The following is a 70,443-nucleotide window of genomic DNA, read 5'->3' as shown; positions in this document are numbered from 1 at the left end:
GATGGTGGTACAACCACCTCTGCCCTGGGCAGCCTGGGCCAGTGATCATCACCCTTTCAGTGGAGTTTCTTCTACTATCCAACCTCAGCCTCCCCTGGCACAACTTGAGGCCGTTCCCTCCTGTCCCATCCCTTGTTCCTGGGGAGCAGAGCCCGACCCCCCTGGCTCCAACCTCCTCTCAGCAGCTGCAGAGCCAGCAGGTCTCCCCTCAGCCTCCTCTTCTCTTCATGCAGTTGTCCTTCCTGGCAGGGAATTTGGCAGGTCAGTTAAGACAGATCCGCAGCACAGAGTCCAGTGCAGGGAGCTGTGGGTGAGGAAGACCCACATGGCACAACCTGTGCCATCTGAACATCCCTGTCTCCAGCCACCAGCAGCTGGTGGACACCTGCTCTGCAGGGTTTCTGAGCACTGCATGAATTCACACATTGGGTTCCTGCCCCTGCACCAGCCCCAGGCAGCAGCCCGGCTCCTGGAGGGATGTCAGTGATGCCATCTGACTAATGCTCAAACCCTAGAGGATCTCCAAGCCCATCATGGGAACCAGAGGTGTTTGTTTGCATGTCCAGGGAAGGGCAAGGGAGCTGGGGAAGGGGCTGGAGCTCAAGGAGAAGGGGCTGGAGAACTTGTGAGGAGCAGCTGAGGGAGCTGGGGGTGTTGATCCTGGAGCAAAGGAGGCTGAGGGGAGACCTGCTGGCTCTGCAGCTGCTGAGAGGAGGTTGGAGCCAGGGGGGTCGGGCTCTGCTCCCCAGGAACAAGGGATGGGACAGGAGGGAACGGCCTCACGTTGTGCCAGGGGAGGTTGAGGTTGGATCTGGGGAACAATTCCTTCCTGGCAAGGGTTGTCAGGGCCTGGCCCAGGCTGCCCAGGGCAGGGGGGATTCCAAGCCCTGGAGATGGTGCTGAAGTACATGGGGCAGGGGTGGCCTGGGCAGGGCTGGGGAAAGGGTTGGACTGGGTGATCTTAAAGGTCTTTTCCAACCTAAATGATTCTCTGCTTCCATGATCTCAGCCCACTGAGATGGACATGGGTTCACATGCTCTGATGGCTCTGCTTGGGGTGGGAGAGAAGAGGCACGCAAAAAACATCCCATTCCATGTGCAATGGCTTGTAAGAAATACGGCTTTGTCTCTGAAGGAAGAGGCAGTGAAGCTGCTGGGGGCTCTGGGAAGAGACCTGAGGTGGCTGCTGAGCTGGCCTGAACAGGGCATCTCTGCCAGACCCTCCCAAAGGAAGAGGAAAGAGCCCCTTGGCCCTGCATGACCCTTCCTGCTGCCTGCAAGGAACTGTGCACCCTCCTGGTCTCCTGCAGGTACCAGGCAGGAGGCTGATTCTTCACTGAGTCCTCTTGCTGTGCTTAGGCTGGAAGAGCCTTGCAAACACTGGTGGATGAGCAGAAGGAATCTCTGCCTAAACTGCTCCCTGCTTCACTTGTTACTCACAGGTCTTCATGTAAGAGTGGAGGCTGTCTCTGCAGCTTCATCAAAATGGTACCTTTCAGTCAAATAGCACAAATTTTTATGTGGTGTGTTCCAGAATACGGTGAAATACAAAATACTAATCACAAAGTTATGTCAGTTGTTTGTGGTTTTTTTTATGGAAGAAAACCATTAAAAGAGAAGAGTTTATGAGAAAGTGAAATGTCTGCAGCAATTCAAAGATGAGCTGGAGTGGCCTGCCTTCTCTATTGATTTTCTGTTCTGCTTAGCAACAGGATTTCATGCTGGTTATATAAAAAAGCACATAGTCTCTTGCTGTTGCAAAAACACCCAACAAAATTATTTAGGGTAACCTGATCTAGAGATGTTGCTGATACTAATCTCAGATGGAGTTGTTATTAACTTGGAAGATTTGAACAACAAATTAAAAAGCCAAAGTACCTGATCTGTTGGGAGCTAAATGGAAGATCTCGCTTGTATCTGAAAAGGGATTTGTCTTTAATTTGATTAAATAAATCTTTATGTGAAGCCCTGTTCAAACACGTCACAGACAACAGAAGACAGAGAGGATGGGTTGATGGAAAGCAGCCTGGGGAAGCAGGCTGTCTGCAGTGGCACTTTGCAGAGAAGAGGGTTTACTCAAAGCTGCATACAATCTCAAGAAGAAACGAGTGTTTCTGTTCGTGTAGCTCCGTTCCCCTTCCCAGCAGGGCTATGTCAGGGGACCTCTTGGGCAAGATGGCTCTGGTGATGAGCAGCACCCAGCTGAGGCTGTCGCAGGACGGCAGAGACGCCTCCAGCTCCAGATGCACTTGCTTTGATTCCACTAACCTTTTACGTCTCCTTTCTAATGATACTCGATTGAGTGTATTCCCCAGAAAGCACATTTTTGCCTGTGGCTAGACACCATCATCCTGAAAGATGCTTAATGTTCTCAGATGTCACTGGAATTCAGTTTAGCTTGTCAGGAGCTGCACTTTCTTTGCTGGCACCACCGGCCTCGTTTGCCCAGCACAGCCCCTTCTCCTGTCTCCCCCAGCCCCTTGCACTGACCTCTGCCCAAATTATCTTTTCTTAGAGGAGAGGCTGGAAAATTGTTCTTCCCTGGACCCAGCAGTGGTAGCTGGGGAAATCACAACATGCCTTTTGTAGGCAGGAGCAAGAAACTTCCGTGATTGCTGGGCACGGGAAAGGTGATTTAGGGAAAATTGCTTCTAAGATATACAACCTTCTCCTTCTTTTGTGGCTTGCCCCATCCCCCAGGATGAGAATAAACCATCCAGTGACATTTGAAGCTGGCATTTTTATAAATCACAGAGGAAACAGTTCTTCAGAAAGCTGGCAGCCACCTTGTGGCATTTAACACCACAGACAAGCTGCAGAGCTGGTCCCAGGTTGCACACTCAGCTCAGTGATCCCAATGCATGAGCCTAAGGGTGTTTTTTCCTGCCTGTTTAAAGAATGCCACGACTCCCTGGGTGTCCCACCAGCCCAGCCCATGGCTCCTTGGCTGCTTCTGCATTGCTTGCAAGGATCTGTTCTCACACACCAGCATATGAAGTGGGAAGAGCCCTTCTGTCTCTTCTTGGCTGCCCTGCCTTTAGCTGCAAATGCTGAAAGTCCTAAATCTCCACGTGCAAGACACCTTTGTGATCATGTATATCTGTTAATGCAGGTTGTAGTGGGCTGGCCCTGGCCAGCAGCTGAGCACCCAGCCTGCCTTTCACTCCTTTCCCTTTCCTGGGGGCTGGAGATTAAAAAAATCACAGGAAGGAGAAAAGACTCACGGACTGAGATAATGGAGTTTAATAAGGAAAGCAAAAGCTGCACACGTAAGCAAAGCAAAATAAAGGATTAATTCCCTCCATCCCATGGGCAGGCAGATGTCCAGCTGCTTCCTGGCACGTGGGGCCTCAGCTCAGGGAAAGGCTGCTGGTGCAGACAAATGCCATAATGAGCAACACTGCCCCTTCCTCCTCCTTTCCCTGAGCCTCAATTGCTGAGCACCACGTCACACGTCATGGGATACCCCTTTGAGGCACTGGAATATCTCCATGTCCCCTCCCAGCCTCTATCCCAGCCTCAGCCCCCTTGCTTTGGTGGAAGAGAGAGACAGAGGAAGCCTGGACTGGTCAGCAAGACACAAACCACCCATGTCTCACCAGCAGGGAGGTTTGCCCACAAGAGCAAAGAACAGCAGCAGAGGGGCTGCCAGGAGGGAAGGGACCCCCACCCAGCCAGGCCCAGCTCTGCCTCCAGAAGGGACCATGGTGGGTTGGTCTCAGCTGGCACCAGCTGCTCCCTCCCTCCAGCAGGATGTTCCACCTCTCAATGTGCCTCAGTTTCCCTCTGTGACTCAACTGCTGTTTGTCTCTCAGTTCTGCAGGCTCTGGCCTGGAGTGGAAAGGTTCCCAGGAGAAGGGAAAAGGCCCAGCAAACTGAGCTGGGAACAACCCTAAAAGGTCCAAACAGAGGCCAAGTGCATGTTCATAACCCCAGCTGCTCTCCAGGGCTGAAGAACAGAGCCCAGCCTGGCCACAGCTGAGGCAGAACAGAGATAAAGGGGAATGAACAGACACACAACAGAGTTTGCTTGGTGGGAACTGGGCCCTCCTGGGTTTTCCTCCTGTTTTCCTCTGATTCCCCAGTGAGAGGTGCTGGAGGTCTGGCTCTGGTTACATGACAGCAGTCAGTCACTGCATTCTATAAAGGACTGGTGGCATCTTTGGTCGGGGGGGATATCTGTGCCCTTTCCCAGGAGGTTGCTGGACCTTCTCTCCAGCAGGGACACCTGCCAGAGGGATTGATTCTGGAGAATCACCACCCACCCAAGGACACCAGCTGTGGCCTGGCAAGGTGGAGAAATATCAACTCTTTCTCTGTCTTTATTAGAAAACTTAACCTTAAGTAATCTTCACTATTCAGTTTAAGACTGTAGAATCCTTTAAAGGTGATAATTAATATTCTAGGCCCAGTATAGAACTGGATAAGTAAGTAAATTGCCAGCATTTTAGTGGTTAACCTTTGCTGTTTGATTTAATTGTAAGTAGTAAAATTCACTGCTAAAATACCCTTTGCATCCAAACTGCATTTCTGTTCTTATCTCCTCATTTCCCTGTGCTTTTGCTGTGCTTGTTCCTCATGTCCTGAACAGGTAAATCCCCAATGTTATATGCAATAAATCTTGATTACTGCATAAACATCTTGTCTGTCACCCATTTTGTCTGGGACAATCCCTCCCTTTCCTCAACAGTGGGCAGTGGAGAAATGGGATGGAAAAGTTTGTGGATCAATGGAAAGACAGGGATATCAGTTACAATTTACCATCACAGGCAAAGCAGACATGACTCGGTGGAAACTCATTCAGCATGGCCAGTTAGAAATGGAGAATGGTTTGAATTTGTGCCCTGGAAGAGTGGGCAGGCACTGGAAGGGGCTGCCCAGGGAGGTGGTGGGGTCACCATCCCTGCAGGTGTTCAAAAGCCATGGAGATTTGGTACCTTGGGGCATGCTCTAGAGGCCAAGCTTGTGTGGTTTTTGGTTTTTGGTGTTTTGGCTTTTGTGTTTGTTTGGGTTTGTTGTGGGGTGTTTTTTTTTTTTGGGGGGGAAGTGTTGGTTGGGGGTTTTTTTTGTGTGTTTTTTGGGGATTTGGGGTTTGTTTGTGTGGACAGTTGGACTCGGTGATCTTGGAGGTCCTTTCCCACCGTGATGCTTCAGTGAAACAGAAGATGAAAGCTGAGAGGACAGACCCCTTCACCCTGGGCTCAACCTCAGTCCTTCATCCCTGGCTCCTCCACCTCCTCCCTGCAGAGGGACGCAGGAGGATGAGGAATGTGGATTGTGGTCAGTTGATAACAAGCCCCCCTGACACCCTTTCCTCCTCACTCCTCTCTCCTGCTCCAGCCTGGGTCCCTGCCCTGGGCTGCAGTCCTTCAGGATGGACCACAATTCCTGGCTGAGCACCAGCTCCTGCCCAGGCATCTCTCCCCACACTGAAACCTTCCCCTCTGAAACCTTCCCACTGAAATCAGAGCAACACCATCACAGCACCAGCAAAGGTGGACCATTCACACCCCCCATAAAACTCCACCACTTGACCCCTCACAGCATCACGACGACAAAAGGTTCCCCAAGGCTATTCCACTCTCTGATGATGCCCAAAGATTTGTCCACTGCCTCTCCCAAGCTGCTGTCTTTCTCCCAGATTCCTGGCAAGTCCCTTCCTCTTCCTAACTAGAGGGAAAGTGAGGCCCAGGTGCACCCAGGTGCCACCTTCTGGTTCTTCCTGGCTCAGATATGGTTTAGGGTTTAGGGGAGAACTTTGTGGAGTAGGGATGATGGTTGGGCTTGGTGATCCCAAGGGGCTTCTCCAACCCAGACAGTTCTACAATGATGTTTCTGTGATTCCTGCTGACTAGGGGAAGGACATGAGGAAAGGAGATAGTGCAGCCACCCCTGAGCTGGAAGCCCACAAACTGAGAGGGAAGACAGCTACTCAGAAGGGGTCACCCCTTCCTTACTAATCGATGGTAGGGGTGCTCAGTGCTCCCTTCTGAACACCTGGGTGGTGGCTGCAGTTGGAGGCTGGGTTGCTGTCTGATTGATGGCATCCCCAGAGGTGGTCGGGGTCCCTGTCTCCACCACGCTGCTCCAGTGGTGCTGGATGGAGGTGCAAGAGGCACAGGCCAAGCCCCAGAAACGTGGCAGGAGGTCTGGGTGTCCCTGAGGGCAGCAGGACCAGGGCAGGTCAGCTTGGGTGGCATGGGGGGCTGAATCACAGAGTCATGGCTTCAAGCCACAGGGAGGTGTTTTCAGTCTTATCTTTGTTTCTCACCATCTGACTCTGGTTTTAATCAGCAATAAATTATTGCCAATTAAATTGAATTAATTTAATTTAATTAAGCTAAATTTCACACATCAGATCTGCTTTGCCCGTGACAGTAATTGGTAAGTGATCTCCCTGTCCTTAACTCCTCCCAGGAGCTTCTGCATCTTATTTCTCCCCCTCACTCTGCTGATGGGGATGAGTAAAGAGTGGCTGGGGGGGCAGCCAGGCCAGGTCAGCCCACCACACAGATCAAGATCAGAGAATCAGAGAATCACAGGATGGTTTGGGTTGGAAGCCTGTCCATTCCCAACCCCCCTGCATGGGCAGGGACACCTCCCACCATTCCAGGCTGCTCCAAGCCCCATCCAACCTGCCCTTCAACACTGCCAGGGATGGGGCAGCCACAGCTTCCCTGGGCAGCCAGGGCCAGGCTCTCCCCACCCTCACAGCCCAGAATTTCTCCCTCACATCTCAGGTCCAGCTCCCTCTGCCAGCTGGAAACCCTTCCCCCTGCTCCCATCCCTCCCTGCCCTTGTCCCAAGCCCCTCCCCAGCTTTCCTGGAGCCCCTCCAGGCACTGGAAGCTGCTCTCAGGTCTCCCTGGAGCCTTCTCTTCTCCAGGCTCAACACCCCAGCTCTCCCAGCCTGTCCCCAGAGCAGAGCTGCTCCAGCTCTCCACAAGATATTTAATACCTTTAATACTCATAATCCTAATACTCTGTTTATGGTGACATCTTGTTTTTTGGGATTTTTGGCATTATATTTCCAGAAGTGCAGGAGTTTTTCTGAAAATCCCACCAAAGATCCCCTGGAGAAGGAACTCCCTAGTGCGGCAGATGCAGAGTCCTGCGGTGCTGTCAGATGGAAGGGCTGTTTGCCTGTGCCAAGCTGCTCTGGAAATCCCCTGGCTTACCTGCTGTGTCTTGAAAGTCCTTTCTAACCAGCACACCCTGTCTCTAAAAGCCGTGTTTGCTCTGGGCACCACGTGGCCCAGCACTGGTTAAAATTATCCCAGTAATTGCTGGTGGATGTGAGCGCTGCGGGGCTGGCTCTGTGCTGGGACAGCAGCTTTGGTCAGTGGGTGAGGGATGCCCTTCCAAACGTTGCTGCTTTACAGCTCAGCCTCAGCTCCTGGTAGTCACAGGATAGTCGTTAGTAAACTCAACAGAAAGCCTAATAAAAAGGTAATAAAATAATGAATTTGCCGCCCTAAGTTAGCGGAACAGGGTTGCTTTTGAAAGAAGGTGCTTTGTGAAACTATCAGTCAAGGATGCCAGCACCCTGCCGGTTGTGGGAACATCAAGTCTTCTAAGACCCCTGGCACCTACAGACAACACTCGTGTTGGTTCTGACCCACCTGGGCAATCGACCAGCAGGAAACTGGAGACAGGACCAGGGCAGAGACAGGACTCAGGACTAGAATCAACAAAGACCTCCCAGGAGACTGTCAAGCAGGCACCGTCACAAAGACAGCCAATTCCAGGAAATAAAATGACTATGTACAAGAATTATGGCAACTCCTTGACATAAAACTGAATATGCATGTTTTTGGTCTGTATTAGTTGGGGTGTGTTGCTGGTTCCTTGCAGCACTCATGGTGGAGAATCCCCAGGGCTGCAATACAGAATGTCTGCTCAGTAACAGCTTGTTTGTTGTTTCTGGGTCTTTATCATGGAATCCTCACCCAGCAGCACCCAGCCTCCCACTTTGGTGAGGGGTGGTAGAAAGCAAGGGGGCTTGGTAGCTCCGAACTTCTGTTTCACTTGGAGAGCACCTAAAAACTCTTTCCCAGCTGACATTGGTGCTCCAGTAGCTCAAGCCCTTGTACCTTTCAAGTGGGATGTTAATGGTTTGGCACAAATGAGCAGTGGAGTCATGAGATGGGAGTCGTGAGATGGGAGCCATGGGATGGAAGGAATGAGATGGGAGCCATGGGATGGAAGGAATGAGATGGGGGCCATGGGATGGAAGTACACCATCAGCCCTCGGGAGCATCTGAAGGCACAGGGTGGAGCTGGGAGTTCCTCAGCAAGGCAGGACTGGGAGCATGGACACCTGAAACGCTGCCCTGAGGAGGAGCAAAGCACCAGCACCAGCCTCCACACCCACAGCCTAACACTGCCTTGGCTGTGTTGGCCAAGCCAACGTGTTGGCCAAGCCAAGCTAACATTTGGAATTCAGCTGGACCATGGTTAGACTTGAATTTATTCTTCATTAGCCTCATGCAAGCCAAAGTCAAGTGTTTTAAGGTGGGACAAGGATAAGAGGAATCTTCCCCTGTTAAAAAAATCAGCCTGGATCCAGGCAAGTTTCACAGAGGGAACGTGCCCCTGCCGGCAAGGAGACCTCCAGACACTGACCTGGCTTCAGAAGGGCAGTTGGGTACCATCAGCTTGGCCAGGTGGAACATGCTACATGCTTCCACACCCCATCTTCACCTGTGCTTGGGGCAGCCCCCAAAAAGAGCCTGGTAGGGGCCAGGCACTGCTGTCCTCTCTGCAACAGGCTGAACATCTAACGTCAGCCATGGAAAGGGTTGTCAGGGCCTGGCCCAGGCTGCCCAGGGCAGGGGGGGAGTCCCCATCCCTGGAGGGGTTTCCAAGCCCTGGAGATGGTGCTGAGGGACACGGGGCAGGGGTGGCCTTGGCAGGGCTGGGGGGGGTGCTTGGACTGGAGGATCTTAAAGGTCTTTTCCAACCAAAACAGTTCTGTGATCTTTTCCCCTCATCTGTGTTCATTAAGGACCCAGCACTGACTTGTAGTTTAGTTTCTCAGTGTTTGTAGAATCATAGAATCATGAAGGTTGGAAGGGACCCTAAAGATCACCCAGTTCCAACCCCCCTGCCATGAGCAGGGAACCACCAGACCAGGCTGCACAAAACCTCCTCCAGCCTGGCCTTAAAACCCTCCAGGGATGGGGCATGTTCTTCAGTGAGACTGCCCTTTCTTCATACAACAATTTTTTCCTAACATTTTAACCTAAACTCATAATTTGTCATGGCTTTTTGATACTTCCAAACAGTAAGAAAGAGTGAAGGAACAGATAATTCTTAATATAGCTTTTTATATAGCTCTAGTGGGGTTTAATTGCTGTACCTTGTATTTTTACTCTCCTCGCCTGTATTCATGGCCTCATGCTTTTTCTGTTATTTTCTCTTTTTTTTTTTTTTGGTCAGACTTGAAACAGAACATGAAGAGGGAGAGCACTCTGCAAGAGCCATTTAAACATAATTAATCAGTGTACCGAGTCTTCTGAAAAGGCTCCTACAAAACTGTCCCCCTTAAATTAGACACGCAAAGATAATGACGAATTCTCAGCAGTGTTTTCATCAGAGCTAGACATTCTTCATGCTGTTAGTGCAATACATCAGCAATTTATGAGTTTATTTGTCCTCGCTTAGGGATTTATTTAAGAGCTCGCAGGTGAGGACAATAGAGTCCTTTACCTTAAGGAAAATGTTATTAGAAGTATGATCCAAAGATGTGGAATGTTTAAATGCTGGGTTGCATGTGCACGTGGCTGAAGTTGACAAAACACCCCCCTAAACTATGTTCTCTCTTTGATGACAAACAAACAGGGTAAGGACTTGCAACTGTGCCCCTTTCTATGGCCAGCAGTAAAAGTCCCCGCCGTGTGGGGGCTTTTTCTCTTCCAAATAATGCCATTATTGCTGCTTTTTCTGAGGTTTTCTGCCTCTCCTGCAGCCCTGCCTGTGCATTTTGCAGGCTTTCCTTCTTTTTTTTTCCCTCCCCCCCTTTCGCTTGCGTGAAGTCGGAGCCGCCGAGTAAACAGAGCTATCCAGGTGGGTACAAATGGAGGGCTGTTCACCAACGGCTTCCTGCTGGCCCGGTGGGTGATGCCTGGTGTCACTCAGCCCCTCCTGGAGCTCAGGCAGGGCTGGGAGGGCATGTTTGTCTTCCCTGTGCACAGGCACCATTAGCTGCTCTCCCCGGCAAAGGGGAGACGTGTCACGCGCCGCTGCCCCGGCAAATGAAGTGCCCCCAAAACAAACATCCCCCCCCCCCCCCGGGCCAGCTCGACGGTGGTAATTGATGGGAAAACAGGTGTTTCCCATGTTCCTCTGTGATTGACTACACGTGTGGCTGCTTCTGGGCTGCCCTTCCATCGCTCCCGAGTGTCGGCAGAGAAAAGAGAGACGGTGTTACCGAGAAAGAGGGGGCTTCAGGGGTGTTCTTTTGGTCCACAGGCCTTTTCAGTTTTTAAATAATTAAAACTCCAGCAGCCACCACATTCCACTTGAGCCATCAAACTGCATTTCCAGCTGCTCTTCTTTCAGAAAGTGGTGCCCTGACTTGGCAAATTAAAGCCACGCATCACAAAAAAAGACTCCCCATTTGAGCGGTGTTCACCTCCTGAAAACAGACCTTTCAAACAGAACCAGTGGAATGGAATTGACACCTGTGTAACCAGCTGGTTTTAGACTTCACAGCCTGGAGCTGCGCCTTGCAGAAGCATTTGGCTCCTGACAGCTGTGTGAGGTCTACTGATCTGGCAGTGTTCACAGAATCACAGCATGTCAGGGGCTGGAAGGGACCTCCAGAGATCATTCAGTCCAACCCCCCTTCCAGAGCAGGACCAAAACCAGGGCAGATCACTCAGAAAGGCATCCAGACAGGTCTGGAAAGTCTCCAGAGAAGGAGACCCCACAGCCTCTCTGGGCAGCCTGGCCCAGGGCTCTGTCACCCTCACAGGAAAGAAGTTCTTCCTCGTGTTGAGGTGGAACTTCCTGGGCTCCAGTTTGGACCCACTGCCCTGAGATGTGAGGGAGAAATTCTGGGCTGTGAGGGTGGGTAGAGCCTGGCCCAGGTTGCCCAGGGAAGCTGTGGCTGCCCCATCCCTGGCAGTGTTGAAGGGCAGGTTGGATGGGGCTTGGAGCAGCCTGGGCTGGTGGGAGGTGTCCCTGCCCATGCAGGGGTGGGACTGGGTGAGCTTTAGGGTCCCTTCCAAGCCAAAGCAGCCTGGGATTCCGTGATTAACTGCTGTAGCTTTTCAAAACTAGTATCATTTTCATCCAGATGTTGTGCAGCAAATTACCAAACATGAACACCAAGTTCTTCAGTGCACCCCGGAACATAAACTGGCAAACCTAAATCTTTACAATTGCTGAAGTGATAGAAGATTTGGCCCAAGCTTCCTGCCCCATGAATTTTGAGTTCGTTTACATCCCTGTAAAAAAAATATAAAATTATTAAAATTATAAAATATAAAATTATTAAAAAATATATATTTTACTAAGGTACTGGTGATGTACAGCCTCCTGGAGGCAAAATGAGGACAGAGTGGTTTCATTCATGGCTCTGCTGCAACCTTTCAGGCCAGGATTTCATGCTCAGCGTTGGACACGGCGTTGACAGGCACCTTGTCTCTGTGCAAGGAATCACTTTGCACTTGGTCTACAAGACACTTCAGTTGGGAAGAGCAATGATTCCCACTCAGTTATCAGACCCTGAATAAAACCTCAAGAGCTGCTGCACTGACAGTTCTCCACCAGATGCAAAGAGGTCCTTAGGAGAACGTGGATGCCCTAGGAGCCCATCTATCTCGAATATCATGTTAAACTGAAATTATACACTAGAAATAATATCTTTATAATCGTTCTTGTGTTTGCTTCTGGTTTTGCACGCAGGCAGAACCCCGCTGGGCGCGCCAGGGTCTGAATCAATCTTTCACTGATAAACAACAAACCTAAATTGTTGGTGGAGCATGAAACAATTATCATTGACTCCACCTGAGGCTGCTGAGCAAGGCTGCTCTTTCTCACTGTGCCGTTATTAGGTGGGAAGGCAGTGGGTTGGACAGCAGCCTTCATCAGTGGATGGGATAACCAAGCTCATGTGGCACATGACTCGTTCCCTGGCACAGCCCAGGACTCAGGGCACAGCCCATCCAGCTGGAATCCTCCATGGACAGCCTGGTAAATAAATACACACATACAAAGGAATTAATCACTTAGAACAGGCTATTGAGGTTTTCAAAACAGGGATGTAGATGTTCTAACTGCTGCTCAAGGCTTGGGAATACAAACTGTTGCACATCCATATGGCTCTCGTGTAATTTCTGTGTGCAGACCCTGTTTCTGCACTGTTGCTTAACCCAAAATGTGAAATTCCAGCCAGGCTGTAGTCCCAGCGATGAGAAGAGAGGGGTAAAAAGCCTTTTGTGTTTTGAGGAGAACAGTAGTGGTAAAACTGACATGGGAAACACCCGTGTGGACCCAGACAAGCACACTTGAAGCCAGCCTCAGAAACCCTGATAAAAATGGAGCAGAGGGATCTTCAAGGCACCCGTCCAGGAAAGCGAAGAGAATATGTTTTTTTGGCAGTGATGACTGAGAAAATCAGGCATCAAATACAACACATTAAAACGAAATGCAAGCACGTGCCTGAGTTGGTGGCTGGACTCTGACAAACCCCGACCTCCCGTTCACACACCCTGGGTGAATTTCCAGGGTGGGGCTGTGGAGTCATTTTATGGGTATTAATTCTGTATCGATATTTATTGGTTTTATTTTTATTTCGTGGTGTTTCTTATAGACTTAGCACCCAGTCGTCCTTCTTCCCCTCCCCTGACCTGTTCAGATTCCTGTGATCCGGGGCTCCCCCACACGCCGTGCCCACCCCCTCAGCTGCAGGGGATACAACCCCCTCACCCCTACAGGAACACTCAGGTCCTCAGGAGGGTCAGAAATTTACCCATCCTGGCCCAGCAATGCCCGAGGCTGAGATTTCAGGCACTAAAATCATGGCCTTTTGCAGTATTTTTCCACTCCTCTTTGGTTTGTTGTTTGATGTTTGTTTTTTTTTCTTGTGTTCACATCTCCCAGTATCTTGGTGTTTTAGAAGCTAAGAAAGAGTAGGGCAGGCATATCTTTGTAATGAACAGAAGGAGGGAAGCAGGGTTAAATCACAGCTCTGTCACCCAACAGCTACTTCTTAAAATCTCCAGTTTAAAAGTTGGAAGAATCAAGGGGTGAAATATAGATCACTATAAACTGAAACTGCTAACAGGTTTGGTTTCAGAGGCAGGAGCTAAAGCACTTAATGGAGCATTAGGAAATTGTCAGAGGCATTTTCATGTGAGGGAAGACAATGAAATGGTAGTAGGGAAGCTAGAAAAGAAAAAGAAAAGAAAAGAAAAGAAAAGAAAAGAAAAGAAAAGAAAAGAAAAGAAAAGAAAAGAAAAGAAAAGAAAAGAAAAGAAAAGAAAAGAAAAGAAAAGAAAAGAAAAGAAGAGAAAAGAAAAGAAAAGAAAAGAAAAGAAAAGAAAAGAAAAGAAAAGAAGAGAAAAGAAAAGAAAAAAAAGAAAAGAAAAGAAAAGAAAAGAAAAGAAAAGAAAAGAAAAGAAAAGAAAAGAAAAGAAAAGAAAAGAAAAGAAAAGAAAAGAAAAGAAAAGAAAAGAATCACAACAGAAGGAGCTGAGGAAATGCAGATGCAAAATGAAAATGTGGGAATAAATGAGTACGTAACAAATTGCAGGATTTGCTGAGAGAAAGAGCAACGTGCAGACATAAATACACACGTTACATAAAGAACTGGATGTGAGAGAGATCTATATACATATAAAGAGAACTGAGGATGATTTTAAAAGGAGTAACGGCTTGAGGACAGAGATGAGGGTTACATCATCAGGCCGGGCAGCAGTGCCAAGGGCTGCAGCATGCCCACGGTGTGCTGGAGCTGCCGGGGCATCATCGGGAACCACCGCGCAGCAGGTCCCGGGCTGCTCGCTTAATTGAAAAAAAGAAACAAAATAATAGTAATAAAAAAATCCCACGAAGCAACCGCCAACCGCACACAACCCCCAAGCCCCAGCGTTGCTTTGTCCCCCTGTCACGGCGGTGGGGAAGGGGCTGGGGGAGGAGAAGCCCCCCAGGAGGGCTGGGGAGGTGGGGGCGATGTCGGGGTCCGCCCCGCATCACCCCCCGGCTCGGGAGCCACCGCAGCACAATTCTCTCTAAGCATCACCATCGCCAAACAGCACAAGCCAAGCCCCGCCGCGACCCCCGGGACCCTCACACTGACCCGAGACCCCCGCGACCCCCCGTCCCGGGGGCGGGGGCCACAAGTCCCCTCGAGCAGCGGCACCAGCCGCCCCCCCAGCCCCCCGGGACCCCCCGGGACCCGCCTCCCTCCCGCTCCTTCCCTCGCACGCCCCTCCGAGGGGAATTACCACCCCCTCCCCGTCCCCCCCCCCCAACCCGCGGGCTCGGGGGCCAGGTACACTTGACGTCAGGATGGCTGTCGTCGTTTTGACGTGTAAACACTCATTTCCATTCCGGCTCCGGAGGGTCTGGGCGCTGCTCAGCCCCGCAGCCCCGCTCCACGGACCCACAGCACCCGCAGCTCCACGGCCCCGCAGCCCCACGGACCCACAGCACCCGCAGCTCCACGGGCCCGCACCCCGCAGCCCGTAGCCCCGCTCCACGGCCCCGGAGCCCCGCAACCCCACGGCCCCGCAGCTCCACGGCCCCGCAGCCCCGCTCCACGGACCCACAGCACCCGCAGCCCCGCTCCACGGCCCCGCACCCCGCAGCCCCGCACCCCGCAGCCCCGCTCCACGGCCCCGGAGCCCCGCAACCCCACGGCCCCGCACCCCGCAGCCCGCAGCCCCGCTCCACAGCCCCGGGAGCCCCGCAACCCCACGGCCCCGCAGCCCCGCAGCCCGCAGCCCTCCCCGCAGCAAGGCGGGCCAGCCCCTCATCCCGGCCGCTCCTCCCGGGCCATGCGGGGGCTCCGCGGCGCGGCCCTGGCGCTGCTGGCCGCCTGCTGCTGCTGCTGCTGCTGCTGCTGCCGCTGCTGCTGCCCGGCCCCGGGCGACAGCGCCGAGCGCCAGTTCCTCAACGAGTGGGCGGCCGAGATCCCGGCGGGCCCCGACGCCGCCAGAGCCATCGCCCGGGAGCTGGACTACGACCTGGTGGGGCAGGTAGGGCCGGGCCGGGCAGGGCTGCGCTCCCTCCTCGCCCTCCTCTCTGCCGCCGAACTTGCGCCCGGCTGCGGGGCCGGGGCTGCGGGGAGCGGGGCTGGGGGGAGCGGGGCTGGGGGGAGCGGGGCTGGGGGAGCGGGGAGCAGCTCTGCCCGCCCCGGCTGCGGGTCCGGGGCTGCGGGGAGCAGCTCTGCCCGCCCCGGCTGCGGGGAGCCCCAACGGGGGCTGGGGAGGGATCCCCCTGAGGAGCGGGCAGCGGGCGGGAGCGGGCAGGGCGGCTCCGGGCTCCCCGAGGGGGTCGGGTAAGGAGCAGAAAAGGGGGTCCCGTTCTCTCTCAGGGGGTCGAGCAGAGGGACCGGCTCGCCCCGCGGGTGTCCAGGGAGATCGGGCAGGGACCGGGAAAGGCGGCTCTGCGCTCCCCGAGGGCAGCGGGCAGGGCCGGGCAGGGCACCCCGTGTCCCCAGGGGCACCCCGTGTCCCTGAGGGCACTGGGCAGAGCCGAGCAGGGCACCCCGTGTCCCCAAGGGCACCCCGTGTCCCCAAGGAGCCCAGGCAGGGCCGGGCAGGGCACCCCGTGTCCCCAGGGGCACCCCGTGTCCCCGAGGGCACTGGGCAGAGCCGGGCTGGGCACCCCGTGTCCCCAAGGAGCCCAGGCAGGGCCGGGCAGGGCACCCCGTGTCCCCAAGGAGCCCAGGCAGGGCCGGGCAGGGCACCCCGTGTCCCCGAGGGCACCGGGCTGAGCACCCCGCGGTCCCTGAAGCGGATCAAGCAGGCGGGGGTCCCCAGCAGAGCAGACTCTGGCCCCGCGCTGACCCCCTCGCCGTCCCACTCCCCCCCCCCCCGGTGTCTCTATCCTGGGGTTCTTCTCCAGCGATCCCTCCTGGAGCTTTTTTTGGGATGCCGTGACGTCAGCGTTGTCAGGGATGAGTAACCACCCTTCGGAAGCAGCCTCGGGACCCCGCTCCCCCGCAGCCCCCGGCCGGCAGCAGCCTGAGAGAGGGGTGGCAGGTCCGGGGGGACCCGCAGCCCCCCGTCCTGGCTGTGTTCTGTGAACTGTCAAACCTGGGCGCGATGCCCGCTCTGTGCCTTTGGTCTTTCTGCCTCCGGAGTCAGTGGGTTTCCCCCCACCACGGGCAGACATCCCCCTCCTTAGGGAAAAAGGGGTGTTCAGAGCTCCGGGTCAGCAGAGTGGCAACGCCGCTGAGGTGTCCGGACAAACCAACCCTGCCCCGAGGTTTCTGGAGCCACGTGGAACTTTTTACACCCGTTCAGCTGAACCCCGGGGGGACAGCAGATGCAAGCGGCGTGGGCACCACGCGTCACACCTGTCCCCGAAGTGTGCCCGTGTCAGGGCACGTCCCGCCCGCCGGGCACGGTGCTGGCGATGACTGCTGCTCCCCTAGCCAGAACGGGACGATTTCCTTCCCAAAGGAAGTCATTCCCCCAGTCCCTCCCAGGCTGTGTGTGATGAGCGCTTCTTGCTTGAAGAGGGGCTTTTTAGTTTACACGAAAGGCTGGTTTCTTGCTCTTTTTTTTTTTTTTTCCAGCAGAATGAATTGTTTCAGGTGGCGGTTGCTGATAGTCGTTTGCGCTGGGGAGGTATCCCTGCTTAGTTAAAGTCTGCCTCTGTCTTGCAGATTGGGTCACTCAAAAATCACTACCTATTCAGACATAAAAGCCACCCAGGGCGGTCTCGGAGAAGTGCCATTCACATCACTAAAAGACTTTCTGATGATGAGCGGGTGAGTGTTACACTTACTATTTTTCGTGCCCTCTGTTCCCTCAGCCTCCTTCCTGCCGAGCTCTGTAACCAGGTCACAGACACGCTTCCTTCTGATGCATTCAGCCATCCACACTCGTGCTGAATACTGCCTTGTTATTCTGCCATTAGCAGGCAGAATCTGACCCCCTGGCTGTTTGTTTTGTTTTTTTTTTTGCAAGTGTTTCCAAATTAAGATTTAAGATATGCAGCATTGCAGAGGCTTGGAATTCCAGCTGTTGCTGGAGAAAACATGGAGGATGAAATCCCTGAAAACAGGGAGTAGAAATCCACAGCTGCAGTGAGTTCAATCAGGCCATGTCTGTGCAGCTGCCATGGGAATTAGGTTTGATTTAAAGTGACTGTTTAAAAAAATGAGCAGGGGAACAGGGCTGAGGTTTTGCTGTATTCCATTGTCTGGTGACGATGTAAAACCCCTTCTCAAAGGATCCATCACACGTTCTAGACTTGTTTTGGTGCACTGGGATCCCACTGCAATCAGAGCAGGAGAGAGCCGGGGCTGGAAGGTGAAGCAGACCCCCCCATATTATTTTTTTTTGCTTTATTTAAGAAAGAAGCCTGCCTGTCTGCACACACACTGAGAAAATGGGGTGGGTGGTGAACTTAAGAAAAAGACCTGGATGCTGTCAGCTCCCCTTATGAAAAGAACATATCTGGTAGGGTTTAGAACAAGGAAATTTGAATTACAAATCAGCATTATTGCAGCAATCCTTGTAAAAGTGTGAGCGACCCCAAACATGAAGTAACCTAGTTCTGAAAACCAGCAGTTTATCGTAAAATTACCAATCACGGGAGAACAAGCAATTGGTTCTCTGCAAGTTTTGAATGCGAAGGTGATCTAGGAGGAAGTACTGTATATGTAGCTAGAGGAGTTGCAGGAGAGGGTGTGAGAGGGTTATTTGTTTTGCCTGTGCTGTTTCAGAACTGCAGACACTGGTTTAAAAGTGAAACTCAGCGAGGGGAAATAATTCTGAACGGGGGGCGTTCGAACCCGCAGCTTTAGTGCAGACTGGTGTTCTAATTAATGCCCACCCACATGATCAGAGGTTCAGTGCCATCGTATATTATGGTGTCGAGGAGCAGAGCTTCAGCTGCAGTTCCTTTTTTTTTTTTTTTTGCACTTACTGCATCTCGTGCAGAGGGGAGCACAACAGTCTGAAATGTACCAGCTTCTCATGTCAGAAGCAGAGCAGAAGCAGCTGTGTTACACACATTGCTGGCAAACATACCTAGATCCAAAACCAGAGCTTCACGGTGCTGCAGGTGATTTGCTAAATTTACTCCGATTTCCCTGTTATTTGCCATCTAGTATGCAAATCAACTGTGTGAGTGAATGAGATGTAATTATGTCATTATGCAAATACATAAACACAAAGCGATCATGTAACGCTGCGTAGTTATACATGGACCTTTGCTACCAAGATCTGCTCTTGTTCAGCAGCAGCCTATTTAAAAAGATCCAAATTCAGTCCTCAGAAAGGGAGAGAGAAAGGAATCCTGCCTGTTTGTATAATGAATTAATAATTAATTAAGGAATTTTATGGTATGTCAGGAGTGAAAGCGGCGGTAAAACCTGTCTGTAATCTGCATGTTTATCCTATGGATGTCCCAGTGTTGATTGCAAAACACGTAAAGGCTGTGAACATATTGACAGGACATAATTACCTGGGCCCCTAACTTCTTCCAGTATTTGCAGTGGTTTCCAAACCTACTTCCTTGCAAGAGGACCAGGATCAAGATTGTTTCCACTGCTCAATGTGTCAGTGGCTGGAGGTTTGGCACAGGGCCCTGGGCTGCTGCCATGGATGGATGGCTGGAACCTCACACAGCTGCTGAGTGACAAACATTTGGCTGGCTTGTCTGACAGAGCTGCTTGGTAGTTTCGGCTCATTTCCCTCTGTGCAGTTGTCCAGGTCAAAAAAAAAAAAAAACCAACCACGACAAACAAAAAACCAACAAACCAGCAAGCATGGAAGTTGTCAATTGTTAATTACTGTTGGGTGATGAAGAGGCCGAGCTTTGCTGCAGGCAGGGAGGAGAGATAAAGGTAATTGCTGCAGCCTGTGCACAAGTAGGTACGGCCTTGGATATCAATAGGGCAGTTTAAAATACTTACACTTGTGTGGGTATCTTCATCTGTGACTAACTGCAGGTTGTAGGGGTGTCAGCACTAAACAGGTACAAAATTGAATAGTGCTGGAGAGCTTTCAGTAAACACGCCTGGTGTAGCTGCCCTTCTCAAGGGTTTATGTTCTGGTAGTGAATTTTCACTAGGCTTCTACTAGAAAATGGTACTTTAATCAAATCAGTCCCTCTTTTCACTGTAATTTCTGAGTCACTCATGTTGTTTCACGTACGGGGGTAGATGTGAGGGCCATAAAGTCATTGGGTGACAGTGGAGAAAAGCAGTGGAATCTATTCAGATGTTTAAAGCGAAAGGTTCCATCTGAGGCATCCTCCACCACAGGCTTGTGGCAGGATCTTGGCCATCTTCTGAGCCTGGGTCTTCTTTGCTCCTCTGGAAATTGGGATGAAAAACACCAGCTTGGTCTGTGCCAGAGTGGCTGTCCAGGTGTTAGCAATGAATAGCATGTTATTCCTGTTTCCAAAAGCAGCACACACAGCACAGAGAGAGGTGTCAGGATGGGCATTTGATTTGAACTGGGGTAAGTGATACATCCCAGGGAACAAAGAGGGGATACCCTTCTAAAAGGCAGCCTGGTGACTTAGGGATTGCTGTGTCCCAGCTGGAATGTGGTGCAATTCATTGTGGCAAAGCTGTGGCAAAGCAGCATGAAGCATTTTTGGCTTTCGGTTGCCTGAAGTGGAATTATGCCAGTGATGAAGTTAGTCCAATATTCATAGCTTACGAATTGATCACACTTCAAAACACCACTGGGAAGGAGACTTGAAGGTCCAGCTGGGCTATGAATAACAGCATCATTAGGATTGCTAGACTAAAGCCAGAGATAATCTTTCTCCTTTTCTTTTAACTCCCAATAGAAATAGAGAGGCATTAAAATGTAGGTAGGGGAAGGAAGGAGGTTCTGCTTGTTTCAGTAACCACCACTGCTTCAATAACCTTCTAACTACACTGAGCATTTGATGTAAAAACCCTGAATTGTGTGGCACTTGCAGGACTTCTGCTGTTAACTTGTCCTTAATGATTTTATATTAATCATAGAACCATGAAGGTTGGAAGGGACCTTAAAGATCATCAAGTTCCAACTCCCCTGCAATGAGCAGTGAACCCTGCCACTAGATCAGGTTGCACAATATCAACATTAAATATCAATCAATATTAATTCATTCTGTAGTATTGTGACTTTACCAGCTGCTCTCCCCCCAAAGCACACTGTTCTTCAGTATCAATAATCCTCCTCTCTGCAGCAAACGTTGCTCATGTTGCTTTAGGCATCAGTTCTGCTGTGTGAGGGCACCCCTTCCCCTGAAGGCTCAGGAGGTCCTGACCTGTCAGGGCTTACTTGTCATATTTATCCAAACAATTGTAGGTGTCGTGGGCAGAGCAGCAGTATGAAAAGAAGCGAACTAAGCGTGGCAGCCTGAGAGACTCGGCAGAAAATCTGTTCAATGACCCCATGTGGAACCAGCAGTGGTACCTGGTAAGAGTTTGTTTCACTGGTGAACTTCGTTTGATGTCACTCCTAGCAGAGCCACTGCACTGGAGGGAGTAAATCAAGAGTCCCTCTCGTTAGCACCCGCTGCAGAGATGAGAGATCTCTCTGGTCGTATTTCCAGGCACCTTTTGATTTTCTTCCAAGTATTATTTGTGCAAAGGTTCTAAAAGCCAGTTTAGGCTGTGGCTGAGGATGGGGGTTCATACTAGAACCCACTGTAACAGTTGAAAGCTACCTGCATGATAATTTTATACTGTTTACTGCTGGAATATAAGAAGTCCCTCAGCATGTCTGAGGCTGGCCATGTATTTCCATGTTGAAATGGGTAGTGCAGAGTGCATCCTCCAGATGAAAACAAATGCAGATGGATGTGACAAGCACCTTCAGCCTCTTGGACTAGGATTTAAATAGAAGAGGGTGCCTGCAGCTCGTGTTCAGAATCTCAAGAAAAATAAATTTCCTGAGCTCTGTAGTTTCTGCCTGCACGTGACAACTCAGAAATACAGTTAATAGTATATGTTTTGGACAGGTTCTTTTGAGAGTCTGTATTTCCACTCTGCATCTGACTGTACCTTCAGTCCAGGCTTCACTGCTTTCACTCAGAGTAGGGATGGGACTAAAGATGGGTAAAACAAGTCCAGAAGAAAGGTCAAGCACAAATGTGGCCTCAGGGGCTGGAAATACCTTTCCTTTCTTCAGCTCAGCTTAGAGAAATCAGCCCCAGTTCCAGGCTGTTCATACGATGCTTTGCCTCCTTCTTTTTTTTGAGCTAGGAAAAAATGAATTATTAACTGCATGGCATAAAATAATTCCTGCAGACATATTTTCAACATAAAGAATGGTTATCTTTAAGAATGTAGCTTTTCTTTGAAGCAGAGTGTCTGTTTGCTTCTTTGCCTCTTTCCAATAGGAAGCAGGAAATTTATAAGATGTCTGTATTGGACAAGCACACACAGAGTTCAAAGAAGCAATTCTGTGAAAAAAGCAATGTCTTGCTCTCCAGGGGACATAGGGACATGGTTCCTTTTCCCACCTTTCTGTTGTTTTCACCACTTTTCCCTCTAGTGCTCATACATGAGAAACAGAAATACAGTGCTTGCCCCTGTTTGCTGTGCACATTGAATTTTTTCCTGATTAAATGCATAAACATGTTTAATGTTTTCTTCCAAAACATGTTCCTTGCCTTGTAGTAAATAACTTATTGCTACTTTATTATTATGATTAGATGGCAACAGTCTGTTCAGTGTGCCTTCAGACATCACCAGAAAATAACTATTATTTGATGGATTCTAGAGATCAAACTTGAAACCTCACAGAATTCCCTGAGCAGCAGCAATCAGAAAAGAAAGCATAAAATGAAAGAATCCTCACAACAAACTTGTTTTTCTGAGCCTCACATTGTGTGCAACATTCCTTTGGAAGTGAAGAAATTAAACACCTGCAAGCAGCTAATGTAATTATGCCCAGAGAAGCAGAAATAAAATGCACTTTTTTTTTTTTTTTTTTTCCTTTTTACATCTGTGTTTTTCATGGGGGTTTTGTGGGCATTTTCTAAATTAGATATATGTACTGCACATTTGATAGCAGAGAGGCAAAGTGACCCACTTAGGAGCTGCTCCTCAAGGAAGCTGCTGTGGAGGAGAAGGCTACAGATGATTCATGCTTCCAGTTGATTTACCACAGGAACAGTGATGAGGGTAGTAAACAGAAAGTGGTGATTCAGCACAGTTGTTCCCAACAAAACGACTGCCTTAATTGTTTCATCCATTAATTATTTTGCTCTAGCTAACTTGAACGTCAAAGGATAAAACACATTTGGGGAAGGCAGAGCTTGTGGTGCAGTGGAGAACTGTCCTGGCTTGTCCTCAGGTGGAAGAGCAGAGCTTAGCAGCTCTTGAGTATCAACTCCACATTCCAGGGTTCCTCAGTACATCCCTGCCATTCCCATCTTTCTGCTGTCTACCTCCAACAAATACAAAATGCATTTCTGCCAGTGAGGGGGTGTATCTTTCTGTGCTGCAGGTATGTGGAGGAGCTAATTTTTGTTTCATCTTTGCAAAAATTGAGCAAAATAAGCTGATTCAGAGCACCTTTGTTGGATCTGTGTAGTATTAATGGATGCAAATGTTGACATGCTTTATTCCTCTCTGTCTCCCAGCAAGATACAAGAATAACTCCATCCCTGCCCAAACTGGATCTCCATGTTATCCCAGTATGGCAAAAAGGGATCACAGGCAAGGGTGTTGTCATCACAGTACTAGATGATGGCCTGGAGTGGAATCACACTGACATCTACACTAACTATGTAAGTTTGGGCATTAGGATGCTATGGAATAAAGTGATCAATTGTCAAGGTGATACACAGACTCTTTTCCAGCTTGCTGTCTGTTCCATAAGTCAGCTCTGACAGCACAGAGACTGAAATATTTGCCTTAGGCATAATTTGGAACCTGGTCTGTGTCACAGGAAGCTGGATGTTACTTAGCAATAATAGCAGGGGGTTTTTTTGTTTGTTTGTTTTGTTTTTTCTCTCAGTGGATTTAGTTCCCAAGCATGTTTGTGTACAGTGGTTTAATCCTGAATTATTAAAGCTCCTTGAAAAATTTATGGAATTGTTAATGCCCATCAAATTCTACCAGCTTGATTGCTGTCAACATGAACCACACCAAGTACATAAGTACTGACTCTAGAACACATTTTGTTGCACATTTTAAAATGCATTTTCTGGTTGTCTGAAGTAATTCTGTTGTGTTTGGGGTTTTTTTTCAATGTAGGACCCACAGGCAAGTTATGATTTCAATGACAATGACCACGATCCCTTTCCTAGATATGACCCAACAAATGAAAACAAGTGAGTAACCTCCCAGTTGTGTGAAGAGAACCAAACATTATTAGCATTATTAATTTGTGTCTTAGACCATGCAAAGGCAGAAATACCCATGTATGTCCCCAGTGACAATGGTATCATGAAAGGAAACATTCATGTCACCATCACTGTGAAAAACTGTTCCTTGGTGTCCAGGAGAAACCTCCTGTGTTCCAGTTTGGACAAAGATTTGCATGCTCCTCTGGCACAAACACTGAAAATGAAGGAAATTTAATTCCCAGATCAAGAGCTTTGTAATTTTAACCCCTCTACAATGTCCTGAATTTCTTCATATTCCTCTATATGTAAGGTACTGGTACATTTCTGTAAGCTGAAGGAGACAATCTGCTCATGTGTGTGTTTCTAGAATGATACTTCCCTTAGCAGGCTCTTATTTCAGTTCTCTGCTTTGCACTGGGAATTTTAAAATAATATGTCTGCAATGAAGGGCTCTGGAGGAGATTGTGCCTTCTCAGAGGGACCTACCAAGAAACCCATCCCTTCGGGTCAGCTTCTCTAGCTAAGGATGCTGTTTCCCACTTTTGTTGGTACCTTGAAGGGCTTGTAGCTCAGTGCAGGCAGTCACAGGTGAAGCTTCTGGCCTCTGTTTCTGTGGGTATGACACATGGTCAGACACTGGAGGAGGCTGCATTAACTCCTGGGGCAACCTTTCTGTCTCTTCTGAGGTGTATGGAAGCTCTGTTCAGACCCTATTTGGCCTAAATGTCCTCAAGGTAATAAAAAAACCTGTGAAGTTTCCAAGGGTGTGAACACAAGGCAACCATCCAGTTCACTCAGGGGACTTGTGGCATCTTCTCTGATGCCCTCTCTGGTTTCCTCTCTGATACTCTGCGGAAGATCTCGAAGGGTCTGTCACACCTGGGTGTACCCCTGGTAATTCAGGATGGATTTTGCCCATCGGGAAGAAGAGAGAAGGGACCAGACAGATGATCCTTGAGGTCCCTCCCAACCTGGAATTCTGTGGTTCTGTGGCCTCTTTAAAAGCTGATAGACAGAAGCCAGTTTTTTACAGCAGCATCCACAACATAAATCAGTGTATGGGGGGGAGGGAAATAAAAATCAATCAAAAGATAAATGTGCCATGAGCAAGATCTGAAAAATCACATTTCTACTTTGTTACAGAGCTATTTAAGAGCAAGAAGCCAGTATAGTTTTGTTGCAATAACATTATCTGTTAAATCTACCTGTATTGCCTCTAATATTTGCTCATAAGTGAATGGAGTTCAGGCCAGAAGCATTCAAACACTTCATTGAAAAACAGTCTGTAGTATTGAGTAATACAAGTCTTTTACAATCACACTTACATCAAGGTTTCCTCTACTGTAGAGCAAGAGTCACCTCTGACAAAAAAGTAATCGCATAGGAGGTAGTTGGTTACAAAATAGATGCAGCAATGGTGAGGATGCTTTAAACTTGCTGAAATCCCAGACAAATACAGTCATTAAAAAAAGTATAAGTCTGAGTAAAAAAGACTTGTATCATATTTCTGTCTGAAGAAGTTTAGCAGCTTTTCAGCCCCATAATTTTACTCTACTTTTGCACTCTACTAAAATACTGGTATCTAAGAGGTCTACAAAATTCTGTGCGACTTGAATTAGGTATTTATCATTTCATCACAATGATAATTTGGTCATTAAGTAGCTAAAATTGTATTAATTGAAGCCTAAGAGAGACAAGGTTTTTTTCTACCACATATATACAACTCAAAAGCTATCCAATAGCTCCTTTGCAGTCATTTAATGGAAGACTTCACCAAGCCAAGAATGTCATTGATGGTCTCTGAGTACATTACACAAATTGTTTATTCATCCTGTATTTATTCAGGCATGGGACACGGTGTGCAGGAGAAATTGCCATGCAAGCCAACAACAGAAAATGTGGAGTTGGAGTAGCCTACAATGCCAAGGTTGGAGGTAAGAAAAGGAGAATAATTAGATGTCTAATATGAAAACCAGAGGGCTCCTGAGAAGGGCTGCATGTTTTCAGCTGCCAATAATCTGAAATATGAATGATTGGTCCTTCTCAGGAAGCATCAATCTGTCAGTATGAGGTTACAAAATCCTGTCTGGCCATAGGGCAGTGTTAGGCCCAAAGGACAGCAATCCTTGGATGTCAGCATCCTCTGGAATTGGATTGTCAGTTGCATGTGGGAAGGGTGTGTAATAGCAGCAACAACAGCACAGGTGATGGTGATTACGATGGCAGTAATAATAATGACAACAGTAATAAGCAACAACCCACATTTTACCCAGATATAAGACTGTGTCTCTTGAGGAATGATGGCCTCACTTCTCATAATTGGTCATCCTGGAATGAGGTGGCATGGGGGGAAGGAGAGGAATTGAGTAGAGTGAAAACAAAAATATACAGATTTACACCCACCTTTGCTTGCAGCATATTGTTTCCATCTACACCATTACATTCAAAAGGTCATGTCAGTCAAGATACTCAGACTGCTGTGGTTTTTATTTCAACAGCTTACTTCCCTGCTATCATCATAAGTTAATTCTGAAAATAAGTAGAGTCTTGCTTGCCTGTCAGTCAATAATATTGCCTTTTTTTTTTTTTTTTTAACCAGTGACTGAAAGTTTAATCTATTCAAGGTTTATGAAATAGTCATGATCAAAGTATCAGTTGCAAATGATTATTTAGCTCAGAGGAAAATGCTTCTACAGTCCTACTTTTTTCCGTTGCTCTTTTTTTTTTCCCCTGTAAACCAGAGGGGTGATGAGTGGCAACTGACACCCGTAACTGCTGTTCCCAGCACTTCATTCTGGTGTTTGTGGGTTCCCATTTTCTCGGCTGAGCTGTCACAGATGTCAGCTCTGCAGCCTGCCTTTGCCATAATGCATTGTGCTGTCACGGGCTGTTTAAATAAAACATCTCACTCAGAAGGCGAAGATGCCAAATTTTCAAAGCAGGGCAAAATGGATGAAGCTGCAAAGATGTCTGAACTCCCTCTGGGCCCATATTTTAAGGCACTTGCATCTACAGAGAAGATTCTTCCACAGCTATTTGCATATGCTCTGTGCTCATTTGCAAATGCAAACCAGAGATGTGTGCAGGGTGATTTGTCTGGAAAAGGAGAAAAAAACAATCAGGAGGAAAAGCAGTCCAGCAACCCAGATTATCCAGAAAGCTGCTTGTAGCTGGGTGGGGAGAGAGGAGAAAGAAGAGAAAAGCTGAAATGAATTGTGAGCTATTACTTGTGCCCAGCCTGATTAAGATGGAGATGTAACAAAAATATGTTTGAAGAGCAATAGGAGAAGTCTTCACAGGAGTCAGATAAATTTGGAGTGGCTGAACATCGAAAGGCTTTTTTCATGTTCCAAGCTATCCAGGATTCATTTCTTCACAGGCTTTCTTTTCTCCTTTTTTTTTTTTTATTTTTTTCTCTTTTTACATCCATGAAATCAGGGATTACATACTTCTGATGGACATTAGTTCAGGATGGCTTCTTTAAGTGGCTGTTTGCTTGTAGCAGTTGCCATGCTGGGTAACCCCCATGGTCCACAGCCAGCGCTTCATCTTGGATGCTCAGCAATAGCTGCTGTAGGGAGGGAAGCCCTGACATTTGGGATGCCTTGTTCTTTAACATGCAGCGTCAGAGGTTGGCTTAACTTTGCCTGGAGAGGCAGAGCAAAACATTCCATTCAGAATTTTTTGTTTTCCATGGAAAGTTGACTTTAGTAATCCTGAGCGTTCTCACATCGGTGCCTGGCCCTGTTTTGAAACCTGGCTTTATCTCTTCAGTACTTTGTGGCTGTTGAATCCCATTGGCTTTTCTGTGCTCTGTGTGAAGGAGAAAAAAAAAAAAAAAAAAAAAAAAAAAGAAGAAAATACTTCTTAATGCTAATTTTCAAAGTGACACCTTTCAGCATCCTCTGACAGTCACCCCTTGCTCTGCATGCAGCCAGGAGACGTCTGTGCATTGATCACCTTTGGGGCAGCACAGGGGGGGTGTATATTGATGCACACACAGCCCTGGCACTGTGCTGTGATGTTCCTCTGGTGCTGCCATGGAAATCAAATGATTAAGAAGCTCCATTTTACAGAGGTCTGGGCTGAGAGTTCCCGCATAGTGACGTGCTGCTAAAAATAGCCTTCTGCCAGGCAGGCACATGTATGTGTCTGAAATTACCTTGGGCTTTGCCCTTTGGTTCTGTGGGACTGCTGGAGGGAGCAAGGATGTGCAAGAACAGGAAAGAGTTTATGCAGGAGGACATAATTGGAGTCTGCTTAGGGAAGTATCACTGCAGTCATCAAATCCCTTGACTTAAGCAGGCAGGGGTTTTGGAGGTGGCAGAGACACAGCAGTGTGGGTTTTCTTCCTTGAGCTGTTTCCACCAGTGTGTGGTCAGTGTTCTCGTTTTCTTTCTTATTGCATTATTTATCTGCAGAGCTGCTTTTCTCTTCCTCCGTGGGAATTATCTGTATGCCACCCTCTGCCTTTCCAGTATTTCATCGTGTGTTGCAAGCTCACATCCAGGGCTTGCAGTCATTTCCACACAGGCAGATCTCTGCTCACAGCAGAGTGGCATGAGAGAATCTCACAATTCTGAGCCAGCTGAAAAATGGGTATTCAAAATGTTACAAGTTTAAGCCTCACCAGGGTAAGTGGCTTTGTTAGTACCTGAGGCACAGGATATGCCTTGATTCTTCTCCCAGCTTTGTGAGCAACAGTGGAGTAGCAGTGGTTGAGCAGATTAACTCCTTTGTCTGTTCTAGCCACTAATTAATATGAAATAATAAAGCTGAGCTTTATCTCAGAGGTATAATGAGTCTTAGAGGCCAGCCATTTGGGAAAAGAATGATGCTTACAGTCTATTTTTTTTTTTTCCCTGCTTGGTAGTATAAAAAAAGAACAAGACACTGAGCTGCAAGGACAGGCTTGGGGTTTTTTCTTCTTTTTCATTTTTTTGATAGAACAAACACATTTTGCCTGCTGCACTTTGGAAAAAAATCCCTGTTTATGTGGAAAACACCAGAAAAAGGGTAGTTATAATTCACCAAGTGCCAGCAACGTTGCAGCTGCTGTAGTGCTAACTTGCCAAGCCCAAGACAACCCAGACATTTTTATTGCTTGAAAACACAGGCTGCATCCTGACTGCCATGGCTCTCCTGTTGCTGCTGTTGCTGGGAGAGCCATGCCATAGTGGGAACTCTGCCAGGCTCTGCTGTTTCTGTCCTCCTCCAGCACTGGGCAGGGGTAGCAGCCCTGCTGCAGAGCCAGGGCTCTGCAGGGCCAGAGATCCAGTGCGGATCAGCCGCCTGCTGCTGAATTTTAAGTACCACTGAGGTCAGGCTTGCACTGAAGAAGATTAGATCATGCAGTTCCTAATAAAATGTTAATGGCTAGATAGATACCTCTGGCATCTCTGGGTGGCTTGCGTTTGGAAAAACGTGGCTGTGAAGCAGCAGTGAGAATTTTTTGTGGTGAGGATTAAAGAGCTGGTGAAATAGCAGCGTGACAAAGACAGCAAGACCTTAGTGACTGGGAGGACAAAGCGCTTCAGTTGGGAAATTCAGAACTATATCTTTGAACTAGAACTCTTAGGACCCTTAAAAGTAATGTTGGTAAAACCTATTTAGTTCAAGTGACAGTTTAGTTTAGCAGTTTGAGAAGCCTTTGTTGCAGATTTAACAGGGAGGAAGAAAGAGTCAAGAAGGAACTTGAGCTAATGAGAAAAATCAGGAACCATAAGCAAAACATCATCTTGGCTCTCTGTGGAAAGAGAGAAAGAAGTAAGTAAGAGGCAGCCAAGATTTTTAAAGGTTAGGGGTTTTTTTTAATGGTTGTAGAGGGCACTGAGCTTTGCAAATAAGGGTTAGTCTGCTCTATCACCCTGACATGAGCTGTCCTGGGTATGGCTTACATGAACAGCAGGAGCCTGTCATTGCATTAGTTATGGTTTAATTTTGCTGGAAACTTAACAAACAGTTAACAAAGACAAAGAGGAAGGCACAGAATGTAAATCAAATGTGCTTTTGATTTTTTCTTTAAGGTATACGTATGCTGGATGGAATAGTGACTGATGCTATTGAAGCCAGTTCAATTGGTTTCAATCCAGAACACGTGGATATTTACAGTGCAAGCTGGGGCCCTAATGATGATGGCAAAACTGTGGAGGGACCTGGAAGACTGGCACAGAAGGCTTTTGAGTATGGGATAAAACAGGTACTGTACCTAAGAGAAAGAGACAATATAATGAGGCAGAGAATGGAATTTTAAAATGGTTGATATCAGGGAAGAAAGCAAAATAGTTTGTGCTCTCTTAGCTCAAACATATCTGAAAAGGGAGAGGTAGATTTTAGTAGTACAGGTCACAGAAATTGCCAGCCAGAAGAGGACTTTTCAAAAAAGCACCATTAGAGCTTTCTAAGCTGGTTTTAAGCTGCCTTTCTCCAGAGGTAAATTTCTTTCTCCATCCTTACTTTTGCTGCCTTTGTCTTGCTTTGCTCCCCACCCTTCCCTGCTGCTGGTTTTGCACTGAACAGTAATTGGATTTCTGCACTGAAAGCCTATAAAATTTAATACAAAATTTCTGCCTCGTGAGTATTTTGCTGTGTGAAATGGTGATGCATTTTAGCACCCCGTGGGTGGGCTTGTGTTGTATTAATTGCATTAGTCTATAAATTGATGTGTATTATGTTCCAGTTAAAATGAAGGTAGTAAAAATGCATGATGAATAATGGAAATAATGCTTTTGCAGTTCTTTTTTGAGTTACCCTTTTTAGATGTGGTTGGATGATAAATAGGGTTCAAACTGAGAGCTACCTGGGATATATTGATAAAAACTACTCTTGCTCTTGCCAGTGAGGTGAAAAGACACCCAAAGATGGACAGTGAGGAGGACCAAATCAGACAGGAGAGAAGAGAAATGGAGGAAAGATTGAAGGACTGAAGCAAAGAGAAGAGGATTTCGGAAGCAGGGCAGTAAACATTAGCAGACAGAAGGAGGGAAGAGGAAAGGAAAGTCTGGGAGCTGAGAAACGTACTCTGGGAGGAGAATGGAGGCTGCAAGGAGTGGGCTGGTGATGAACAGAGATGTTAGTCCATAGGCAGGCAGCAAGAGAGGAGGGGGAATTAAAGGCAATAATCAGGGAACCAATGTTCAGCTGTTGTAACCCTGAAAGAGCAGGTGAAGAAATGTATCCTTTTCTACAACTTATTTTATGTCTGAAGGGGAGCAAATCTACCCATCAATTTGCCAGGCTTCCTTTTGCAAGGGTGTGGGTGGTCTCCCTTCTACTTAAAGACAAACAGAGTTGAGGTTGCCACTAACTTTCATTCCTGATGCCTTCATTGCTGGTAAAGCCCTTGAGTGTTTGGCCTTAAGTGTCTGAGAGAGAGTCAGAATCACAGGATCTTAGGGGTTGGAAGGGACCTCCAGAGATCATTGAGTCCCACCCCCCTGCCAGAGCAGGACCAAAACCAGGGCAGGTCACTCAGAAAGGCATCCAGACAGGTCTGGAAAGTCTCCAGAGAAGGAGACTCCACAGCCTCCCTGGGCAGCCTGTCCCAGGGCTCTGTCACCCTCACAGCAAAGAAGTTCTTCCTCATGTTCAGGTGGAACTTCCTGGGCTCCAGTTTGAATCCATTGCCCCTCGTCCTGTCCCAGGGCACAAGTGACAAGAGCTTGTCCTGCCTTCTTGCTGCCCTCATGTATTGATAGACATTCATTAGATCCCCCTCAGGCTTCTCCTCTCCAGACTGAACAGCCCCAGGTCTCTCAGCCTTTCCCCATCAGATGTTCCAGTCCCTTCATCATCCTCGTAGCCTCCCCTGGACTCTCCCCAGTAGATCCCTGTCCCTCTGGAACTGGGGAGCCCAGAACTGGGCACAACACTCCAGGTGTGGTCTCACTAGTGCAGAGCAGGTGGGAAGGAGAACCTCCCTCTGCCTGCTGGACACACTGTTCTTAATGCCCCCCAAGATACCATTGGCCTTCTTGGCCACCAGGGCACATTGTTGTTCCATGGAGAACTTGTCTAGCAGGACCCCAAGGTCCTTCTCCAGGGAGCTGCTCTCCAGCAGATCACCTCCTGGCCTGTCCTGGTGCATATTGTTGTTCCTACCCAGGTGCAGGACTCTGCACTTGCTCTTGTTGAATCTCATGAGGTTCCTCTTTGCCCAAGCTCTCCAGCCTGTCCAGATCTCACTGCACACACACTGGTAGAGCTCTCAGTGAGATCAAAGCAGGTGGTTACCTCTGCCGGTGCTTTTCTGGACTGCAGCCTTTCTTTTCAAAGGAACATACTACCTGACTTTCTGTAGATGACGTGGCTTGTCCTTCCCATCTTGGCAGCTGCTGTCACAAAAAGTACAGCCTGCTTTATTTTTAACATCTCAAGCGTGGCAAATGTCTTAGCACTTGCATGAATAGCTTCAAACATCATCTGAGTGTGATAGCAGGAATCTGCATTTCTCCTGCTTTTCCCGTCTCTTCACAGTGCACACAGCTTCAGAACTTTTGCTCTTCATGCAGAGAGGACTTTTCCTTTCCTCTGGAGGACTGTGGCAGCTTCGGATTGCACAGGGCCACACGTGTGTCCTCTGTGACAGCTGTGCTGGCACACGTGCTGCCAGCATCAGCGGGCATCTCCCTCATTACCCACTGGAGACCAGAGCAGGGAGGGAACGGGGTTATTTCTGGAGGCTGGTGGTGCTGGCCCACAGATCTGTAGGAACAGGGAGGGTTTTCAGCCAGGTGTGCTTGCTGGTTCAGTGCCTTCCAGCGAGTGCTAACTGTGAGAGGCTTCCTTAGGAACAGCAAATGGGTGTGGAAATCATATTATGTCATATTTTTCGTTCTTACTGCTTACCCAAACCTCTGTGATACGGGAGAGGCAAGTGAAATAAACCCTGATCAACTTGCCATTTATTAAAAAAAAAACCAACACAGGCATTTTTCCTGTCAGTGTTCAGGACCAAAACAGCAGCGTGTGAGAAAACTTGCCTGTTGAGGACAGGCTCTGTTAAAAGCCTGCTCTCAGGAACGTTGCTGTGGCTGAAACAGGAAACCTAGACCAGTCAGACTGAGAGGTGTGCTGTAGGGTGTGAAGCAGGACACCTCAGGCAGCTGGTTTCTCCTTTCTCTTCTGCACGGCTTATGGCAAACTGTCTGTTTCAACCTGCAGATGTTTGATTTATTAGGCTTTTTTTTGGGTGGCGGAGTTGTTCAGGGTAGATGTCAGAGCCTGAAATCTCCCTGATAACCACTCATTTCCATTTCCTCCAGGGCCGGAATGGGAAAGGCTCCATTTTTGTGTGGGCTTCTGGGAACGGAGGCCGCCAGGGTGACAACTGTGACTGTGACGGCTACACTGACAGCATCTACACTATCTCCATTAGCAGTGCTTCCCAGCAAGGCCTTTCCCCCTGGTACGCAGAGAAGTGCTCTTCAACTCTGGCCACAGCATACAGCAGTGGGGATTATACTGACCAAAGAATTGTAGGTTGTTTTTACCGGATTCAGCACAAACGTAGAAACGTGTTGCGTGTGCACATTGCAAGTGAGAGCTCTTCAGTGCCTGCTTTCAAGTGCCTGCTTTGTGCTGTGTGTTACGTGCATGGTGCTTTTGCCTTGGGACAGGGAGGGATTTGTAATCCCCCCAAAAAAAAAAAGTGTCTCCTGGACCACCTCCTGCTGTAGAGGAAGTCGCTGTGTCAGTGCAGTTACAGCAGCATGCTGAGTTTGCTCCTGGTGCATGACAGACCTCTCTGCATGAAGTTTGATACGGGCCCGTTCTTCAGAAAGGGCAGATGAAGCAAGATTTAGAGGGAAAAAGAACCTGTGAAATTACTGTCCCCCGTGAGTCAGTGCCTCTGGCACACCTTGCCATTAGCTTTGGGGAGATTGTCAGCCCCTCAGCTGCCGCTTAGGACACAGCAACAGTCCTTCCAAACCTGCTACAGGTACTCAGCAAGCAGGCAGAGCAGCCCGTGTGCCTTCATTAGCTGTGCAAGAAATAACTTCTGCTGAAGAAAATTGCTGTGATAAAATAGTGTTAAAGGACCTGCAATTTCTGTTCTGCCCTGGTGAATGCTAATTTTACAATAAACTACTTTGAAGGGGATTAAACAGAGTCATTACAAGTTAGCCAGGAGATCAGCCCTTCCTAAGTGGCTTCTCTTCATAGCTGAGATCTAGACACATGGGCAGATGAATTTGCCATTTAATTTCCAAATAAAGCACGTGTTTCATTGCAAATTATAGTTCTTCTGCTGAAGAGGGAGCAGAACACCAGTACCAATCCTTATGAGTAATTTTTGAGCAAGCAGTAATTTTAAATGTTCTAGGCCCAACACAGTGATCTGTTTTTATGATTCACCAGTAAGCCTGAAACACTTATTGTGAAACCTTAGATGTTCAGTGTGGGAGTATTTTGTTCCAATACAAAGCGTTTTGATACAAAAATTACAGCTGAAGTTAGAAAGAGTGTCTTGGAATAGGAATTAATTTAAACATCCATCACTTTCTGTGCAGGTGAGGAATGCATTAATATGCACCAGGTAAAGGGATACGTGGTCCTGTTTGTGAATGTGGATATGATTGTGTTTGCAACTGTTTATTCAAGCAGTCTGGGTTTGGGTTTTTTTTTGTGTGTGGTTTTTTTTTGTTTTGTTTTGTGTTTTTTTTTTCTCTCAGACAAGTGCTGATCTTCACAATGAATGTACAGAGACTCACACTGGGACCTCTGCTTCTGCACCACTGGCAGCAGGAATCTTTGCTCTGGCGCTGGAAGCAAAGTGAGATGTCACAGTTCCCTTTGAAACTCCCCTCCCAGCCAGCCCACCATCTTCCCTGAAGTCTTGCCCAGCTGGAGCTGGCACCACCCTGTGCTGCAGCTCCGTTTTTTGTCAGGCAGACTTGCTCAGCACAATGACAAAAAAATAAGCAGCTGTTTGTTTCAACACCTTCCTAGCAAAGCAGGACCAGCATATGACCATTTTAGTCCATTTTGTGCGTTTTTTAACGAGTTCTGGTCAGTTGCACTTAGAGGCAGAGAGGTTGCCCGTGGATCAGGGGAACATAATTTGGAGACAATTGGTTGCAGGAGTTTAAATTCAGTCTTTAGTAAGTTGACAGAAAATTCTCTGTCAGCGATGAGACATAAAATGGAAGGTACCCAAGCTTGGCTGTCAGAGCAGGCAGGTGCAGGCCCTGCAGGGCTGGTGGCCAGAATGTGTGACTTGGAGAGGGCAAAAACCAGCAGGACAGGACAGGACAGGACAATGGCTGGTCCACAGAAAATACTTCAGGCATTAGGGTACTTGCATGGTGTAGGTTCAGCTCCATGTTCTGTTGCACACTTCCTTGGTGCCATAAGCCAAGGTGCTTTGTGCCATATTTTAGAGGGGGGTGAGATTCACAGGCAGAATCAACACCCAGTGAATTTGCAAAGTTCACATCCCATGAAAACTGGTGGGAAGTGCTAATTTTGCTGGTTAACTTTAGAAGCCTGAATAGATTTGAAGAATTTGACTCTAGTCTTGCCAGATACCCTTCTTAATTTACACAGAAATCTTGTCTACCTGGAGAAATGTTGTGAGGATAAGCATGTGACATGCTGTACATTCTGGAACAGTGGGATGCCACATACATCCAGAGCATGCTCTGTTGCAGACTGATAATAGAAAGGAAAATGATAAATAGGCCAGAAAACAATTAACCAGGAACGTTTCCTCAACAGCCCAAATCTAACATGGAGGGATATGCAGCACTTGGTGGTGTGGACCTCCGAGTATGATCCTCTGGCTGGGAATCCAGGATGGAAAAAGAACGGGGCAGGACTGATGGTGAACAGTCGGTTTGGGTTTGGACTTCTCAATGCCAATGCTTTGGTGGATTTAGCTGATCCCAAGAGGTGGAAAGGTGTGCCAGAGAAGAGAGAGTGCATTGTCAAAGACAAGAGCTTTGAACCGAGGTAAGAATTTGCATTCTAAGTAAGCATTCTAACTAAGAGTAACTAAGCTCTGTCTATCCTAGCGAGGCCCGAAGGACAATGTTCTGCACAGATTGCTCTGAGCTGGACTCAGAGATTTATTCTGATATGTTGATTCTGCCTTATTGTTATTCCTTAGGATCAGGCAAGCAGCACTGGTTTGCTTGCCTTTTTTTAGTGTAAGACTGATGGAAATCACTATCATGAAGCCTTAATAAGAGGTAAGATTATTAAGTCTGCATGTGTAGCCAGTGTGTGTATAGATGATCCTGTGAGACAACCCGCTCAGGTCAGGTAAGAATGTTCAGGCCAGCAACAGCAGACCAGTAAAAAGATACCAAAGTCTCACAGGCATTTAAAAATAAAAGTCTGTGATGGTCTTAGCAGTTCTTCTCCTGTGACAAGGCAAAGAATATGTTGAAATCCAGGTTATAACGCTGAGTTTTAGTCACATCCTTAGCACATCTCTCACCAGGCAGAAATGTCTCAAGGGCTGACTGAAAAGACACAGCAGCCACATTCACAAGGGCTCCCAGCATAGTGAGCCTCAGCTGAGCTCAACCTACAGGTAAGTTACAGAGTCAGTCAGCTGGTTAATCAGTAAGGATACCTGGGCTGGTTTTGTGGCTTGTTCACTTAGGGGTTTGTTGTCTAGTAAAAATTCAGCTGTTTCAAAGGTCAAAATTATACTGTGTGAGTGCACCAAAAATAAGTCTATAGAAACATATTACAGTGATTAGGGCTGTCACTGCTTGGCAACCTTATTATTTATGCTATTTTCCTATCAATTTGCTTTTATCAGCTCTCTCCACAGAGTGCTGATCCAGTACTGACATATGTAATACTTGCTGTTTATGAGGTTTTATTGCAGTGTTTTATATGACTTTAGAAAAACAAAGATCCCAAGATTCTGAGTTTAGAATTATTTCTGTGGAGGTAAAGATACCCCTTTCTCATTAGAAATTATGGAAATTGGGCTGAGAAACCTGGCCTGGTGGAGATGTCCCTGCCCATGCAAGGGGGTAGGAACTAGATGGTCTTTAAGGTCCCTTCCAACCCAAACTGTGCTGGAATTCTCTGAAAGCTATGCAGAGCACCTCTCTGTACAGAGAGTGTGCAAGGAATGAGTTTCTTTTCCTGGAAATGGCACGGATAACAAAGGGTTAAAATGGCTCTGCCCTCTGTGGTATTTTAACTCCATTATAACAGCTCTTCTGGTTATTTGAATGAGGGAAATAAGACTAAGCCTGACACAGTCTTCTGATGCAGCTGACAGCAAAGACTTGTTTGTAGTTTCTGAGGGCTGAGGAGGTGTTGCCAGAAACCCTGGGTGATCAGACTTCCAGGGTGGGTTGCAGGAGGCTGATGTAGTGCCCATCACTTGGTCCACGTCAGTGTCATCTGAGCTTCCAGGACTTCCCGTGGTTTTCACTGGAGCATGAAATAAAAATAAAAATAAAAAAGGGAATGTAGAAATTGCCTTTCTTCCTTTCTCTTCATTCTGAAGTGGGTGTTAAAACGTGTCACTTGCGCCTCATGTCGTGACGCAGAGCCAGAAGTTTCTGTGGGTAATCAAAGACCTCCTGTCATTTTGCCAGGCTGCTAAGGGCAAATGAGGAAGTCATCATTGAAATCCCCACAAAAGCCTGCGAGGGTCAAGAAAACTCCATTGCCTCTTTGGAGCACGTGCAGCTGGAGACGACGATTGAGTATTCCCGCAGAGGCGACCTGCACGTCACTCTGATATCTCCGTCAGGTATGGGAGGCAGAGACAGGCTTTGTGTTACTGGAAGGGTTGTCAGGCATTGGAACCTGCTGCCCAGGCTGAGTCACCATGTCTGGAGGTGTTTAAAAGCCATCTAGGGGTGGTGCTGGGGGGTATGGCTCAGTGCTGGGCTTGTTGGAGTTGGGCTTGATGGGCTTTTTTCAGTGGTGACCAGTGATAGGACAAGGAGGAATGGATACAAATTGGAGCATAGGAGGTTTAAGGTGAATATCAGAAAAAAAATTTTTACTGTGAGAGTGACAGAGCACTGGAACAGGCTGCCCAGAGAGGTTGTGGAGTCTTCTTCACTGGAGACATTCAAAACCTGCCTGGACACGTTCCTGTGTGATGTGCTCTGGGTGACCCTGCTCTGGCGGGGGGGTTGGACTGGGTGATCTTTCCAGGTCCCTTCCCACCCCTAGGATTCTATGATTCTATCTTGAAGGTCTTTTCCAAATGAAGTGGTTCTGTGATTCTGGGTATTTCATGATAAACAACCTCTGTGTTCTGCTGTGGTTTAAAAAAGGGCTAAACAGGTGGTTAGGCAAATCTGGTCACCTCCAACAGGTGAGTGTCAGGACCAAGCATCCTAGGGGCTGGAGAACTGGTTCTCTGAAAGCCCTTCTGAGCCTTCCTGGGTGCTGAGTTGTTTTAGAGAGGAGAGGTTTGAAAATCATCCTTCAGATGATAAAAGCATAATTTCTAATGTGCTTTTGTTCTGTCAACGGAACTTATAACAACTGGGAGTTACTGGCAGAGAGCAAATTATAGCTCAGGAGTGTTTATCAGCAAACTAATGGAAAACAGGGTATCTGACTCCCTAGATTTCATGGAACTGCATCTCCCCATTGGTGTATTTAAAAACACATTGTCTCTGTCAGGCATCTTAGTGCCACTCTACTAAATGTGCTAGAATACAGCAAGCTGTCTTGAAAAAGCCCTGAAATAACACCAGAAGGAGGAAAAAAAATAATAAAAGACCAAGGAGAATGAAAAACTTCACAGAGAGTAAGATCTGTGTGATCAGCTGGTGTTACTAGAAACAACAGGCAAGTTTCAGGCATGAAGTTAGACCAAGGGCTAATTTAATTTACTAGTATTAAAGGCTAATTCACAGACAATAAAGCAGTAGAGCCCTGTTCATGTCATTATTGCAGGACCTCTGCAGAGAGCAGGGTTAGGATACTGTGCATACAGTATTATTTCCAAACCCTCTCTTGTCTGGGATTCCTTGTAAGCCTAACCTTAATCCTTTCCTGAGTTTACCTTGTGTCTTATGGAACCAATGTTGCTGTGAGTTGTTTTAGCCTTGACTCTTGGTGTTATTACCATGTTTAATTCCATTTTACACAAGTTTTAGGGGGAGTAAATAAATGGAATGGATGGTCTCTAGGTACATCACGGGGCTGACAGCAAGAGGAGCTCTCATTCTACTTTTGAAGTGGTATTTCCCTCCCAAGACATTGTTCTATTTGCAGGAAGGATGGCTTCATCTTACAAAAACACCCCTTTTTGAAAGACTGGCAGCAATAACATGTTCTTAGTCTCTCTGTGTGCTTCTGTGGGTTTAGCTGACGTAGCAGTAGTCAAGTGCTGCTGCCTCCACTGTTGTATCATGTTGCTATCATGGTTAAACTGTTCTTTCCCTTAGTTATTTATGGTTTTCCATTTTCCTGCAAAACAGTATCACCTAATGTCTGTCATTCTGTATTTAGAGTGTTACCTTCAAATATATTTAGATCTTGTGATCAGGCTCCCTGCGGCTTCTCTGCTTATTATGTAAATATATTTCCCTTGCTCTCTCCTTACATGGAAACAAGCACAACAAATTCCCTCCCTTGCAGCAGAACCTCTTCTGCTGCAGAAATACCTTGGGAGCTGCAGCATTTTTCCTAACAAAAATGACAATGCAAATAAATGCTTCTCACCCTGTTGGGAGTTCCAGGTTGTAACAATTTACATCCACTGGCCCAAGAAAAAAACCCGAACAACACACTGATGCATTCAGGGTCAGGCTTTGGTTTCACAATAAGGTTTTGCATGAGCTGGGTTGCCTTCCAAACTCCTGGCCTGCTCCTCAGTGGGAAGTCCTGGTTGTGTCTGGCCTCTGTTTCTTATGCTTCCTTAAGACCATCCACTACTTCCTTGCATTAGAGGTTGAACACTTTAGCCTGAGCTAGTGTGATAGTGTTTATTCTCCTCAATACCACTGTGAAAATAACTAGAGGAACAACTGATGAGAAGTAGCCTATTCCCTGCTCCACAAGCCAGTGTTCAGCAGTGTGTTTTCCAGGTTACCTGTGCACTGGGTAAAGTGCAATGTGAAAAGTAAAAGCAGACACGTGTGAACACCCGTTGCTGTTGATCTTGCACTAACACAGGGACCAGCACTGTCCTACTGGCTGAGAGAGAGAGAGATAAATCTCCCAATGGCTTCAAGAACTGGGACTTCATGTCTGTGCACACGTGGGGAGAGAACCCTACAGGCACCTGGGTTTTAAGAATTACTGATGTGGTAAGTACATCTGTATGTTAACCTGCTATATTGGGAAGCTAGTACAGATAAAATGGTCACTAAGCTCTAACAAGCATGTTGAATGGTGACTCTTCTCATTAAGCAAGCTACAACGAGTTCATTTGCACTAAGTATCCATCTGGATTAAAGAAAAAAGATAAAGAGTCAGATCTTCTTGTTCTTTACGTAAATGCAAAGGACCCTCCTCATCTCACTGACATGTACCTGCCAAAAAAATTTCATGCCTATGTTTTTCACACATCGTGTGTCACTGAAAGGAAACACTTGAGGTAATTTTCTGTGAGTCATGGCATGAAATACGTGATTGAATTAACATATGATTAACTGCAAATTAATTTTTTTTCTGCAGAAAAGAACATGGGGCAGACCTAGTCTTGTCTTGGTGCATGTGCAGAATTTTCTTTTATCACAATTTTTTTGAATTAATGCACTTCTGTTGACCTCAGAGGGCTGTTCTGATCGATACCTTCCACTGACTTGTTTCTTAGCATAATTACTGCTGAACAACACTTAAGGATTAAAGCCCAGAAATCTACAGATAAGAAGTAACTAAGTTTACCAAAACTACCTGGGGGTATGGATTACAACAGCAAGACACCAGAATAAAGATGCTTGATGGGCAACTGAACAATCCTTCTCTTCAAAGACAGGGTGATCAAGCTCACTCATCTCTGGAGAGTTTAATTGTAGTTGTCTGTTAATGAGCTTGTCATTAGGGGTCAGATCCTGCCAGAAACTGAATGCTGCCTGTCAGACACTGAGCCTCCAACTCCCATTGGCCTTAGATTGTAAACAGGAGGGTAATGCCAAGTACTAAGCAGATGGACAAGGCAGTGGAAGTAAATATTATTATCAACAGTCTAGTGTTAATACTGCAGGCTTATATATAACCCCATGGTTACAGATACCCTGCTCTAGGTAATTAATATAATGCATTTTTTTGAACAGTTGAGAAGAGCATTTTGCCTGTAGTTCTTTCTCTTTTTCCCCTTTCAAGTGAGAGGCTCCTGGAACTCAAAGTAAACCCAGCTTTTTGTCCTCAAGAGGTAATGCACCCACTCCTCAGCTGGCAGGGTTTTTGTGATTCCTGGAATAAGCTTTCACATTACCTGCTCTAACTGAAACCACAGATTCCCAGGCAGAGTTACTCACCATTTAGCTGTCATGTCAGTTGCAGATGCAAACTTTGGGGTAGACTTCTTGCTACAAAAGAAGAGCTTCAGCAGCCACTGAATTGCTGAGCAAAAATTCTGAAAGAAGCTTTAGTGAAATGAAGTTTCGGGGCTGCCTGTACTCGTGTCTTCCACTTTCCATTGATTAAATACTTCTGCTAAAACTGATGGACAAAGCACTTGTTGCTCCTTTCCACGAGCTGTGTGTCAGATTACTGCTGTACACCACTGCAGGATATTCCAAATTAATGTTCCAGTGGTAATTTTTGTGAGGAAATTGTCGATTAATGGCTTGGTGGACAAAGGCTAATGACACAAAATACTACTTTGGTAATTTTTAGCATTATGTGTTATGGCAAAATTCCATGGATGCTTAGATGATCAATTAATAATTATGTTGCATCAAAACGTGAACATTTGGAGGAGTTAAGCCATTGTATTAAATCCCACCTTCTGGTGTATCCTGTTTGCAATCTATCAGTCTTTTGGTGCTTCTAAAGCATCATCTGAAATCAGGTCTTGAGAGCCTTGCATTTTATTTTAGTCACTTCTGTCTACGTAATGATCAAGTGTCTTGTTTCCTCTTCTTATGCCATGCTTGCCCTTCAGTCCAGGAGAATACAGAACGAAGGGAGGGTTGTAAGCTGGAAACTGATCTTGCATGGCACGGGCAGCCAGCCTGAGCACATGAAGCAGCCCCGTGTGTACACATCCTACAATGCTGTGCAAAACGACAGGAGAGGAGTGGAGAAGATGACAGACTTTGTAGAGGTAGTGTCACACCATCTTTTTTTTTTCCTTTCCTGTTTTTCAATTTGTTTTTTTCCTAGAAGGAAGGCACATGTTCATCCTGCATCCGTTTCACCCAGCCCCTGGCCACTGCGGAGTTGTGCACTGTCGTTTTATCCATGTCAACAACTGGCAGTTTTATTAGTCTCAGTTTTCATATGCCAGCATCTAAGGGTTTTAGGGTGGTAGGGGGATCTTGCTAAAGCAGAGAACTCAACAGCTAATGCAGCTGAGTTGTACAAGAAGGGAGGAACACACCTCTGACAGACACATGAAACTCATCCCAGAGGGGCTTTGCCTGCCAAAGTGCTGCCAGGGAACTTAATAACAAAGGCATGACAAAAGTCAGGGACAACTGATGCAGGAGGTTTGGTGTAAGTGGATCTCTTGCTGCTTCTTTATCACCCCTTCTGTGCCTTTCAGGTAGAGTGATTTAAGATACTCTGGGCTCCTGACAGTGACAGCAGTTTTCTGGACGCACGGGGTGGTAGCCTTGTACATTCTTACAGTACTTGATTATGTCAACATCTTTGGATTAACTTCATTAATCACATTGCATCATTTTCTCTCCCCATTAAGTAATTAGGATGCCTATAAAGTATGGAGAGATTAACCTTCCTTGGGCAGGTTATGAGGAGGACTGAGGCAGACACGGTTATGGTCTTTAAATACATGAAGTAAGTGTCTGCAGCCATATGCAAGAAAATTAATTGGAAGGAAGTACCAAGTGAGTGAACTTACTGTAGGAGAAGATTTCTGGACATGGTAAAAACGAGTTGAAGGTAAAATGAGCCTTCAGTTAAACAATCCTAGTGTAAATGAGGAACCTGCCCAGCCACATGATCATCTATCAGTATGAGAGGCACGACAGACACTGCTGAGATGAGGTCGTGCCTCTCACCCACTGCTCTGCACATCTGTCTCTGGAATTATTCTTCCAGGGTTTCCAGGACAATTGTCATGGCCACCCACGAGCCGTTCCTCACTGTCTTTTCTTGGGTGAGATAATCTGCAGAGGGGGTTAAAGGGGAGCAGGGATTCATCCCTTCTCAGGGGCTGGGTGGCACAGTCAGAGCTGCCAGCACCACGGCCTGTGCTGCTTCCAGACCGAGGGAAGACGGGGACACATCCTGCTAAAAAATGATGCGTTGTGTCCTGCCAGTGTGGAATCTGAATTTGCAGCTTCCTCTCTTGTGGGAGGACTTGGCATTTTATTCAGTACAGTCCATTTTGTGGTCCATTTTGGTGTAGAATGTTCTGTTTCTTCTCCAGGTGCCAAGCGGCTCCCGCGCGAGAAAACGGCACCGACCTTAACCCAGTCACTCGCTGACACCTCACACCCTTTTTTGTGCTGATCTGTGTTCTAGGACCACACCACACGGGAGAGCCTGAGTGAAAAGCCCACCGAAGAGGCCAGCAGCAGCAGCAGCAGGGGCAAAGCAGAAGACAGGGCCCCCTCCGAGGCCATGCTCCACTTGCTGCGGAGCGCTTTCAGCAGGCAGATGGCTCAGAAGCGGCTGCCAAAGAAGCCTGCAAGTGAGAAGCTAAACATCCCGTATGAACACTTCTATCAAGCCCTCGAAAAGCTAAACAAGCCCTCCCAGCTGAGAGACTCAGAAGAAAGCCTGTACAGTGACTACGTTGACCTTTTCTACAACGCCAAACCATACAAGCATAGAGATGACAGACTGCTGCAAGCCTTGGTCGATATTGTGAGCGAAGGAAACTGAGCTCTAGGCTGTGGCACTGAGTTGGAAATATTCATTCTCCCCCCACCCCACTCGTAGGTTTGGGTTTGGTTGGTTTTGGTTTGGGTTGTTTTGTTGTTTGTTTTTTTTTTTCAGAAATCTGTTGTATGCTCTAGTTGTGTGATTGCTGCTTTGATTGCTTCGTATTTAATGCAGATATCAAGGAAGGGAAAAAAACAGGTGTGGGATAAGGCAGTAAAGTGATGCTTTTTAGTAATAGCTTTTTTCAAGGCCTTTCTTCATTACCACCAAAGTAGATTTTCCCCCTCAGGCATGAAATGCAATAGAATTCCTCTGAAAACACTAATCCTCTATTTTAAACATTTTTCACATTTCTTATTCTTCTACCCTATTCATTTAGCATGCAGTAGGATTCAAAACCTGAATTACCTTGCAGTTTTGAACCCAACTGCCAAAGCTATGGGGATATACTGTCATTCCTGGATTTGTAATGAATATTGCAGTCTTTCTTATGGTTGGCACTTATTCTGGGTTTAACACTGGTGGCCAGTACGTCCGTTGTAGCATTTTTGCTCCTTCTCCAAATAGCAATGCTCCCTTACCCTTCTGTTCTCCCCCACAGGAGCAGCTGGGAGGCTGGAGCTGGGTTGAGGCATCAGTGAGGGCAACTGATGACATTATTCACCAGTTAGAATGCAGAGAGAGTTAACAGAAATGGCCCCAAGTGAGGCATCCCAGGCTGTGGGATGGTGTTCTCGCCCCCTGGCTTTAACCACCCAAGGGAAGTGCCTCAGCTATGGGCCCAAGTCTCTCCAGACTGTGTGTAATTAATGAGGACAGAGGCTCCTGCAGAGCCCTTGGTGGGTCTTTACGCTGGTTCTAATTACCTGATGGAGTTCTGATCTATTTGTAACCACTGCTTGAGCTTTGGGGGACCAGCCTGTGGAGCCTCAGTTAAATTTCCAAAGTTTAATAGTATCAATGCCTTCTGAGATGCCCACATCTGCAGTGGTCAGGACAAGAAAGCTGGGATCACTCTGTCCTCCCCTTGAGCTGTGACCCAGTGGCAAGAAAGGGCAGCTGTGGCAGCCAAGTCCACTTAGAGACTGGGTCTTGGGGTGTCTGTGGTAGATGGGAACATTTCCCAAGTATCTAGGAAGTGAAGGCAAAAAAATAGATGGGAAGAGGTGTGAGATAAAACAAAAAAACCTTCAAAAGAGACTCAGAAATGGAAGGAGAGAGCACATGGGACATGGAGGAGGGAGAGGAAGAGATGGAAAGAGAAAGTGGAAGGGGAAGAGACAGAGGTTGGAAAGCAGCAAGGACAGGTGGCTCCCTGATGGTAGCAAGTGAACGAGACAGTTTTCCACATGTACCTCCTTAAAGTCAGGGTCAAGACTGACACTGTTTTTCTTTTCATAAATAAAAAGTGCAGTGTTGGATGCACAGAAATTGGAGGGGATCTAGAACAAGGAAATGAAGATTCCCAGGGGATAGCTCATCTCACTGCAGTACCAAAGATAAGTCAAAGGAGTGTCGCCTGGTTTCCACTTTCCTTTCTTCCTCATCTCCTATTGAAATGTGTTTCCCAGACATTCTAGAAAGATTTGATTCTCATTCACTGTCTCTTCCTTAAAATGATACAATTGTCTCAATGACAGGAATTAAAGATTTTGCTCATAATTCATCAGTTCAGGTAGAGATTTCTCAAACTTCACACTAAATTATGTAATTTAAAGGTAAATCTGTTTATTGTGACAATACTTAATTCTCCTTCAATGGAAGAAGAGGCTGCTTAAAGGCAGCCTTGAAAATTGTCTTACCAATCTGAGGGTTTTAAAATCTCTGCTTATTCATTCTATGTGATGGTTTCCTGCCTGTCTTGGGCTTAGTCTGTGTTTTTGCCAGCTTTAGATAGATGGAGCTTTAGTTGATCTGCAGAATTCCTCCATATTCTTAAAAGATGTGGAAGGTGTTTCCGTACTTCACAGGTGACAACTCCACCACTGAATGTCTCTTATGCTGAATCTCTCCCTTAAGAAATCTGCTTAGAATGAGAAGAGATTTAAAAAAAATCCCTGCAAGTGGCCCAAACCAGAAAGCTTTCTTGTGCTGTCCCTCCCCAACACCCAGGCAACACGTAACTACTGAGCAAGCAGAGCTATTGCAGAGGGAGAGCAGCAACTAACTTTCACTAATGTTTAATTTTCAGAACTGGGGGTTAATCTCCACAGGAAATATTCCCATTTGGTGAAGCAGGACCACTTTGAGTCCTGTGCAGTGAAGCTCAGAGGCTGGTTCCCTCAGATAATGGTGATTTTATCCAGTGCTCATTCAGGTGTGTTACAGCAAGGAAAGCACTAGCAACACTCACCCAGCTTGTGAAAGGAGTTTTCAGAATAAACAGGTGGAAAACACAGGACCCTCCTTTGTTTTAAGATCAGTTCCCATGTTGTAGCCAAAGGTCCATCAGAGGACAAGTTTAAAATCTGTCACTTGAATGTTTCCAACCCAGAGTAGATTGTACAGGAGTAAATTATTTTTATTGTTAGTCTTTCCTTGGTGCCTGTGTGGGTTTTGTGAAAAATGTAACAGGGGAAAAAAAAAAAAGAAAAAAAAAAAAAAAGAAAAAAAAGAGTTTTCTCTCAGAATTTTAAATTATATTTTCGTTACAGGTATTTATAATATAGCAAAGATTTTATTGAACAGACAGACTTTTAAAAGGCATAATAAATTATATTGGAGAACCAGATTTTTCTTGGGAAAGACACAATTTCATCCAATAAAGGTATTTTTTAAAAGGCATGTTCCAATAGCAACTGCAACATGTATGTGATGTGCTGTTAAAATTTGTCTACTAGTAGCATAATACAGTATGTTAGCAGAGCTCAGTGTGTGGTCTTAACATTTGTAAAGAACACAGTAAGATGAAGTCAAGGTATTGTCTTAAAAGGGCTGGGAATCAAAGTTCAGAATTAAAAAAAAAAAATAATCATAGAATCACAGAATCAGAGGGGTTGGAAGGGACCTCTGGAGATCATCAAGTCCAACCCCCCTGCTGCAGCAGGAACACCTGGGGCAGGTCACTCAGAAAGGCATCCAGACAGGTCTGGAAAGTCTCCAGAGAAGGAGCCTCCACAGCCTCTCTGGGCAGCCTGTCCCAGGGCTCTGTCACCCTCACAGGAAAGAAGTTCTTCCTCATGTTCAGCTGGAACTTCCTGGGCTCCAGTTTGGACCCATTGCCCCTGGTCCTGTCCCAGGGCACAAGTGACAAGAGCTTGTCCTGCCTTCTTGCTGCCCTCATGTATTGATGGACATTCATTAGATCCCCCTCAGGCTTCTCCTCTCCAGACTGAACAGCCCCAGGTCTCTCAGCCTTTCCCCATCAGATGTTCCAGTCCCTTCATCATCCTCGTGGCCTCTGTTGGACTCTCCCCAGTAGATCCCTGTCCCTCTGGAACTGGGGAGCCCAGAACTGGGCACAACACTCCAGGTGAGGTCTCACCAGGGCAGAGTGGAGGGGCAGGAGAACCTCCCCAGACCTGCTGGACACACTGTTCTTAATGCCCCCCAGGAGACCATCACCTCTCTTGGCCAGGAGGGCATGTTGCTGTCCCATGGATCACTTGTTATCCACCAGGTCCTTCTCCACAGGGCTGCTTAGATGCTTGAGGAGGTAACAAGAGGCTGGGTGGAGAAAATGTGCATTTTATGGAAAATGCAGGAGTGGCAGAGGATGTCTGCAGCAGGAGCACCGAGTGCTCACCTGGCTCAGCTGCAGCCCAGGTGAGGTTTCTGTGGACACGCTGGCAGCTGCACAGTCTGTGCCCCAGACCTGCTGGCTCTGGCTCGCCTGACTCTGCCTGTTTCACACACAGGCCTGTGCTTCAGAAGCCCAACAGTGAAGTAATAATGCACCAGAAGGAACCAAGGGTGACATTTAACCATGCCAGGTCTCCACTTCACAAAGCAGCGGCAGCTGAAATGCTCGTTGCTCCCCCCTGTTCCCAGCCCATAGAGCAGCAGTCCCTCCCAGCCCCTGATGCTCTGGACACAGGTGTGAGAGCTGCTCCTGAGGGGTGTCTGTTGGCCTGAGGAGGGGCTGTGGGGGGCCCTGCAGCCTCACACACAGCCTGGGGGGCTCCCGGGGCTGGTGGGCTCAGCACCTTGCAGCTGTCCCTGTGAAGCCCCCTTCTCCCAGGGTTAGGCTGAAAGGACAATGTGTTTGGGCAAACCCCGTGTGGAGAGGAACGAGTCTGCTTCCCAAAGCCTTTACTGCTTGGGGGTCCACGGGTCACACTTGTTCCAAGTCCTCAGTGACTGCAGCTCGGTTCCCAGCACCTGCCTGGTGACAGAAATACCTGGAGCAAACGTGCACAGAACACAGATTTCTGGAGTAGCATCAAAAATAAGGAAGTGCAGTCTACCTTTGAGCAATATTGACAGATTCTGCACTAAACAGTGGGGTTTGTAGTATCAGAGCAGTTTGGGTTGGAAAGAACCTTAAAGATCACCAGGTTCCAACCCCCCTGCATGGGCAGGGACACCTCCCAGCAGCCCAGGCTGCTCCAAGCCCCATCCAACCTGCCCTTCAACACTGCCAGGGATGGGGCAGCCACAGCTTCCCTGGGCAACCTGGGCCAGGCTCTCCCCACCCTCACAGCCCAGAATTTCTCCCTCAGATCCTATTTCCATCTCTCCTCTTACAGTTTGAAGCCATTCACCCTCATCTTATCACTCCACGCCCCTATAAAAAACTAAAAACCTCTCCTCAGCTTTCCTGTAGCCCCTCCAGTTTCTGGAATGCTTCCTGGGAGCTCTGGAAACCGACTTCCTGAAGGGAATGTGTGACCAGGTAGTTTGTGCAGAGTTTCTGCTGCTGCATAAACACCGAGGTGGTGCTGCGTAACAACAACCACTTTTTCCATGTTGACTTAAAGACTACAGTTATTTTCAGAGCTGAAATGATCCAGGCCCCAGCTTTTCCCTGGGTCTCTAGTGTTTGGTGCTGGAGGCTGGTTTGCTGGCTGCTGCTCCTCATGTTTCTCTGGTGCAGGAGGGGTTGAGCGTGGCTGTCACCTCCACGGTGACATCTGCAAGGAAGAGATGTAAGAGCTCACAAGCAATGCTCAGGTGTTCCACTTTCCTCCAGGTGTGCTCTTTTCTCTTTTCCACTCCTCAGTTCTGGCACCAAGATAATTCCAGTGTTCCATTTGTAAAGTCCTCTTTTTACCTCTAAAAATGATATTTTTACCGAAACTCTTCGTAATCGTTTCCAGATTGAAGTGACTTTGGGAGAGGTCAGAAAGGGGACACTTCTCTTTTGAAAACCAAGTTTCCAAGTTTGGAGCTACAAGATATAGACTGGTCAGAAACTCTGCCTGGGTAACTCAGCTCAAGGCAGAAAGCTGAAATGCAGCACAACATGTAAAACACAAGCCAGCTGGGGAGAAAATGAGAGTGTAGTGATAGGACCAGGGGGAGTGGCTTTAAATTGGAAGAGTGGAGATTCAGGTCAGATCTGGGTAAGAAAATATTCACTCTGAGGGTGGTGAGAGCCTGGCCCAGGCTGCCCAGGGAAGCTGTGGCTGCCCCATCCCTGGCAGGGTTGAAGGGCAGGTTGGATGGGGCTTGGAGCAGCCTGGAATGGTGGGAGCCTGGGATTCTGGGATTCACAACAGCACTTTTGAAAGGGACAATTCCAGAAATGTGCATTTTGCTCTGGATCAGTTATTAGTTACAGCCAATATTTCTGACTGCAGACTGGGAAGGTTCAAGCTCCAGCCCTGCTGGGCACTAACAGAGATCATTTCAGTAAACATTTTTCTATTTAATGACACAAATACTCATTACAAATATTGCTTCTGCTCTTGCAATTTATGAGGATAATATAACCAGAAAGAATGAGCAAGTTTGCTTCCAGCAAAGCAGTAAATGCCCAGGGGGAAAAAAAAAAACAAACAAGCAACAAACCAACAAGCCACAAATGTTCCCAGTTCAGCTGAGATACCAGAGAAAAATAAATAGACAATATGTGAACATGGGTAGTTATCAGGAAATGTATCTTAATGGTTATATCATTTCGGCTGTTTGATTACCTGCAATCAAAGGTAGCTGGGCATATATCTCTTAGTTTCTGATGTCATGTTCTTTAAAGCAAATGGATTGGCTGCTGTTGTATGTACTCTCGTGTTTGACTATGCCCCGTTATCAGCCAGTGTCTTGAGCCATAAAGGCTCAGCATCCTGCAGTGCCCCGTGTTCCTGCCAGGAAGTGCCCCTGGAAACCAGGATGGGCAGCTGCGCACGTGTGGGTCCACCAAGGGCTCCTGTGGGACAGGTCTGTAGAGGTCAGGGAAGGAGGAGAGCCACGTGCTGGGAGCTGGGAGCATCCAGGGAGCTGGGGCAGCGTTGGGTGCCAGGGAGCTCGGTCCCTTCCCTGGCAATTTGCAGCTGGGGAGGGACGTGGGGAAAACTGAGGATTTAGAAACAAGCTTGCAGATGGGGGCAATGGCCTTAAACGAGAGCAGGGCAGATTTAGATCAGACCTTAGGATGAAGTTCTTTACACTGAGGGTGGTGAAGCACTGGAGCAGGTTGCCCAGAGAGGTGGTGGAGGCCCCATCCCTGGAGACCTTCAAGGTCAGGGTTGATGGGGCTCTGAGCAACCTGATCTAGTTAGAAAGGTTCCTGTGCACTGCAGGGGGGGCTGGACTAGGTGGGCTTTGAAGGCCCCTTCCAGCCCCACACCTTCTGGGATTCTGTTCATTTCTCCTGTTTTAAACAGTGTTTCAATTACCCCGCTTTGGACTGAGCCACCATAACTTGAACTGAGCTTTTCTGAAAATTCCCCTGGGTATGAAAGACACCAGTGACTGACATCAGGCTGTCAGCAGTCAATGCAATTCGTGGAAAAGATGTGCACACATGTTTACTTGACTCCCTGTAAGCTCTGTGTGAGGGCAGAACTCAGCAGCTCTCAGCAGGAACAGCAACAAGTTGCAGCACTAGTTTGCTGGAACAAGAGTCCAAAGCTAAATCTCAGCTCAGACTTGCAGCAAGGTAGTGTTTATAGTGCAGGTTGTTCTGGAGGAGGAGGAGGGAGGTTTGTTCATTTTGATAAACCTTTTCACAGCTGGGGTACATTTTGCCAGAGAATTCTGTATTTCTGCAGTTGCACAAAGGGAAAAAAATAGCCATGCTCTTGTGCAAAAATATAGCCATGACTGTGTAGGGAGTTTTGAACAGCTGGGACAGTGTTTTATCAGATACTGTAAGTGCTGGATCTTGGCAGCCAGAGCTCCTTCATGGCCTGGAGCATCAAATGTGAAAATCTTTAGGGAAGACTGTTGCTAGTAAGTGGAATAATTCTGTGGTTTGCCTTTAAAATTAACAGAAATTGTCTCCTTTGGAGAGCCAGGGGGACTGAGAGTTGGCCTGAACCAGGCTGTGGAGGAGCCCATCTCATGGCACTGAGCAGCTCACCTGTGACCCCCAGCTGGGTTCAGGTGCTGGATGCACCTGTCTGAGGGTGGTCAGTGTGGCTGGTGCCCTCACCTCGGCCCCGTCTCCTCCCAGCCTGGAGCTGAGCCCTGCTGAGCACACCTGGAGCAGCTGCTTCTGGCCAGTCTGGGCTCTGCAGCACCTGCTCAGACCACGGGGCTCCCCAGACCACTCACCAGGATCTCACTTCAGGATTCTTCTTTATATATAAGATATACATGTATCTTCCCAAGCTCAAGGAAGATCAGCTCAGCAAACAATGGAGGTCCTTCAGTTTAGCAAGTCATTGAAGCACAAGCTGCAGGTGATGTAAAACCATTAAAGATGGGCTTCATCTTGTCTGCTCACCCCATCACCCTCCCGTCCTGCCTGTGTGTGTGGTCAGGACCTGATCAGCTGCATCCCAGGGTTGCTCCTCCAGGCTGCACAGAGAGAGGGGATGGGATCATTACTGCAAATCCCTGCTAGCAATTCTTCATGAGGGTCGTGAGTCATGCCTGGGTTTCCCTTCAGGGTGACACGGAGTTCCAGGAGCTGCTTGCATGGGCAGGTCCCAGCCTGGAGTGCTGAGTCACTTTCCCTCGGGGAAGTGCAAACAAGCCCTTCTTGACCAGGGATAAAAACCCTCCAGAACCTCAGGGAAGCCCTGGGCATTTGGAGACACCTCCATGCAGGTTAACTTCATGTCCTTACTGCACATTTCAGAGTATTTTCAGAGTGTGACCTTCACCTTCTCACGAAGCCCAGAGAACGCTGCCCCTTCGGTGGGAAGCTGGACCACAGCGTGTTCTGGTAATTCATTTAGTCTCTCTGGAGACAGAGGAGCCATTCCTTACTTCCACATAAATTTTTAATCCCTCCACCGACCTTATGGGCTCACTCCAAATGTTCTCATGGGCCTGAGGAATGAAAGCAGCTGAAAGTAACCTGAGTCTGGTGTTATCCTGCAGCAGTGGAAGGGAAGAGAAAAGAGATGACAGGCTGGAAACAGACCCAGACAAGAAAGTGGATTTTGTGCTTTTCCATTCTCTTTATTCAATCAGTTCCCAGATGCTTTACCCTGGCTTCAAAGGACAAATTTTAAAGATCTTCCTGCTGCTCATGCTGATGACTCAGATACGGTTTGTTTCGTAACAAAATTCATTGCTTTCTTGATCTCTCACGTCTCCCTGTCCTACCAGGATTCTAATTATAAAACCCAAAACCCAGCATTTCAACGTTCAACGTTCATCAGCTCTGCAGCTTGTGTTAACCAGCTCAGTTCCTTGACTTCTTCCCTGTAATTTTACACTGACTGAGAGGTGAAGCCATTACCCATTTTTCAGGAACATTCATCAACGTGTTCTTACCCCTAGAGATGCTCAGTATTTACTTTTCTCAGCAGAGCTACAGGCAGTTGTGTCAGCTCAGCTTGTTGGACTGTTCAGAAACCTGAAATACCACAACACCTGGTTCTTGAAAAAGGGCAGGTGTCAAGAGGATGGGGCCAGGCTCTTAGGGGTGTCCACTGACAGAACAAGGGGCAATGAACACAAACTGGAGGTTTAACCTAAGTATAAGAACATTTATTCTGAGGGTCCCAGAGCCCTGGGACAGGCTGCCCAGGGAGGCTGTGGAGTCTCCATCCTTGGAGATATTCCAAAACCATCTGGACATGTTCCTGTGGGATCTGCTGTAGATGACCCTGGTCTAGCAGAGGATTGGACTAGATGATCTCCAGAGGTCCCTTCCAAGCCCTAAGATCCTGTGATTCTGTGATGGAGGAGTATGTTACTGCTGAAAATTTAAAAGGAAGCAGAAGTAGGTAGGGGCCCAACTCCCTTCACCTTTTAATGGCACCTGCCTACCTGAATCCCTTGGGATTTTTATTTTTTTTAAACCCCAGCCCACGTTGCCTAAAACAAACTGTCCCTGCATGGGTTGCCAAGTATGGCCAAGGGGTTAAGCACTGAGCTGAGGGTGATCACTTGCTGGTAGCACAGCTGAGGCTCAGCCTCTTCACTTTGCCTCCATCTCCTGTGTGCAGAGTCACTCAGTGAGGTTCTTTGTGTGGGTGGAAGTGGCAGTGGAAGAGGAGGAGATTTGATGTGCTGCCTTGCACCTTGCAGGGTAAAACAGCTGGTGTCTGGCTCACCCTGCCTCCTCAGAGGGCCCCATCAGCTTCTCCTTTCCCAAGTCACTCATGGAGCTGATGGGCTCCTGCCCTTCCTTGTCACCAGGCACTGTCACCCAGTGCCTGCAAAGGACTGAGTCACAAAAAAGGAGTGACCAGCCTTTGTGACTTTATACATCTGAAAAAGAATGATCTTCTTGCTTCACAGAGATGTCCTCCTTGCCCTCAACCTCAGCAAACCCAGAAGTGCTACCGTAAAAAAAAAACAACTCTCCCAGACTCGTGCTGGAGTTTTGGGAAGCAGGCATTCTGTGTTGCAGGGCTGGATGCATGAGGACTGGCTTCCAGAGTCAGGCATAAATCTTATTCAGCTTGCTTAGCTTGTACAGACCCACTCACTGACTCCTGCTGGCATTCTGGTGCCTCTTCTGGCAATTCTGGGGCCGCTGCTCCCCCAGGAACAAGTTCTCACCAAGCACAGGAGCAAGATCTCACACAAGAACTGAACCTCACAGGACAGAACTGCAACCTGGAAATCCTCTATAAACAAGGCAGGTTCACCCCAGCCCTGGTAAGTGTCCATGAGGCCTAATCTAACTTAATATTTATATTAAATTTAGCAGAGCGGTTCAGTGGGTATCAGAAGGTGTTTTTTTCCATTAGAGGCTTCTTGCCTATGGAACTGATCACACAAGGTACAAGAACTTAGCAAAAATGCCTTTTTTTTCCCACCTCTAATGTGGGAAAGCTTGAATCACCTGTGAGACCCATAGTGATTCTTGCAGTGTTAGCAGAGCCAGGCTGACATTGCAGCTGTGCCCAGCACACAATTCCCTGCCAAAATGCACCAATAAGAAGTAACTTCTTTCTTCTGATCAACCCCAATCTACAATAATTAAACAGCTGAGATTTCAGCTGTGCTGGGCAGTGTTTTCTGGTAAGGCTTGTCCAGGTGCATTAGGCATCCATGGAACAGTGATGCTGCCAGTACAGTTTATCCTGGCTCTGCAAATAGAACTAGTTATACCTGAAAAGCACTTGTTTCTCTGGCATGTGTCCACAGGAAGACATTCTAGCAGTCCAAACATTTCTTGTCTCTTTCACCTCTAAATAGAAACATATATGTTTTGGATTTCAGTGCACTCCTGGTGCAGTGGAATTAATGACAAAACACAGCAGCTCACACATTTAATTCTGGTTGCCATCAGTAGCATCTGCACATTGTGTGCAGACTTGGCAGGTCCTGTAATGTGTGGGTATTTTATTCGTTCCCCTGTAGGTGCCAAAACAGACTCCAGATTGTTTCCAGCCTGAAATAAGGGCATCCTCAGGACCAGAGAGATGTCAGTTATCCAAGAGCTGTGAGAGGTGTGAGCTACCCAGCCTGAGGATAGTGCTGTTACAGTGCTGTAACAGCTACAGGCATGCATGCCTCTCTCTAAAATATAAACAATATAAACCTTACAAAGACAAGTCACCCACCCCTCTCGTGGGTAGGTTTTCCTTCAGTGCTGATACTTCACCCTCCTTCACAGAGAGAACAGGAGAGCAGGGTGCCACAGCCCCCTTCACCCACCAGCTGCCCTAGGCTTCAACATCTTACCAGCCTGCAGATGGAGAAAGATGAGCCCTAGCCCTTGGGCTGACAGGAAGAGTAAAGCATGGGAGGCAAGATCACCTTTTGTTTACCCCGAAGGTTGGGGAGGCTGAGTCACCTCCAGAGACCTTGTGTGTTTGCAGCTTGCTGTGCCATCTGTGTGCCTGCTGCTCAAAAACCTCCAGATCTGGGGCTCCTGACTTCTACCATCAACAAACAGGTTGCTCAGAAGCCCCTCAGCCAGATTTTAATGTTATTTATGGTATTTTTTATGTTGAGGTAACATGAGAATCCGTGGCGCTGTTTTTTCTCTTGCTCAAGTAACGCTCTGGCTTCATCAAGTGCAGGAGATTCCAAGCAGATGTCACAGGGCTGTGCTGGTGTGGACAGCCCTGTCTCATCTGCTGACCCATAGAGAGTGGTCCCAGCACCGAGATGTCCCAGCACAGAGGTGTCCCTTCCTGGCAGAGATGTGCAGGATGGGGCAGCCCAGCACTTTGTTGCTCTCCAGAATGCTGCTGTGATGGGGAGGCAGTGGAGCTCCCCCGGCAGCCCCAGGTGTCCTGACCTCCACAGCACAGCAGGATTACTCATCTGGAATTGCTTCCCATGCTGCTGCTTCCTGCTTCCTCTAGCTGAAGAGATGTTTCCTCTGGATGCAGTTTCCTCAGGTTTCTTTTTATTAAATCTGTTTTCCACCCATGTGCTTTGTGCCTTTTGTTGTTCTCTGCCCATGAGGCTGTTGTCTGTTGTTTTGCATTAATTTGCAGCTCTCACCAGTGCTAAATAACCCTCCCAGGTATCAAATCTCGTTACATGCTTCTTGTTTCTTCTTCTGGATCATTAGTGAGGGTGTTAAATAGAACAAGCCCTGACACCCATGCCTGTGCCACCACATTCAACAGCCCCTCCTTAGTCTGCTATATTGTCACTTAACATTTTTGTTCATGGTGTTGCAGCCAACTTGAAAATGTGAATGTTCTTCCCAAGCCCCATTTACCTTGATTTATCAGGAAGAAATTCTTTTAGTGTGCCAAGAGTTTCGCTGTGGTCCCAATCTGGTTGTTCTTTACTCTCCTTCAGCCTTGCCCTCTAGTGCTTCTTTTGTGATTCTTTCCAAGAAAGAACATCAATAATATTGTAGGGCAACCCTTGTTTCTCCCTGCTCGGGTGTTTTTGGCTGTCTTAACTCACTGCAGGTACAAATCACTGGGGGTCCTCTGTGTTAGGCTTCTGTGCAGGATTCAGCTGGTCTTTGCAGTGACAAAGATCATTGGGTACCATGATCTGGTGCAGGGTGTTGTTTCTTTAGCACAGCCTGCTGCAGGTACCTGTTCTCACAGGAGCAGAGGAGAGCACAGCTTCTGGACAGCTGTTCACTTGCCATCATGTTCAGCTGCAAACCCTTACATGTGTTCCCCTCCATTCCAGGCAAAGGTGCAAAACCAGATGGGGTGGGAATGGACAGAGAGAGGCTGGAAGTGTGACTGCAGATGAGCAGATCATAGAATCCCAGAATCACAGGCGGGTTTGGGTTGGAAGGGACCATAAAGCCCACCCAGTCCCACCTCCCAGCAGCCCAGGCTGCTCCAAGCCCATCCAACCTGCCCTTCAACACTGCCAGGGATGGGGCAGCCACAGCTTCCCTGGCCAACCTGGGCCAGGCTCTCACCACCCTCACACCCAGAATTTCTCCCTCACATCTCAGCTCCAGCTCCCTCTGCCAGCTGGAAACCCTTCCCCCTGCTCCCATCCCTCCCTGCCCTTGTCCAAAGCCCCTCCCCAGCTTTCCTGGAGCCCCTTCAGGCACTGGAAGGTGCTCTCAGGTCTCCCTGGAGCCTTCTCTTCTCCAGGCTGAACACCCCAGCTCTCCCAGCCTGGCTCCAGAGCAGAGCTGCTCCAGCCCTCCCATCATCTCCAGGGCCTCCTCTGGCCTCTCTCCAACAGCTCCACGTCCTTCCTGGGCTGGGGACCCCAGAGCTAAAGGCAGGAAGTGTTTTCCTGGGCTTCCCAGTGCTCACACCTCAGGTTTCTGAAGCCTTTTCTGGTGTGACAGGTCTCCTTGTGCATCTGGTGTGAGTGAGCCAGGCACGAGCCTTCCTCCCACCCCAGGAGAACCTCCAGGTGTAGGTGCCTCCACCAGCAGAGCAGGTCCTTGTGGGTCACACCTCTTTGGCCCATCAGGGTTACTCTTCACCCAGGTTGGCTTTTGCACCTGGTGGCACCACCTTCCTGGTGCTGGCTGGTCCCCTCCAGCCCCCAGAAAAACCCTCCTCTGGGTTTTGTGTTGTGCCCTGGCAGCTGCTGATAAGTAACATGGTGCTTTTTTGGAGTGGAAAGTGGGTTGAATAACGTTCTTTTTGTGCTCTGGTGTGTGAAAATGTGACGCCTTTTCCAGCAAGAAGAGAAACAAAACAGGCTTGTGTCTTATTTTCCTAGTTAGCAAGATGACTGTGCATAATTAAAATGCTGCCAGGTGCCTTCCTACTTAGCTTACAAACCATGCAGAGCAGCCAGGCTGCCTTGGAACTCACCAAGCTTGTTAAAACACTGAAATTGCACGAAATAATTGGACAATTACCAGTATTGAGGGCATCCTTCATTCTGCCACCAGAAAATTACACCCTTTACTGAGAAGGTAATTTTGATAAAATCAACACTTTGGGATAAGAATTTATTAAGCAAATAAAGGTTGATTACCACTGCTTGTTAGAAGCTTGGAATAGTCAATGATACAGTGCTAATAGCATGAAAACCTCTCACTTTATTTACTGAATCATCTCAGCTATTGATGTAATAATTACAGCATGCAAGTTCAACAGTAGTCTCAATTTTGCCATCAGTTAAATGGTGGAAAAAACAATATTACTGTGAAGAATTGCTAATTTATTTATTTATTTATTTATTTATTTATAAATTTCCATGTTGCCTTGTGACCTTCAGTAAGAATTGCTCTGCAGTGCTGCATGTTCTCCTTCAGCTCTTTGAAGTCAGGATTTTCTGTAATTAAAGCCTGACCTTGCAATGGGGATGACTGCCATCTTGTCATTAGTGTTCTTCCTGACTTTCTTAGGTGCATAAACCATGATTTATTAAATAATTCTGCATTTCTCAAAGTCCAACAGGTCTCCTCCCAGCTGAAATATTTTTTCCCTTTTCCTTGGGCTCTGGTGCCCCACTCCTAAGGGAGCTCAAACCACATAATTAAATTATAAAATTAATAAAAATTAATATATAAACTTGCAGGATTTATTTTTTATTTTGCCTTATTGTATAAGAAAGTGTGAAATTTAATGAGATTTAAATCAGTACCGTTAACTCCACATTTATTTGCAACTATCTGGTTATGTTTGTGCTAAACTTTCAAATACTTTAAACTCATCAGACTGGTACTAAAACCCCGAGTAAAAATAAAGGTGAAAAGTAAAAATAAGCAAAACCCTGGCATGAGAGAGAAGAAAATTTCAGGTTGGTTAATGGGGTATGAAGGAGCTACCGTGTGTGTATGTGACACACAAAGTGTGCTTGTCCTCTGAGCAGGGTTTTCTGAGTGCAAAAACTGTCTTAGCACACTTTTATTGGATCAAAACCTCTGTTTTACTGACCAGCCTGGGAGGTATGAAGGTGGTTCTAACAGCCTTTCCATCTCTGCATTGTAACCTGCTCTTCCTGAACAGGCCACCTCTGCAAGCCCTGCTGAGTTACCTCCTCCAGCCTTCATCTCAAATCAAAAACAGGTTTGAGAGTGAGAGGAACTGCAAGTTTGTGGAATTTTCCTGTACATGGACTTAGGTGAAAAAATAAATGCTGCTGTTTAGAATAACAGCAAACAACGAGGAGCAGAAGTAACAGAACATCAACAGCCCCTCTTGCATACAAAATGCATGAGGTTTCGTTTCCGTAGCAGGACCCAGTTGTTGGGAATCTGGAAGTTAATCTTTCTGATTGTGGCAGCTCAGCTCTGCAGCAGAGCTCAGCCTTGACTTGCCCTGACTACCATGCTGGGTTGAACAAAAAGCATCCCAGAGAAAACACACCACCTTCCAGAGAGCTCTGCTGCTCTGAATTTTCTAGGGGAAAATAATGATGTGTTTTGTTCTTAGTTAGTTAGTGAGCAGGTGGAGAAATCCTCATGAAAACAGAGTAGTTATGAATTGGAGGAATTAGGGCTGGGTGCAAGGAGTTTGCAGGTTGAAATAATCCCAAGGCAAGAAGCAGAGCATCAAGTGACAGGGGAGGGGAGGCAGGGCAGAGAGGATGGACATCTCAGGGATGTTAAACTCAGCAGAAAATAATGAAGAGGGTTTAGCCTTAAATCCTGCTGCTGGGGAGCAAAGCCACTCCATCCTGGCCTAGAGGGAGGAGCCTGATGTGGCCAGAAACTGCAGGAATTGGCTCTCGCAAGCTCCCAGAGCAGCGCAGGCATCCTCCTCTTGAAACACAAACCAACTCCAAGCAATAAGCAAACACTGAGCTGACCAACTCCCCGCTCCATGTTTATGCCCAGAGCTGAGAAATTCTGCTGCTCCCACCGTGCAGGGTCTCATGGCACACGAGCAAAATTCTGGGGATGGGAAGAGCTGCCCCAGCCCCAGCTCCTGGAACAGATGGATGAAGCAGCAGCAGGTGGGACCAGCCCAGACCTGCAGAGCAGGACACGGGTTGTTCCTCTGGGACAGAGCAGGCTGTGCTGCTGCCTGCCCCCTGAGCTGGGGCTCCTGCAGGAGGGACAAGGGTCTTTGCTCAGTCCTGACCTGCTCCTGGTGAGGAGCAGCTCCCCAGGGCCCGGCCATGTGCTCAGAGCCCAGAACCCACCCGTGTCCTGGGCTGCATCCCCAGCAGCGTGACCAGCAGGGCCAGGGAGGGGATTGTCCCCTCTGCTCTGCTCTGCTGAGACCCTCTGCAGGGCTGGGGCCAGGCTGGGGTCCCCAGCCCAGGAAGGACGTGGAGCTGTTGGAGAGAGCCCAGAGGAGGCCCCGGAGATGCTGGGAGGGCTGGAGCAGCTCTGCTCTGGAGCCAGGCTGGGAGAGTTGGGGTGTTCAGCCTGGAGAAGAGAAGGCTCCAGGGAGACCTGAGAGCACCTTCCAGTGCCTGGAGGGGCTCCAGGAAAGCTGGGGAGGGGCTTGGGACAAGGGCAGGGAGGGATGGGAGCAGGGGGAAGGGTTTCCAGCTGGCAGAGGGAGCTGGAGCTGAGATGTGAGGGAGAAATTCTGGGCTGTGAGGGTGGGGAGAGCCTGGCCCAAGTTGCCCAGGGAAGCTGTGGCTGCCCCATCCCTGGCAGTGTTGAAGGGCAGGTTGGATGGGGCTTGGAGCAGCCTGGGCTGCTGGGAGGTGTCCCTGCCCATGCAGGGGTGGGACTGGATGGGCTTTAAGGTCCCTTCCAACCCAAATCAGCCTGGGATTCTATGGTAGCCATCAGGTGTAACAACATGCTCATTGTTGAGGCTCTTGACTCAGTGCTGTTGGACCAAGCAGTACAATAATGCTACTAAAATGCTGACATTTAGGGCAGAGCTCAGCAGGGCTTGCAGCTTGTGACCCAGACCCCAGCAGGGTCCAGGCTCTGCTGCAGACCCATGTCTCCCTCTTCCCTGGTGCCCAAGGGCTCCCAGCCCAGCTGCCCGGCCTGGCAGCTGCTGGTGGAGCAGATGGAGAACATCTGCTCCTGTCCCGGGCTGGGCAGGGAGAGGAGCACACGCTGCCCTGCTTGGGAACACCGGGGCTGTTCAGTCACCTGCAGGAAGACAGGGAACTGCCTGGCTTGCCTCAGGGGGCATCAGCTCTGCTGCTCCTCAGCCTTAGGAGAAAAACCAGTAAAAACCTCCTGAATCCTGTTCTTTGTGACAGTGGGTAAGATTAATTACTCATTTGTCACGTCCTAGCAAGTTACCCTGCCCTGTTTGTGCCAGGGCTGCAGGAAAGACACAACTGCAGAATTCCCCCCACAATGGCAGAACCTGCTGAGGTGAAACTACTTACAAATCTTCAGCAAAACACTTCAGACTCTTGAATGAGGCTCTGCCTGTGTCAGTGGCCATTAAGTGTCATTACCTACCAGCTGAACTTTCTGATCATCTCTGCCTTCTGCAGTCTGAGAGGGAAGTGAACCTGGCATGATGCTACTCCCCAATTTCTCAGGAGACACTTGTTTTTTGTGTTCCATGCCGTGGCAGGTGAAGGAGCAGGTGGAGAAGAAAACCCTGGAGCCTGATTCTGAAATAACTGCCCATTGACAGGGAGGACTGATGGCCCAGCCACAGCCCCACGGCTGCGGGAGGGAAGAGGGGGGGAAAGGAGCATCAACAGAGAGAGGAGAAGTGTCCAGAGGGAGAGGAGAAGTGTCCAGAGGGAGAGGAGAAGTGTCCAGAGGGAGAGGAGGAGTGTCCAGAGGGAGAGGAGAAGTGTCCAGAGGGAGAGGAGAAGTGTCTAGAGGGAGAGAAGTGTCCAGAGGGAGAGGAGGAGTGTCCAGAGGGAGAAAAGTGTCCAGAGGGAGAGGAGAAGTGTCCAGAGGGAGAGGAGGAGTGTCCAGAGGGAGAGGAGAAGTGTCCAGAGGGAGAGGAGGAATGTCCAGAGGGAGAGGAGAAGTGTCCAGAGGGAGAGGAGAAGTGTCCAGAGGGAGAGAAGTGTCCAGAGGGAGAGGAGAAGTGTCCAGAGGGAGAAAAGTGTCCAGAGGGAGAGGAGAAGTGTCCAGAGGGAGAGGAGGAGTGTCCAGAGGGAGAGGAGAAGTGTCCAGAGGGAGAGGAGGAGTGTCCAGAGGGAGAGGAGAAGTGTCCAGAGGGAGAGAAGTGTCCAGAGGGAGAGGAGGAGTGTCCAGAGGGAGAGGAGAAGTGTCCAGAGGGAGAAAAGTGTCCAGAGGGAGAGGAGAAGTGTCCAGAGGGAGAGGAGGAGTGTCCAGAGGGAGAGGAGAAGTGTCCAGAGGGAGAGAAGTGTCCAGAGGGAGAGGAGAAGTGTCCAGAGGTCCCTGCAGGGCTCATGGCAACGTCTGGAGCTCCACCTCGTGGATGCTGGGCCACCTGGCCAGGGATGCTGAGGCCCCTCGAGCCTCTTCGGGGTGAACCAGCCTCTCAGAGACCCCAGCTCGCTTTCCAGTGACCTTTTCTGGTTATTTTTTAGCGCTGGCAAATGCAGCGCGGGTGCTGTTAAACCGATTTTCAGCCTCCGCAGTGGATTTGCTGACAGACCAACCTCCTTCTGGAGGGACTGGCTGTGAGTTCTTTCTGTTCTGTCATGGACTGAAAGGGGTTGCTCTGCCTAATTAAAACAGTTGATGTGCAAGCAGGCGTCGTCCTTAACTGAGGTGCTGCCCTGATCCTGCAGGAGGCACATCTGTCTGCCTGGGGTCTCTTAGAAGTGGGCAGGGTCCTTGTGTCACAGCAAATGCAGCCCAACGTGCCTGAGACACATGCTGATGTCATCTAGAGCATTTCATAGGATCATAGAGCCACAGACTGGTTTGGGTTGGCAGGGACCCCAAAGCCCACCCAGTCCCACCCCTGCACGGGCAGGGACACCTCCCAGCAGCCCAGGCTGCTCCAAGCCCCATCCAACCTGCCCTTCAACACTGCCAGGGATGGGGCAGCCACAGCTTCCCTGGGCAGCCTGGGCCAGGCTCTCCCCACCCTCACAGCACAGAATTCCCTCCTCATGTCCAACTTAAATCTCCCCTCTCCCACTTTTAATCCATTCCCCCTTGCTACAAGCCCTTAATTTGCTTAAAAGTCACTGCAGGGCATAAAAAGATCTCTGCCAAGTATGGGTGTCAGTAACTATAGGGGAAGAGACCAGCAGCAGGCTGTCAGAGGTATGCAGCATATAATGAGCTGTACAATGAGTATTTTCTGCCCTGGCTCAGCTTGCCCATGTTGTCACCAGCAGGCAAGGCAGGCAGCACTGCACCCTGGTGACATCCCCTCTGCAAAGGAGTGTGGAACTGGGTAAGGAGGCTGGTGATGTTGGGGCTCCTCAACACTCACACCCTGTGCTGGCACCAGGAAATGCAGTGAAGTGACAACAGATGCCTGAAGAAACAAGAAACCTTTTGATGGGAAGAGGTGTAAATAGCTGAGCTGGTACTGAAGACAGAAACAAGGAGCTGGTGGAGAGTGATGCTGATGTGGGGACTTAATGGTCACAGTGAAGAAACCCTGTGCTGGAGAAAATATGTGACTTGATCCTGTGAGCAGACACTGGCTTGGGGTGAGTCCCCGTTGTTAAAGCACAGCCAAGCTGAAATGTTGTGGTTCTTTTGTGGAGCCTTTAAACGGGTCCATACTGAACTATTTGCAGGGGAAAAAAAAACAACAAAACAAAACCATTCCTCTGCAGCACTGACAGGGATGCAGAAGCTGGTTTTTAAAGGTAAAAAAACTGATTTCTGGCAAATGCACAGGGCAGATCTAGCTGGGAGTGTCTGGGTTCTGCTCCTGGCAAGCCAGGGCATTTGAGAACATGGTGTTGGGAGAAGGTTGACACCCCAAAGCCTGCACACTGTGTGAGAGCCAAGCTCTCCTTTTGCCATGTCACACAGATGTCTTTGGCTGCAGACCAGGCACTAAGCGAAGCCCTGGCTGAGCAGCCAGCTGGACCCTCCCCAGGATGCTCTCAATGCCAACAGACCCAGCAGAACCCATGTCTGGAGGGGGGAAACTCTTCACAGCCACTTCCTCAGCCACCCAAGGTGGTGGGTGAGGTGGGTGACCTTGCAGGGAGCTGGCAAGCCAGGGCACTCTGCTGCTACCTGCCAGCTTTTCATGGCTGGATGCAACTCCTGCTCCAACTCCATCCACCCACCCTGGGAATGCCAGCTGGAAACGAGCCAGTGTGTGTGCCCAGGTGGCCAAGGCAGCCACCATCATCCTGGACTTCATCAGGAACAGTGTGGGCAGCAGGAGCAGGGCAGGGATCATCCCCCTGTGCTGGGCACTGGGGAGGGGGCACCTGGAGTCCTGGGGGCAGGTCTGGGCCCCTCAGGACAAGGAGGACATGGAGGGGCTGGAGCGTGTCCAGGGAAGGGCCCCGGAGCTGGGGAAGGGGCTGGAGCTCAAGGAGAAGGGGCTGGAGAACTTGTGAGGAGCAGCTGAGGGAGCTGGGGGTGTTGATCCTGCAGCAAAGGAGGCTGAGGGGAGACCTGCTGGCTCTGCAGCTGCTGAGAGGAGGTTGGAGCCAGGGGGGTCGGGCTCTGCTCCCCAGGAACAAGGGATGGGACAGGAGGGAACGGCCTCAAGTTGTGCCAGGGGAGGCTGAGGTTGGATCTGGGGAACAATTCCTTCCTGGCAAGGGTTGTCAGGGCCTGGCCCAGGCTGCCCAGGGCAGGGGGGAGTCCCCATCCCTGGAGGGGTTTCCAAGCCCTGGAGATGGTGCTGAGGGACACGGGGCAGGGGTGGCCTGGGCAGGGCTGGGGGAGCAGTGGGACTGGATGACCTTAAAGTCTTTTCCAACCAAGGCAATCTGATGATTCTGTGGTATCTCCTCCTGGCAGCTGTTTCAGCAGAGGAAACAGCTCCAGGCACAAACCCCGGGGCTGGCAGGGAAGCTGCAGGAGGAGCTGGTGCGGCAGCACCATCTGAGGGATGTGCAGGTAACACTCCAGCAGGTACATTGCTTCCTACCTTCAGTCACACACCCCTGTGTGATGGACCAGAACCACTGGTGGGGCCTCAGAGATGTGGTCATCCCGAGGGCTCTGGAGGGCACCGCGCCCCCGAACACCCCCGCTGCATCCCCGGCCGGCGCGGGGGACTCTCGGGCTGTAGACGTGTCCTTAACATCTCACCTCTTCACTCGGGGTGCCAGGGCAGGTCTGCTGAGACAGCCTCAGAACCCCCGGGGCTTCAGCTCTGACCCCCTCCAAAGGCTCGTGGCGCAGCAAAAGCTCCTCTTGGCGCGCTGGCTGCGGGTGCCGAGCAGGGAAGGGCTGCAGGGCTGGGTTTTTGGGCTGGAGACCTTCCCGTTCCCCCTCCTCCTGCAGCCTCAACCCCTTGTCCCCCCAGGCAGCACATGCCAGAGCTCCAGAGCTTGGCCAGCAGAAGAGGAGATCCCCCTGGAGCTGGTGCAGGCAGGACCAGCTCCCAAGAAAAGTGGCAGCTGGAATCTGCTGGAGGAATCCCGGGAGCCATTCCTCTTCTCTTTGGGGTTCCTCATCTGTTTAGTAGCCAGGCCCTCAATTAAAACTTCTAGAATATCCACAGGGAAGAGACTTCTGCGTGACCAGGGTTTATCTGAGTTGAATGGAAAACAGAAGGTTGGCTGATTCTCTTCCTCTCCTCCCACCCCGTGGCCCTGCCTCCTGCTTCTTGCTGGGGAGAAGGGGCTTCAGACAGCTCCTCACCCCATATGTCTGCTTCTAGCCCTGGTCCTGGGTTTGGCACAGAAAAAAAAAAAAAAAAGGCAATAATTTCATTAAAAACGGGTCAGTGCTGTTTCTCTGAGACACAGAGGTGGGGTTTGTGCTCTGCAGCTGGCAGGAGGCACCAGGCAGGAGAAGAGGTGGGATTTTTGTCTCTAGATCTCAGAGGAGATGGAAGTCCAGGCAGGGAAACCATTTCCCAGCTACCATCAGGTTTATTTAGACACGTTCCTGAAGTCAGTTGGTTGCTTTGAAAGTTGTTGGTTGTTTTTTTTTTTTTTGGAAGGGAATTATGGTTTTAAAAAGAAACATGTTTCGAAAATGGGTTTGTCATTCTTAGAGTCCACATAATTTTTTGTCCTTCGGCCAGTGGTTGAGCTATTGACTTGTAAGAGGTGCCATTTCCAATTAATTAATTAGTAGGAAATCCTTTATTCATGACAGTTGTGTTCTGACACAATTCAAGCTGTCTTGCTCACCTCCAATGCAACCTGGATTGATTATCTTAGACTGGATTTTCCCCTTCAGTTCTCGCATCTGTTCCCTGAAAAAAATACTTATTTCAGTGGGACTACCTGAAAATGACCCAATAATTAGCAGGAAGCTCATTTTAAGAGTTTGATTGGTTAGACATAGTGCCAGGTAAACCGAATGGCAGGTGAAGCTCTCTGGGTCCTAGGAGGTGGTAGGCTTCCCTACATGAGACCTTCTTAGGGCAGGAAGAGGAATGGAGCTTCAGGCAGAGGCTTTAACTGTGGGAAAACCCTGGTAAGCTCCCAGGTTTTGTAGACAAAAGATGCAAGTTGAAAATCATTTTGTCCTCAGCTAGTGGGAGCTGGGAAGCTGGTTAGAGAGAATGGGAGTGCTGGAGTGGGAGGCAGCAGCGAGGAGAAATGAAAGAAGAGGTCCCAGAAAAGCAAGTGCATCTTCTGGGACGTGCCATCCTGCAGCTTGTCCTTGTGGTAATATTTTATCTGCAGTAAAATACATCCTTTTCTTCAAAGCAGCTGCTGAAGGGGGGCTGTAGAGAGTGAAGGACCCTCCACCAGCCCAGTCCCTCTCCATCTGCTGCTCACCTGCAGGACACTTGGTCCAGCAGGGGCCTGTGGGTGTTTCTGTGCAGATCTGTGGACATCCCTCCCACCCTGCAGGTCTGTGGACATCCCTCCCATCCCACCAGCAGTGCCCCTCACCTCCCCCACAGGGCCCCCTGCCCTCCCAGGGGTGCAGGAGGTTTTGCAGGAGCTGCCCTGACAGCCCAGCTGCCGCCAGAGCTGCTCCCCAGATAAACACTGGCTAAATTTAGGCCCATCAAAGCAGGGTTTTTCACTGAAGTGGGAAACAAGAGCTGGCAGGGCTGCTGGTGGTCTGGCTGGAGCCCATCCTGGCAGGAGGACAGACACAGGCTGCCTGTCCCCTCCTGGGGACTGAGCTCCCTCCCCTTTCATCTGCAGGTCCCGCTGCGTTTGGCCCCGGTCCTACCAAAGCAAAGCCAAGGGAAATCATGCAGGAAAATGGGGTTTTTTTGGCCACTCCATAGCTCCACAAGCTGGCAGAGAGGCATCCTGGCTAGGTCTGGCCAGCAGGGTACCCTCAGCTCCGTGTACAGACAGTTTTACCACTCCTAATGGAGGCACAGCTGGGCGCTTGCTGGCCCTTGCCCACTGTCTGACCCAGATGAAGCTCTAAGTGCAAAGCCAAGTGGCGTCAGTAATGAGGCAAACATGAGTTTGCCCAAGTATCCACAAAATAGGGGGTTTATCTCAAAGCTTATCGTTTACAATTTAAATGGTGCCTGCAAAAAACAGTGGAGCTGAAGCCTGTAGTCCGTGCTGTCTTTAAAATCAATTTGCTGGATGGGATAAAGCTTTTTGCAGGGGACTGGGGTTCTGTTGGAAAAGTGGAACAGAAGCTACAGCCGTTCCAGAGAGTGAGAGAAGATGGAATTTGAAATCCTGAGTCACCTGCACCCCTTGGGCTGCAGAGACAGTGCTGGAGAGGTGCCAGCAGCCACAGAAGAGCCCAGGGCTTTTGGTGGAGGAACCACAGCACAGTGCTGACAGGGGACAAGGTCAGAGTTGCAGACCAAGGAATGATAAAAAAAAACATCAGAGAGGGTTTGTTGTTTTCTTCTCCTATGGGTGGTAACATGTCACATTCATCATGTCATGGGTAAAGGGTGAGGCAAAGAATTACTGAAGTAAAGCAGCCAGAAAACAGGGTATTCCTCTGAAGTGCTCAAGTAAAGGTGGATTTTTTGGAGCACAGGGAACTCAGCAGAAGTGCAGTTGTCTCCCTCAGCAGAGGAGTAACTGTGTGAAATGGGTCAGCCTGGAAGTTACAGTACACATCCTCAGTCTCCTTCAGCTTGGAGAACTGCATTAATCCAGACCAAGTCAGGAAGACAGGAAGGAAAAACCTAATCCTGGCAAGACAGAACTCGAGAAGCCAGCCTGCAGTTTGGCTTTTGTCTTCCCTTTCTCCAGCAAACAACACAGGGAAGGACTAAGCCTGTTCTTCTGGAAAAATCACCCCAGAGGTCAAGGAATAGGCAAATATAGAAAGAACCTTTTTGAGGAGGTAAAGATCCTGCTGATATCTGTATAGGAATGAAGAAACGGCTGATAGGGGATGTGGCAGGTGCTGAGCCATCCAAGAGGAGCCAAAGCTCACGTGTGGACACAGTGATCCCAACACAATGATCAGGTCCCATCACAGAAGTGTGGGTGCTGCAGAGCCCCTGGAGGGTGCACAGAAGGGACAGCCAGGAGCAAAAGTCTTGCAGGGCTGCAGTTGCTGTGGAAGATACAGCAACAAATGGTATTTTCGGGAGAATTCATGCAAAAAACCATCTTATTAATTCTCTGATGGCAGGATGAATGTTGAAAGGAGCTCTTGCTTCCTTTTGAGATCAAAGCCAATCATGCAAACCTGCAGGGAACCTGGTCAGGTTAGTTCTGGGGCTCCCAAAACTCATATTTTTCTTTAAATGAAGTAACATCACTGACTGTGCAATGTGTCCTGTGTTCAGGGACACTACACAGCAAAATGCTTATCCACTAAGAAAAAATAATTTCAGCTGAACCTTCCCACTGAGTTTTTAATTAGGGATTTTGTGTGAGGGATCTGCTTCCATCCACAAGCACTTCTCTGCAGCCACCAGTGAGCAGAGGTTTCCTCCTGACAAAAAACTGCCCAACTGAAGCCTTGGCTCAACAAGGTCCCAAAGTACAACTACACCTCGAAGCAAAGAGTAAAATAAGCAATGAGAGTGCAGAACTGCTGTAGATTCACACGTGTTTGGTAAAGACAGGGGTGCCTGGGCACTCACAGTGTCTGGGAGGTGGTTTTTGAGGGGTCTGTGGGCAAGGAAACCTCCAACATCCCTGACCCTGAAGTGAACATTTCCAGACCTTTCAGGTTATATTTTCAGAAGTGTTTTAGGCACTTTCTGGCAGTCCAGCCTATCCCCTCTACCTGTTCATTTTCATGCTCAGTCTCAGTTCCTACCTCCCACTTAGCACCAGCAAGAACTACTTCGACTCCTGACTTCAGCTGTGTACAGCTGAGTCTGACCCTCTCCTGTTTCAAAGCAGCCTCTCCACCACCAGTGCACCTCATGGCATTATTCACCAATTTGGGAAGGGTTTTCCTCATTTTACACCTGCAGAACTGAGGCCTGGGTCATCCTGAGGGAGGTTAGATGGATGTTTCATGGCATGGGTCTAGGCTCTGGACTCTGGTGCTCTTCCCTGATGCCCAAGACCATCCTCTTCTCCTTGTCCAAGAGCAAACTGTCCACAGGAACATCAGTGCAGGGTGAAGACCAACTCCTTTATTTGAAACACTCCTCTTTTGACTGTCACTCCAAGAAAAAGCCTCGTTCTCCATGTTTGGGCTCTCACATGGGAATCATGCAAGCTTTTGTGGGTTCCTTGCTCAGAGAAGACATCTTGCTGTCCAAAAAGCTTCCCAGAATGCCACCTCTTCCAGCTAAAGCTCTGCAAGTTTTGGTGACAGTGTTTATTGATTTGTCAGTGCTGTGGTTTCCTGTGCTGGTGGCTGGGGACACAACCAGGCAGAGCTAGAGCTGACGACAGACCTTCTGGTTTTCTCCTTGATTTTCTCCATCTGGGGCCTCTCTCCTGCCTCCGTTTGAGCTGAACTAACTGCTCTCCACGGGTGTCATGTGGGGCAGGGAAAAACCTTCTTTCCCCTTCATGTTGTGGGGATGTTTTGGTGGCTGTGGGCAGTGGGGAGCTGTGTGCTCAGCCCTGGAGGAGAGGTTCAGGGGGCAGCAGGTGCTTCTCTCTGCGCTTGAGGTGGCCCCATCTTACTCCTATCCAGCCTGATCCAGGAAAAGAGCCCCCTCAAGAAGCTGGGCTCTAACCAGCTTCCACCTGAGAGCGTGGTGTGTCCCATTTGGGTCAAATCCACCCTTTCCAGGGGCTGTGGTGTGAGGAGAACACCCCCTCCCACCTACAGGCAGAAATCCAACCACGCGGTGACTTCATCCCTGCCTTGGTCACATTTGCCTCAGTCTCCAAGTTAAAACAACGCCGAAGAATTTAAGGGAGAGAGAGTTAAAAAATAAAGACAGGCTTAAAAGGTAGTGGCTTTTGAAGGCTGTGCTGCCCTGATGAGAACCCTGTAGCACAAGCAGCCGTGATTAATTGCGTGACCTCGTTACTGAACTGACTAAATTTTGATTGTTTAGAAGGCCTGGGCCTGGTCGAGCCTGACCCAGACAAGGCTTTTAGAAGAAACTGTTCATACAGGAACCATAATGATGTTTTACTTCAGTGGTCACAGAGCCCACATGTCCTAGACAAGCGGTAGGTCCAAGTCTGGTGTTGCATAAAGAGTAAGACATGCTTAAGCAGCTACTGTGGAAAGAATAACACAACAATAAATCCTGAACCTATCACACAGTGGCCAAGGCCACAGTAACCAGTTTTGCTGCTCAAATATCCCCTTTCCCCATCCCAACCTGGTCTGAGTATCAGGGACTACCATCAGTAGGGTAGGCGATGATCTCTGTTAGAAAGGAATATGTAGGAAGCCATGTAGATCAAAGGGGCCAACCAACACAAGGGTTAAACTTAATTAATAATTAAAAGCGAGCATTATAGATACACATTTTTATGTTACATATTATAGACAATAGAAAATTTAACATATAAAAACCTGTTGACTGTAATGCAGCTCAGGATGCTCTGGGAGGAGTTAACCCCCGGGTCCTCCACACGTCGGTAAAGAAGCTGCACATTGGTGTCTGTAAGTTATTTTTCCTATATTTAGTGACAACCTGTGTGGTCTCTGGAGGGTTTTTGCTGCCCAGGCAGGGTGGAAGGTCTGCAGCAGAGCCTGCTTTGCTGCTGCTTTGCTCCCACAGCACAAAGGCAGCTCCCACCCAGAGCCACGCAGCCCTGGGCAGGCACCCACACCACTCTG

General features: G+C 48.5%; 1 protein-coding gene across 1 annotated transcript; it reads left to right on the top strand.

Moving 5' to 3' along the window:
* The first annotated feature begins 15,112 nt into the window (after positions 1 to 15,112).
* PCSK1 (proprotein convertase subtilisin/kexin type 1) lies at positions 15,113 to 46,291 on the top strand. The gene is made up of 14 exons (XM_051643527.1): positions 15,113 to 15,208; positions 16,846 to 16,950; positions 20,501 to 20,611; positions 22,785 to 22,931; positions 23,401 to 23,477; positions 25,338 to 25,426; positions 29,519 to 29,691; positions 32,756 to 32,968; positions 34,166 to 34,266; positions 35,211 to 35,444; positions 37,061 to 37,218; positions 39,609 to 39,742; positions 41,545 to 41,706; positions 43,092 to 46,291. The coding sequence occupies exons 3-14, from the start codon at positions 20,588 to 20,590 to the stop codon at positions 43,452 to 43,454; spliced, it is 1,875 nt and encodes a 624-aa protein (XP_051499487.1). The 5' UTR covers positions 15,113 to 15,208; positions 16,846 to 16,950; positions 20,501 to 20,587; the 3' UTR covers positions 43,455 to 46,291.
* The last annotated feature ends 24,152 nt before the right edge of the window (positions 46,292 to 70,443 follow it).

The sequence above is a fragment of the Apus apus genome, chromosome Z (assembly GCF_020740795.1).
Source record: "Apus apus isolate bApuApu2 chromosome Z, bApuApu2.pri.cur, whole genome shotgun sequence".
Lineage (NCBI taxonomy): Eukaryota > Metazoa > Chordata > Aves > Apodiformes > Apodidae > Apus > Apus apus.
This window is presented reverse-complemented; position numbering and strand designations above follow the sequence as displayed.

Coding starts and splice junctions, on each gene's coding strand:
- PCSK1 (XM_051643527.1), top strand. CDS start 20,588: ATGTGGAACCAGCAGTGGTACCTG. Junction 20,612..22,784: donor GGAACCAGCAGTGGTACCTG/GTAAGAGTTTGT, acceptor TCTGTCTCCCAG/CAAGATACAAGAATAACTCC. Junction 34,267..35,210: donor GCTCTGGCGCTGGAAGCAAA/GTGAGATGTCAC, acceptor TTTCCTCAACAG/CCCAAATCTAACATGGAGGG.